The sequence below is a fragment of the Pinus tabuliformis genome, chromosome 6 (genome assembly GCF_031772625.1).
Source record: "Pinus tabuliformis cultivar Carrire ecotype Pingquan chromosome 6, CPIR1, whole genome shotgun sequence".
Taxonomy (NCBI): domain Eukaryota; kingdom Viridiplantae; phylum Streptophyta; class Pinopsida; order Pinales; family Pinaceae; genus Pinus; species Pinus tabuliformis.
Window position 1 is genome coordinate 136050357 of NC_142292.1, and position 72089 is coordinate 136122445.

Here is a 72089-nt window from a genome sequence, read left to right on the forward strand (position 1 = left end):
AAGATACTCCATTTTCAATGTGGAAGACATTGAAGGACCTCTACCAGAATAGTAGCAACCAAAGGAAATTGGTGCTCAAGGATAAGCTTCGAAGAATCAAGATGGAGAAGGGTGATACAATTTCCACATATCTGAACAAGCTCACCACCTACAGAGATGAGCTTGATAATGTGGGAATAACTATTTTCGATGATGATATGGTGAGCCTCACTCTCCTTGGCCTTCCAAAGAGTTAGAATAGCTACCAGGACTCTGTGAATGGGAGGGAGAAACTATCAGATTGGGAATGACTGTGGTCGAATCTTATGCAGGAGGATATCAGGAGGAGCACACGAGATGGTTCTTCATCCAAGAATGACGATGAAGAAAATCTGGCCTTAGCAAGTAAGGCAAGGAAAGGGAAGGGGAAGGCTTCCCATTTCAAATTGAGTTCTTCTCATGGAGGGAAAAAGGGTGACATGTGTAAAGTAATATGCTTTAATTGTCACACAATGGGACATTATGTGACTAATTTCCCATCGAAGAAGTCCAAGAAGGGATCCTCGGAAGGATTGGAAGGTGAGGCATTAGCCTTTTAGTTCGAAATGGACTTTACCTGAATCGCATGCATGGTGTCATCGATGATGGGTTGTGTCTGGTATCTTGACAGTGGAGCCTCATTCCACATGACCGGTGATAAAAATTTATTCAGTTCCTCGGAGGCGAAATACCTCAAGATGCACACAGAGATGGGTGACGACGAAAGGTATAGTGTTTCAAGAGTGGGCTTAGTTGCTTTTGAGAGGGAGAATGGAGCTCCTCTCACCTTAGCAGATGTGATGTATGTGCCTGGACTGAAGAAGAACTTGGTATCGGTCGCGATGTTGGAGGACAAAGGCTGCGATGTTGTCTTCAATAAAGGAAAGGCATTCCTAAGACACATAGCCACGGGTCAGGCCAAGAGGATAGGGATTCGGGTGAAGAATATCTATAAACTATAGGTAGATGATTGTTTAGCATTGAGTATGAAAGCAGAATTGGTGCAAAGCTAAGACATTGGTGAGTTGTGAAAAAGGAGGATGGGCCATTTTGCATTACAGGGATTTGAAAATAATGCAGCAGATATCTACAGGACTTCCCAAAGGTAAACTTGAACAAGTTGACACATGTAAAGATTGTACCTTGCGAAAGTACACCAAGTCTTCCTTTCATGATCGAGATAGTCGAGCAGAGGCTATCTTAGAGTGAGTTCATACTGATTTGTGTGGACCATTCTCGACGGCATCCACAACGAAGCAAAGGTATTATGTGATTTTCATTGATGACTATTCTTGTAAATGCTAGATTTATTTCATGTAGAAGAAGAACCAAACTTTCACAAAGTTTTGTGAATTCAAAGCTTTGATCGAGAAAGAGTTAGGAAAGAAGATCAAGGCCTTGAGAAGCGACAATGGTGGAGAATATATCTCTCAAGAGTTTAACCACTTCTATGCAGCAGAAGGAATTAAACGAGAGTTGATGACACCTCATAACCCACAGCAGAATGGGGTGGATGTTGGGCATGGAATCCCACCAAGGCATGTTTTGGCGCTCAAAGCCCAAGTTTTGACCTGATATTGTTGTAAAGACCTCGTTAATTAAGGGCGCGGAGACCGAAATGTATAATAGAGTCACAGGGTTGTCCGCCCTAGTCTTGTAATGTAATGTCAACCTACCCATGGTCCGCAGAACATGGGCTTGTATAAATAGAGTGAGGCTCTAAGTGTGAAAGATAACTAAGAAAGTATAGCAAAGTAGAAGAGAAGAGCAAGAGTCTAATTGTGTCTTGGATCATAGGGTAGGACAAGGCTCTGTAGCTAAGTGCGCAGAGGCCTAATAGTCCGCAGCTGAGTGCGTAGGGAAGAGTCCATTTTGTAACTGAGGAACAAAGAATAAAGAGAAGTTTTATCATAATTCTGTGTATCTATTCTTGGGTAATTGCATGTTTGATATAAATTGCAAATATATTGTTTATTTACTCCGCGCACCTGTATGGATGATTTATATTGCTAAGTATACTTTAATGCATACAAGTATGCTAAGTTAATCAACTAACAGTGGAATACTAGTAAGGACTTGGGTAATAACAATTTTTGGCCCCCAAGTAGGGCTGCACGAAGGCAGCATCTCAGGCTGTGAGGTATGGGTAAGTGCACGTAGCGATGTGCATGCAGTGTCGTACCGTGAAACACTTGAACTCATCAGACATCTCCACGGTGCAAAAACCTGGTTCTAGCACCCTTCCATACTACTTCAGGTGAGACCTCAGTCTGCGCTCCCCTGACTATTGCCGAAAGGGCCAGTAGTACTAGGATTTGTTTGGCTAAATCACCTCTGAACCTGGTTCAGGCCCCAACAAGCCAACAAATGGTTCCGTTGTTAGGACCAGGATCTGCATAAGAGATGTCTGTTGTCGTGTCACTGGAATCTGACAAAAAAAGAAATTGAAGAGTGGCTGGACAGAAATATTCACGAGTTCGCGGCATAGGAAAATAGGAATCCCTGAGTATCAAAGGAATAGTGGTTAGAGCACTACTTATATATGGAAATCAACGAAATTTTCTTTCAATCCTTCCCCTCCGAGTTGTACGAGTGGATCGTGAAGCTAGGAGACAATCAAGGAAGGTGTAGGCTCAACAAACCTATTGTGTGGACTCGAGAGTTGGTGCGCAGACTAGAAGCATCAGAAGATAAGATCATGTGCACTATGGACCATTGGCTTGATCGAATTATAGGAGGGTTTATCACTGTGTTCATGGTAAATAATTCAGTTAGCTACAACGAGCCGGAACGACGCTTCCTCAAATGACTGAGAGGTAAGTACGTTAAATATTTGAACACTTGGATTAAAATGCTATTGTGTGAAAAGCAGGTTATGCGAATAAATTTATGTTTGGGGTTACACGAAGTGGGAGGATCTATAGAAATGAAGGTAGCGCAGAGATAGAAATTAGCCCCTTGATTTCACCTCAACAAGAAAGCGAGGAAGAGCTTGCGAAAGTTTCACCAAGAAGTGCGATCAATCGGATAAGGCAGCAAATTCCATGCATACCACCCCCACCTACACCACCGCCCATTTCACCATCTTCACCTCCATCTCTGCCCACACCACCTCTGCCACCACCACAGTTCAATATGGCAAGCGCAATAAAGTTTTCGGTGTTCAATGGAGTAGGGAACAAAGATCCGGAACAATTTTGGTTTGTGGTAAAGGTTGTATGGGAAGCACAAGGAGTCATAGATGACAATATAAAGAAGGCAACAGCGGTAACCACATTGTAGGATTGCACACTGATGTGGTACATTAAGCATTCTAATGACAATCCAAATGCAGGGATCGCAGATAACCAAGCTGCGCTAAACAGGAAATTTAGCAGGCCAAAATCGGAGACACAATTGATTATTAGGTTTATGAAAATCATGATGCTTCCAGGCGAGACCCCCTGGGAGCAGGATCAGAGACTGAAGGGTATGATTCATGAAGCCAGCATGACCTTGACGGATGGTCAGCACCGCGAATGGTTTGTAGCGTCCCTAATGCCACATCTAAGGACCGCGCTGTTGATGAGCCCCAAATATGGTAACATTTTGGGCTCATTTGGCCTAACTACCCTTACTCAATCCTTCATTTTTCACAACTTATGCATCATTTTTTAGTATGTTTATGTCATTTGTACGAATAAGGGCAGTCACTATTCCTAGGTGGCTAACACGTGCTCATTTCAGGTTTTTTGACACATGTTGGAGCAAAACCGAGCAGATAAGGGCTAGGAGGCAGCCAAGATGGGGTTGAGGATTCGTAGGAGGGTTGTCCATGACATTAAATGGCCTTCCTCGGGATCTTCACCCCCAACTCCAAGCTCCAACAGCCACCACAACCAGATCTAGAAGGCAGCCAAACGGATTTTGAGGAAGCAGTTGTTCACTCCCAGTTTGGTCAGCCAAGTCCCACTGATTTAGGAGGCTAGCTTGGGGCCTCGTGATGTATAAATGATAAGGCTTTAGCCTTCGAAAAGGACTTTTGGAAAACTGTTGCACATTCTGCACTATGAGCTGCTAGCTTTGTTTTTGCTCTTTTGTAGCCATCATTGGCAGACCTTTTGACTTATGATTATTATTTTTTAATGGAAAGTAGTCAGATTTGATCTCAGTTCTGAGTTTCTAAAGGAGCCATAGCTCTCAGGGTTGGGCCGAACCTGAGAGCCTAGGGCCTCCTTCTTTTGTATTGATATCTTTTCTTTCAGCATTATGGTTTTATTTACATGCATTTGAAATGCAGTTTGTTGAGTTAGATTTTGTAGTGTGGTTAAGTAGGTCATTGTTAGAAGATAGAGTTGCTCCATATGTTTAGAATAGAGTGAAGAGACTAGACTTGATAAAAGTTCCAGAAAAGGGTTGATTGTACTCTCATTTTCACCTCTTTCTAGGGGCTGGAATTGCAGACAGCGTTACCCACCAAAAACATTGGTTTACGTACTCATGCAATCTTTGGTGCAATATTTTCATTTTTAGTAGTTGTCCATGCGCTCAGACCTCTTGGAATGTTTCTTTGCTTCAGTACCATACATGGTTTTCTTTAGAAATAACGTTGTTGTTCATTGGTTCCATTAAACAGTTAGGACAGATTAGGAATGTTTTGATTATGTGCAGGACGTGGATGATTTGGTTTAGTTTACATTGTGCAGTGCAGCTCCACCCCTCTCTCGTCCCTCTAAGATTCGCCCAGGCCAACTGCTCCTCTCCAAATTAGAATCCTTGTCTCTCAATTACTCTACTGCCCATGACATCCTACCTCTCTTCTCGGCCTTCCACTCCCTCTACCCTCTTTAAGACAAATTAGTTTTTCACACCCTCTCATCACCTCATCTCCCTGTCACTAAGTCATTACAAACCCCTCTCCTGTCTCCCTATCCATCCATGCAGCCCTTTTCACTCACCCATCATCCAAAATCCAATCGTAGAACATCCTGTAGGAATTACTGAACATCCTATAGAAATTTTGAAACATCCTGTAGAACCCCTGCAGACTTCCTGTACAAGCTCATAAACTCGGTTTTTGGCATCCAAACTTTGTGAAACTCTCTGGAAGGGTGTTAGGGACCCCTTAGACCCTCTCTGAACCTTCCCAACCTTTTCCAAGCCCTTCTCCTCCTTGATCCACCTCTGCACAGTAAAAAGCTAGTTAAAAGCACATGCATGATAATTCTAATAACTGGAACAAAAATACAAACAATGTTTTCTTCAGATAGAGGTAGTCTAGACACATGCATTTTACCTTCATAGAAGTAATGGCATCTCTTTCAGTAGTTTGCATTCCCATCTTTACATCAGTAAGACTAGCTGGTAGAATTAGGGTTTGCTAGGGTTTGCGTTTCTTGTTGGCTTTCAGTTCCTTTCTGCAAGTAGATTAGCTTCCTTTGAGTTAGCTTTCGTCCATCAGTTAAAAAGCTTCTTCTAAGAGCTCATAGAAGTTGGCTTGAGCCCCTAGAGGACTTGTGCCAGCTGACCAAGTGACAGTTGCGGCAAGAGCTAGTACTTGTGCATACAACACCATCGCTTCCAAGTTTGTTACGAACTACCGGGTTGATAAAACTAAAGAAGGAAGCTCCAGGAGTTGTAGCATTATTGCCACAATACTGGAGCCCACCAGCTGTCACAGCAGAAGCTATCCACTTAGGCCAAAGCTTTGGAGATCGCAATGAGATTGCACGAGACCCCGATACAAGATCCTAACCTGGGATTCCAACAGATCCATGCGCAGTTGAAAAACCTATGTCTGGAGATGCAAAGTTTGAAACAAGACAGGAAAACTCGCCTAGAAGTGCATGGGGAGGTATGGTGCATAAAGTGCAAAGGCCAGGGACATGACAAGGACCATTGTCCAGTCTTCACGAACTACCTGGTGGGAGGAGGGCCAATTCCATTAAGACTAGAGGCACAAGAAGGACAGAGCACGACACCCGCATTATGGTGCGCAATTTGTTAGATAGGATGGAAGCATGTTATAGATAACTGCCACCTATTACAAAAGTATACGCAGACGTCCCAACAGTTGTTCTGTAATTTCTGCATGTTAGTAGGCCATGATGAGTGCACTTGTAGAAGTTATGAATTGATGATGGATCAGATTCCTACCTACAGAGTTAAGACCAAAACACAAGCCCTCGATCAAAATGCAAAGATGGTATGCACTGGATTTTAGGGGCGCAGACGAGGTTGAGGTGTAATGGGGCTATGAAGGGGACACAGACAACTAATTTGTTACAATTGCGGAGGGCCAGGGCATTATGCATGCGATTGTACAAATCCAATGAGAGCATCATGTTTATATTGTACCCAGTTTGATCATGAGACAGAGGACTTCCCTGCACTGATAGCGAGGTTGTGTGGTAAAGGAACACTCCAACCTCCACCAACTCAGAACCTGCAAATGATGAGGTCTAAGCCATGCGAAGAGGACCCAAATGTAAATATCATGCTCCGAAGTGGTATTATGATAGGAGACAACAAAGGTAAGCAACCAAAAGAGAGTGCTTGGGTTTGCAAGGCTCCAAAAAAGGATCTAGAGTTCAATTTAGAGCATGCAAAGGAGACATTCATGGAAGCTAATAAGAGCTTCACAAAGGTCTCCAATTTAGGTAGCAAAGAAAAACTAGAATTGGAGATGGACCCATCAATGCTCACTACCTTTTTGGAGACATGCATGATTATGTTGCGCAACAGCAAGGCTGTGAAAGGATTGCAAGAACTTATCACTAGGTGCGTTGGGTCAAGGGAATCACGCGTAGTCAAGAAGCTCAGGAAGCACACAACGTGAACAGGAAGGGAGGTGAGATTGACTGTGCAAATCGGGCAATATGAAATGAATCAAGTGATTCTGGATCTAGGATTGGACGCGAACGTCTTCCCCAATCGGACATGGGAGTGCATGGATAGGCTAGTGTTGCAATAGTCTCCTATTCCATTGCGAATGGTGAACCATCAAAAGATCCTACCCATGGGAAGATTGCAGGGAATAATGATAGATATCGAAGGTGCGAGCGCGCTTGCAGATTTTGAAGTGATAGAGATTGTTGATGACAACAATCCCTGTCCCACGCTACTAGGGATAGATTGGGCCACTGACATGAATGGAGTGATAAATGTGAAGAAGCACAAGATGATTTTTAATAAAAAGTCACTACGCGTAGTGGTACCTTTAGACCTTGCAGAAGGATCACGCTACACAGAGCCAGTGCGTGATGACGATCTAGACTATATCTACAAGATAGCCGCGCGGGAGCAGGACTGGGTGAACCCAACAACAGATCGCAGGATTTTGTGGGAGCGCGAAAGCTCCTGCACCTCAAATTCACACGAGGAAATAGAATGATGGCAGAACCGGTTACACGAGGTAACCATGATCAACTGCAAAATGATGATGAGGTCATTGCGTTACGTGACAACAAAGGTAAGACATTTGACTATGTATCACGGGTTGAATGAGGTGGATGATTTCCTGGACAAATTTGAAATAGAAGTACCCGAATAGTAGCATTTTGATGCTTTGAAATGGGCACTGCATGTTATGCCCGCAAGGTGGAAGGGTACGCACCACTAGAATTTCGAGGACTAGAGGGAATACAAAAGGATGATGTGCCTACAATTTGGGAAACCTCAGATGTGGCTAAATGATAAGTATGATGGACGGGATGATCCATGTGCGCACCTCGTGAAGTGGACCAAGGTCTATAGGGAAGAGCCACAACCTAAGTGGGTGCATCTGTTTTATCATACCCTGCATATCATACCCATGAATTGGTGTACTAAGACGGAGCTCTGCCATGGCATGAGCGAATGGGATATCTTGTGTGAAGGATTCCTGTTAACCTTCAAGTTTGAAGATCATTGGTGGGATGTTGTTGATGGTGTGCTACAAGCAGTAAAAGAAAATATCTTCAAAATACCCCAGGAGCCAATGGAAGTACTTCATCTGGAATGGGAAACCCAGCTAAGCTATGCACTGGAGTGTTACAATGTAAACATTGAGGAGGATGATGAGGATCCACGAAAACTTAACATTCTAGAAATTGAAGGCTATCACGAGGTTCGAGGACCATTGATTGAAGATCATGACATCACCGCATTGCTCAAAACAAAACAGGTAAACATTGGGACTGAGGCTGAACCGAAGTATGCAATGCTCGGTGATTATTGGGATGATGCCACGGTGGATAAGGTCGCTGAGTTACTTCGCGAGCACCAAGACCTATTCTCGACCAAGATTACAGACTTAAAAGGGATCATTGGTTACCTAGGGACGATGAAGATCACCCTAAAACCCGATGTGAAGCCGGTTAAGCAGAGGCCTTACTGCTTAAATCTAACGTATAAGGAAAAGGTCTGCATAGAACTAGACAAAATGCTCGCAACCAAAATTATTAAGCCGGTGGAAGAATCTGACTGGGTGAGCCCTATGGTAGAGTAGGAGAAAAAGCAAAAGGGCGAGATAATAATACGTGTGGACCTTAGGAAGTCGAATGACGCCTATGTACATGACCCATTCTTGACACCGTTCACAGATGAAGTATTGGAAAATGTTGGCAGACAAGAAGCAAAATCTTTCATAGATGGGTTCTCAACGTACCACCAGATCAAAATCACACTGGAAGACGAGAAAAAGATGACCTTCGCAATGGAATGGGGCTGCTTTCAATACATAGTTTGGGTTGAAGAATGCGTCGGCCATATTTTCATGCATCGTTGTTTCCGCATTCAAAGAATACATCCACAAGTTCCTGGAGGTCTATCTGGATGATTGGACTGTCTTCGGATTGGTTAAGCACCATGTAGCAAGCTTACGCTTGATTCTGGATACTTTCCGACAATACCACATTGCGCTGAACCTTAAGAAGTGCACATTCCTCATTTCCTTTGGGAACTTGTTGGGACATGTAGTCTGTAAACAGGGACTAATGGTGGACCCTACAAAGATTACAGTGATACTAAATTTGGAAGCACCGCAAAGTGTTAAAAAACTACGTGCTACCTTGGGACACAAAGGGTAATACAGGAAGTTCATTAAAAGCTATGACCAAATCACCGCACCGATGGAGAAACTATTGAAAAAGGATGTCACATTTTGCTAGAATGATGATTGCATGAAGAGCCTGGATGTCCTAACGGGGAAATTGGCCTCTGCTCCAATCCTGGTCTTCCCAAAATGGGATGTGTAGTTTCATGTCCATGTTGATGCGTCGTGTATCGCGCTGGGAGCAGTGCTCACACAAGAGGGTGGAGAAGGCTTGGACCACCCTATCGCATTTCCAAGTCATAGATTGTCCAAAGCTAAGAAGAACTATTCCACAACCAAGCATGAGGGATTAGCGATGGTGTATGCGCTCTAAAAATACAGGCACTATTTGCTAGGAGGACAATTCAAGGTGTATACATACCATTTTGTGCTAAATTACTTGGTCAATAAGCTTGTGTTGGGGGGGGTGCATATGTAGGTGGCTCTTATTGTTCCAAGAATATGACTTTGAGGTCGTGGTAAAAACTGGATGCCTGAACGTAGGACTGGATCAGTTGTCACATATTGAGACAGGTGAGGAACCTAATAGTTTGGAGAAAGGATTACCGGATGCACAACTCTTTGTTGTGTGCATTGTGGATGGACACTTTGAAGATATAATCCACTTTCTGGCAACAGGGACTGCGCCGAAGTAATACTCCATCCAATAGAAGAAGGAATTGGTGGTGCGTGCGGCGGATTTTTTTGTCATTGCGGGGCACTTATCAAAAATTGGAAATAATGAGATATTGCGAAGGTACGTACCTAAATTTGAATGAAGTCAGATCCTCATGGAAGCACATTGGGGTGCTGCAGGAGGACACTATGCAGGACGAGCGATGGCACAAAAGATTCTTCGCAAGGTTGTGGTGGCCAACCCTTCACCGGGATTCAAAAGCACACTATAGGGCCTGCGATATATGTCAAAGGACCAGAAAACCATTACAGAGAGACGAGATGTCGTTGAATCCACAAATGACACTGCAGCCATTTCAGAAATGGGAAATCAACTTTGTGGGAACTATCAAACCTTAAGGAAAAACGAGCGCACGCTACATTATCACTGCGACGGAGTACCTAACACAATGGGTGGAAGTGTAGTCAATCAAAGAGTGCATGACCGCTATGGCTATGAAGTTTTTGTTTGAAAATGTGTTGACCTGATTTGGCTGTCCGAAAATCTTAATGAGTGATTGCAGTACACATTTCTTGAATGAAACCATCAGTGCGCTCACAAAATAGTTCCAGGTGTATCACCAGAAAAGTACACCGTATGATCCACAAGCCAATGGGACAGTAGAAGTATTCAACAAAATACTGGAGACTATGCTAACCAAAGTGTGCAACCCGCAATGAAGTGATTGGGACCTACGTGTACCTGCAGTTCTATGGGCTTATAGGACAACGTGCAAGAAACTGACAGGACAAAAACCTTTCTGGTTAGTTTATGGTGTGGAAGCTGCCATGCCAATGGAATATATCGTACCTAGTCTGTGCATAACAACGCTCACAGGGATGATGGACTGTGAAGCTCTGGAGGAAAGGCTCGCGCAATTGGAAGAACTTGAGGAGGAATGGTTCTTGGCTAGTTTTCATTAGCAGGTACAAAAGCTACATGAAAAGGCCTGCACGACCACCATATCAAGTTGTGAACCTTCAAGGTAATTGACTTAGTGCTGTTGTACGACAGTAAGTTTGAAAAATTTCTGGGTAAATTTAGAAGGCATTGGCTGGGACCATATGTTTTTAAGGAGGTCACAGACGGAGGCGCGGTCCAGCTAGTCAAACTAAATGGAGAACACTTCCCAAGCAAAGTGAATGGCAACTGCTTGAAGCCCTACACGGTGGGTTGGCTATCTGACTAACTGAGAAAAGAACAGTCTTCGTGCTCCAAGGAGACGGAAAAAGGCACAGGACTATAAACATATGCAGCAGATACCGCTACATATGTATGGAAACAATTCAGACACAAAGTTCTCGGAATAGCAGATGTAGCAGATCCAGCAAGCAACAACTCTGTGCGTTGCAAACCTCAGCATAGTTCGAGAACAGTTGGAGGGAATCTATGCAAAGATCGTCGCGCCGAAAGAGTGACTCGAGGGAAAGTCATAATTTTTTTGTTGGGGGCCTGTTGGGCATGGAATCACCCCAAGGCATGTTTCGGAGCTCAAATCCCAAGTTTTGACCCGATATTGTTGTAAAGACTTCACGAATTGCGGGTGCAAAGCGTGAAATGTATAATGGAGTCATAGGGTTGTCCGCCCTAGTCTTGTAATGTAATGTAGGCCTACCCATGGTTTTCGGACCATGGGCTTGTATAAATAAAACGAGGCTCTAAGTGTAAAAGATAACCAAGAAAGCATGGTGAAGTAGAAGAGAAGAGAAAGAGTCTAAGTGTCTAAGTGTGTCTTGGATCGTAGGGTAGGAGAAGGCTCCGCAGCTCAGTGAGTAGAGGCCTAGTAGTCTGCAACTAAGTGCGCGGACCCCTGCAGCTGAGTGTGCAGGGCGGAGTCTAGTCTGTAACTGAGGAAGAAATAATAAAGAGATTTTTTATCATAATTCTATGTATTTGTTCTTGGGTAATTGCATGTTTGATATAGATTGCAAATATACCATTTATTTACTCCGCGCACATGTATGAATGATTTATATTGCTAAGTATACTTTAACACATACAAGTAGGCTAAGTTAATCAACTAACAACGGAATACTAGTAAGGACTTGGGTAATAACAATGTTTGGCCCCTGATTAGGGTTGCGCGAAGGCAGCATCTCAGGCTGCGAGGTACAGGTAAGTGCGCGCAGGTTCGAACCGCGAAACACTTGAACTCATCAGACGTCTCCAGGGTGTGGAAACCTCGTTCTAGCACCCTTCCATACTACTTCGGGTGAGACCTCAATCCACGCTCCGTAGACTGTTTCTGAAAGGGCCAGTAGTACCAGGATTTGTTTGGCTAAATCACCTTTGAATCTGGGTCAGGCCCCAACAAGCCAACAGTGGCCAAGAGGAAGAACATAACTATTATAGGGGTAGCATGCAATGTTGCATGACCAAGGCCTACCACTTCACTTGTGGGCTGAGGCATGCAACACAATGGTCTACTTGCAGAATAGAAGCCCAGATAATAATAATAATAATAAATATATATATAAATATATCTATATATATATATATATATATATATATATATATAGATATATATATATATATATATATATATATATATATATATATATATATATATATATATATATATATATATATATATAGATAGATAAATAGTAATAATAATAATTAATTAATTAATTAATAAAATTAGAATAATAAGAAAATATTTATATAAATAAACAATTATAATATAAAATTAAAAACTAAATAAATATATAATAAATAATAAATAATAAAATAAATACTTATTTAAATAAATAAATTAAATAATTATTAATTAATTTATCATTTGTAAGCCGACTACAAATGAAGTGATCAGAATTATTTTTCAAATAACTATTAATAAGCTCTGTAACTTCACGCTCTCTCTTCTCAAATACAGATCTCATTGCCCTGATGATGGACTCACTAAGCTAGTCCGAAACGTTAGTTTCAAAACTGTTCACAGGTTTTTCCACAAAATTCAAAAAAGATCTCAATGTTGATGAGCAGAAGGCCATGTGAGTTTCCCTTAAGAGGGAGCTCCAACTAGAGGTTGTGGACAAACTGTTGGTTCCTAAGGAGGAGGAGCTTCAGATTGATGCAAAGCAGCCGCATGCAGAGGTTCCAGGAGTGGAGACATCCACTCAAGAAAAGTCTTCTAGAGAAGGATGAAAGAACACAAGAGAAGCTTAAATATTGTTGGAGGATGCGAGAGAGAATGTGGAAGCACCATCTTCTCAGCTCAAACAGAGGAGGTCACCTGGGCAGTACACTGGATACATGGCCCTTGCTGGGGAATGTGTTGAGACTGAGCCATCTTCCTTTGAGGAAGCAGTGCAGCACCCGATTTGGGTTGATGCCATGGTGGAGGAGTATGACTCCATAGTTCATAACAGTGTTTGGGACGTGGTTCTGAGACCGAAGAACAAGTCAGTTGTGATTTCCGTTGGCTTTACAAGGTAAAGCAAGCTGCTAATGGTAGTGTGGAGAAGCATAAGGCAAGATTTGTTGCCCGTGGCTTTTCACAGGTCGAGGGGATCATGTTTCTGTAGTATATTTCGACAGAGGAGAAAGATGTTGACATTTTGACAAAAGAATTGTCAAAGTGTAAATTCGAGTTCCATAGAAACAAGATTGGGGTGGCAGATAATCCCTTTCTTGTTGAGAGGGAGCATTGAAATATGGCAACAAGAATATCCCAATTTAATTTGTCCTTGAATTAAATTGTGAATTAAAATAGAATTTAGTCTTAACAGCTACCTGGAAATAATTAAAATTAATTAGTTGGAGAAATTCAAGTTAGAAGTCTTTCTGAAGTCATGTAAGAGTTATCCCTTAAATTAAGGAGATAAGATTGAGTTATATTTTAGTTGTAATTAGTTAACTCAGTTTACTGTGTTAAGTCCAGTTAAATTAGTTCCAAACTTTTTGAGGAACTAATAGTGAGTTAACAGTCAGTTGATGCATTAATGCACTCAACTTGTGCTACTCCAGTTAACTGAATATTCCCTTATCAGAAACTTGTGCATGTCTATTTTGAGAAAGATCCAGTTAAGATTAATGTTCAAGGACAGTGTACCATTAGTTGGATTTTCTTTCTCATGGAGAAAACTCATGCATGCAGTCAAGGATTCATCCTTGAGGATTGTGTAGTTTCGAGGGAGATTTTCCACTTGGTTGAAGGCAAATCATCCACAGGGAACAATGCAATGAAATAGGAGCTTGGAGGGTAGAGAGGAAGGCTGGAGAGAAGCTAAGATTGCCTACGAGCATCTGTGAGGATTGTTTTGAGAGTTGGGTAGCTATGAGAGCTAAGGCTTTGTATAATTCCTATGTATTTCCACCTGGTATGATAATACAATAGTGTGGGGTTTTTAGCTGAGGCTTTCCCCAAAGTATTTTCATGTGTATTGTGTCATTGATTCTTCTTCTTCTAGTTATATTGTTCAACTTTATCTTTAAGCTTCCGCAAATTGGTAGTAGAAGTAGGTTATAGTATTTTGCTTTGATTTATATTGCATTATCGGGTTAACCTACACAAATTTTCTACAGGAATATCATATGTGGGGTGACAATTACCCTACATCCATGGCCTCCATGGCCACCAGCTCATTCTATAAGGTGCAGCTGGCACACCATAGTCTACACCATATCCACTAGGGTCACCCTTCTCTTTGAAACCACTACACAAAGCCACATGCTTCAGAAAAATCCTCGTTCTTTTTCAATCCTCGTTGTAAGCGTGTTCATTTCTAGGGTGATTTTCCTTCTTTGGAAGAATAATTCTCATGGTTCAGCTCCATATACGCCCACACCTCATTTTATCTTCTTTCAAACTTTAGTAATAACAACTTATGCACTCTCTAACACTTCTTTCCAACATGCTTGGTGATTTCTTCTCCTCTAATCCTAGCCATTCACAACCTTGACATATTCAACACACATCAACTTCAACCACAACTTTGATATTCCCCAGGCATTGATACCAATTTCTCTAAGATCAGAAATGAAGAGAAGTGGTGGTGTGTAAAGACAATGTTTCTTGGGATCCCAATGGCCACTAGGTCAAATTTACCTAAAGTATTTTCAGCTTTAAATAGGTTATATTCCACACGAATACCACAGGTCAACAACCTAGATCTTGAAAATGAATGGTAACTTAACCGAGTTAAGTTTACCTAAGCTACCCTAAGACTTTACCCATGGTAAAATCCATCCATCTCATGGATCTACCTACTACAATATTTTTTAGCATATTAAAATATAGCATGCATAAAAACGTAAAAACCATAACCATCCTCCCAAACTTGACTTAGGAAGATCTACCTTATCCCTTAGGATGTTCACACACCACTAGTATTATCAAACCACTACAAATATCAACACACGCTGGATCCTTCACTAAACTTCAAGGCCATTGACTTTGTCTTCATTCTTTCTTTTCTCTATGCCACCTCTCTCTCCTCCAATATCTTTCCCAATCCATACATTGACCTGGGATTTCAACATGACTTGCACTATCATGGCCCATCCAATTCCCATTATTATTGTTACTTGTGCATGCTCACAATATCACTCTACTTAAGCTAATTTCCTTGACCATACAACCATGCCAATATTGTTACTATTCATTTATATGTGCTTCTATGATAATGGTTCATTGAGTAGTCTTGTTTAGTTTCTCTTTCACCAACATCCACTTCATTATATTCAAACAAATCACTCCTTGCAAAATTATTATAGAATCATCCCTTGGAATGTAATTCATACACATCCCGAAATGACTTGACGTCTATTATAACTCCTCATGCTATTAGCTTCTACTCATCCACATCTTTTACCACATCCTAAGCTAACACTATTAACATTTTTTGTGATGCTTCTAACCACATAATAACTTTCCATTCTAATTCAACTAAGGAACATGCTTCACCTATATGGATTTTATGACATACCATTCTACCATGCTCTGCTTCCTAAATATAATCCACTACCACAATATGATTGTAACTCATCTAAATACACCCTTGTTCATAATGCAAATGCAATGTAGATCACTCAATCCAACAATGCTACACTTGAGCCTCAACATAGTCCTTGGGGTTTTTTACCCTACCTAATAACTTCTCCTCTATATCAACATGCATGGGGAGGACATTATGTCACTCCTTCAAAGAAAATGCAAAAGATCCATGTATTTGTTACTGTCACCTCCACGTTTAGTGTTTGTTATCTATTCGCCATGGAAAACCCTACTCATTAGCATTTCCTTCTCTATTTGATGTCTCTTGTGGAGTGTCTAAATCATGTGGTGGCATTGGATAGAGGACATCGAGGGTATTATTCCTGCCCATACCAAGAATACAAGGGTTCCACATCTTCCTAGTTTGTGGCCTTCAACTAGTTGTGCCTCAAGGCATATCATTTATTCATCAATGAGATGGTTTCTAACTCCATCCAGGGCTAGACTATTTTTTTTATGGAATGTCATATGTGGGGTAACAACTCCCCTACATCCATGGTCTCCATTTCCACAAACTAATTATGTAAGGTGTGAATGACACACCATAGTTTGTACCATATCCACCAGAAGCACCCTTCTCTCAGAAATCACTAGATGAAGCCACATGCTTGGGTAACTTCCTCATGCCTTTTCCAGTCCCTGCCATCATCGTCTTCATTTCTAAGGCATTTTTCCTTCTCCAAAAGATTGAGGCTCATGGTTCGCCTCCATTAATGCCCATGACTCACTTTTTGTTCTTTTAAACTTTAGAAATAATAGCCTGAACACTACCCAAAACTTCTTTCCAGCGTGCTTAGTGAGTGCCTCTCCTCAACTCGCTGTATGTTAAGGGACAGGTGCGTCCCTCTGTAAAAGGCAAAATGCGCGAGTTTTATCTTTAAAAAGTTACTTGTGGTTACTTCTAGAACATTCTAGAGGTCGGTTTGATGAAATGGATGCGCCTCCAGTTGGTTCATGTATCTCTATTAAGGGGGAACTTATCCCATCAATAAGGGAGCTATCCCACCCATAGAGGGGGATGATCCCATTGATAGTGGACCTGAATAACCTCTTTACAGCACTATAAATGAAGGCATTGAGCCAGAAGGAGGAGAGGTTGGAGCTATACATTTTCTTTGGGTAAATGCTGCAGAATTTAGGTCTTCCATTAGAGCCTTTGTGAGGAGAGATTGTCTTCACTTGATTCTACTTGGGAGAGGGTGAGCTTTGTCAAAGTAGAGGAAAACCCTTGATGGACCCTGGGAGGAACTTGCACAACACCAAGGCCAGGTTGTAAGAGTTTCTTTGTTTCGTTATTAATACAAACTGGTTTATTTTTCTCAATAGCTTGTGTTAATGAGTTATTTCATGTGTTCCTTGGTCTGCATGTTGAATATATGTTTTATTATATGAAATGCAAGTGCTTGGTAATTGTTTGATTGTTTGTGGTTGCAGGAATTGACTTGAAGGAGGAGCTCATCCGGATCGTCAAGAACGGACTTCAACAACAGCGTTTTGGAATAAGGTAAGCCTAAACACTTGTAGTTTTCATGTTGTAAAAGGTGTATTTAGAGAAAGATCACTCCATTTTGTCTTGTTTGTCATTAGAATGTCTTAGACTTCTAGGAAGGTCAGTCGTGTCCGCACCCTTGACAGATTCCGTGTGACAAATTGGCGACTCCACTGGGGAATCCATTAATGAGAGAGTCTTTTCCTTTATATGAACTTTGCTTTGAGAAAATCATTTTTATTTTCTGGTTTTTGACTGTGAGAATTAGTATTTGGGTGGCTTAGCTATAGCTTTAGTTGGCTTTAGTTTTTCTTCCTTTTTCCAGAAAGACGCAGTCTCTGTGTGCTGCACAGTGCGTCCTTGGACGCGCTGTTGTCGACTGCACAGTGCGGGGCCGCACCTGTGACAACGGCTGGCCTGCGTCTTCCTGTAAAAGTTAAGAAAATTCCATTTTTGCCTTAAATTACTTTTAGATTTTGTTTTTTCTTAGTGTTTTCCGCCCAGATCCTTTAGTACCCTGTCAAGAATTCTCACCTGAACTCGTTTTGTGAGCTTTGAGTGTTTTAGTGGTTTTCAACGAAGTTTAGACCTAGGGTTTGATTTTTGGTAAGGCTTTGTAGTGACTTTGAGCTTAGAAAGTTGTCCAGCCTTAGATATCTCTGGTTAGTCAACCTTCTTAGAAGTTGAGCCTGCCGTAAAGTCTCCTTGTTTGAGCAACTTGTCATTTGAGTTGTTTTGGGTCAAATTTCGAATTGCTTGTTTTTAAAGTATTGATTTCCATTTTCAAAAAGGACAAAAAGATTAGAATTTTGTTTTGACTAGTTTTTGGTTCTGCAATAAGCTAGTCCTTGATTTGATTGTGATCAAGTAAAACACCTTAGAAATAATCATTGTTAGTTTTGGCCTCGTTAAGATTGCTTAGAGTAAATTTGCCTTTAGTTTGCTTATGAGTGCATTTTCATAGATTTTAAGAGTTTTTAAGATTGTTTTTTGGTTATATTAGATTTATTTGCTTTATTAAAAGAAAAATACAAAAACATCTTCTTAAAAGTCTTGTTTCAAGTAGCTTTTTGTTTTCAAAAGAAGAAAAGAGTTTTTTCGTGCATGTAAAGAGAAGTTATGTTTTTATGCTTGGAAAAGAAAAACGAATTGTTTCTTTGATTGTCTTCAATTAAGAAGTTGCTTTTATAAGGATTGCATTCTCTCAACTTTTTAGTTAAGCAATTCATCGAAAAAGTAAAGTAGTGGATAAATCATTTTAGGTGCATTTTGTAGTGGTTTCGAGTCGAGTCAACATACCACTAGTTTCACTTCCATCACCTTTTGACTTAAGAAACAACCTTAAAAGTAACGCTTAAATTAAAATCAATCTAGTAATCTTTATTTTTCTAGGGCTCTGAAGCACCAACATAGCTTAGGCTAGGGTCTTGGAGTAGGTGAGTACTTAACTCTCCAAGACTACAAAACCAAACAGATAGTCTATCTTGAGTAGAACAAATCCAATTGTTTCAGTTACATTCTGGGAAAGCTCCTCTTAAAGGAGAAACACGAGCTCGTGTCCGAACCAGTGAGGGGATCATTCCTCCCTCGTTGGGAACGACGCCAGGCAGTACGTATTACAAACGGTAAACCTCGGATTAACCATTGTCGAGGAGCCAGGGGTCACTTATCGGTAAACCTTGGATTGTTGTCAAGGAGCCGGTAAGGGGATTGGAGCTTGCTACTCTGCCCTTGCGTGCTGTCGGAGTTTAGACTGTTCCCCCAGGTGTAATTGTTGTGATTGGTAACCTTAGTGGCCATAATATCTAGGATTCTACCCAAGGTGACGGTGGAGGGAAGGTCCCACTGTACCTGGAGCAGACGTCGGTTATACTCACTTGGATTTTCTGGGGGGTTCGCTTCACTTCGAGACGGTTAAAGTGGAGGAACTTGGTCCAGTCTATTCATTAAGCAGGTTGCCGGGGTAACTGTTCCACCCACTATTTCTGTACTGAATCCTGCGAGGTTGGGCCTAATCACCAACTAGCGCTTTTGGTCCGGAAGACTACTGTTTGTGTGTGGTTTGACGCTCTAGATTATTTAGGCGTGTGCTTCAAATTTGATTGGTTCTTTAGAAGACTTTAGGTGGTTTGATTTGAAATTTTTTACTTTGATTTCGTGTGTTGTAGTTAAAATCTTTAATTGTGGCGGAATTACCGAGACAGTCCCGTAGACTTCGGGGCAAGTCTCCTGAGATTGTTACCGGATAGATTTGTTAAGAAAACTCCGTAAATCGCGGGGTGAATCTCCTGAAAACATTCCGGGTCATTTAGAAGGGTTAAAGGTCCTTGTAACTCCTCCTAGTGGCAGTAGAGTAGGTTCACCTGAAGAAGGAGAATCTTCTTTGGTAGTCCATCCAGATTACCAAAGATTAGAAACAGGTTACAATCCCGAAGCTGTTACAGTTTCCGAGCTTGCTGGTAGTTTTTCATCTGCCAGTGAAACAGGCGAAGAACCTGAAATTTCAGAACCTGTTACTCCAACTCCTAGTGTTCCTGATTCACCAAGAATAGAAAGAATTATCACCGAAAATCTTCCTGTTGGATTAATTGCTATAGAAGAACTTGTTCCAGAGGAAGAAATAGGCGTTTCTGATTCTGAAGATCTAATTACCCTTGATCTAAGGGAGCGTGAATCCATCTTTTACAGTCCTCCTAGAAGTGAGTCTTGGTACCTTGCATTAACCAATTTTTTAGACAACTCAGTAGGTTTTTCTACACCTCGTACTCCGGTTCCACCTAGAGGAATTCATTCTCCTGTAAATATGTCTGGTCAGTCGTCTGTGTTTTCACAAAGTCCTGAATCATTTTTACATGGCGGTCCTTCTGTTCCTACTGGGTATCAGTCACTTTCTGGTACCTTTGCGGGAGCATCTCCTCAACCTGTTGATCATGGGTTATTAGTTGGAAACAGTGGTAATGTACCATTGAGTATAGGTGAAGTTTATATGATGTCAGGTTCAACTCCCATTAACCAACCTCAAGGTGGCCAATTACCGCCTGGGGGGCAACCTTCGTTAATGCCTGGGGGGCAACCTCAAGGTACTTCATTTGTGACTGGGGGGCAACCTCAAGGGTATCAACCCCAAGGGTATCAACCCCAGCCTCAATACGTACCCCAAAGTCAACCTCAGTATCAGTATCAACCTCAAGGATGGCAACCTCAAGGATGGCAACCCCAAGGGTATCAACCCCAAGGGTATCAACCTCAAGGATACCAACCTCAAGGTCAAGGTCAACCCCAGTATTCGTATTTACCTCAAGGTTATCAACCTACGGGTCAATACCCTGGTCAAGGTTATCAACCACCTCAAGGGCAATCATATGGGACTACACCTTACAGTTATCAACCCTATCCTCAATACGGCTATGGATCTCAGTATCCTCAACCTGTTACGAGTCAATACCCTGGAATGTTAACATGGGATCCGTCACAGGGTCAACAGATGTCGCAACCAAGTATACAGTCGGTACCTCAAGCAGGACAACCTGCAGTTCCTGGTCCACCCCAGCAACCGCAACCTGTCCAGTCAAGTGTTCAGACCCCTGTAACTTCTGTAGTTACTCAGCCGCCAATTGCACCGAGTACTCCACCTCACACGGCTGCAGCAACTACCGCTTCATCTACCATGCTTACATCTGGAGTATCGGCAGCTCCGGTTTCTACTGTCCCTGTAACCGTTCCTCAGACATCTGTACCGTTGTCTGGACCCACGGTTCAAACCACAGTCCAGATGCCTGCAGGTCAACCTGGTACAAGTACGGTTGTTACTACTCAACCTCAATTTGTTCAACCTCCGTACCAGGGACAGTATCAACCTGGGCAAGCTGCCCAACAACCGGTTTACCAGTATCAACCGTATCCTGGGTACAATTATCAACCACCTCAACAACCCCAGTACGGTCCGGTTAATCCTGGTTTTCCAGGAGGATATAATATCCCCAATGCGAATCCTGTTCCTAGTTATCCTGGATATCCTCCTCCTGGGGCTGGTATTGTGACTCAGAGTTTCAGAGATCCTAACCGGCAGTTACCATTTATTGCGACTTTAGATTTACCCGACTTGACGCGCCTAACGAACGATCCAATTCAATATCTTCCGTTCTGGCCGCCAATGCCAAATAAGTTGCCCAGCGATATACCCAAGTTCGAAGGTAAGTCTGGAGAGGATCCGTCTAATCACGTGATGACTTACCACCTCTGGTGTGCATCAAATTCCATCTCAGATGATTCTATCCGCTTACGTCTTTTCCAGCGTACACTCATTGGTCTCGCAGCCAAGTGGTACATTGAGTTGCCACGGGCTTCTTTTTACAACTTTAGCCAGTTAGCTACTTCATTCTTAACTCATTTTCAGTTACCAGTCAGATACGATAATGGTACGGAATTATTAACTTCGCTAAAACAATCGACATCCACGTACATTTCTGATCACATCCATGAGTGGAGACGTCGAAGGAGATTAGTGAAAGTTTTTATCCCGGACCAAATTTTAGCTGAATGGTTTGTAAAATCATTATTACCAAGAATTACTGAAGATGTAGCTAAGGCCGGCGTAGTTACTGAGGAGCAAGTCATTGCTCAGGCACAATACCTTGACTTAGTTTACACTCAGTCGGGTACGTTACACGAGAAAATTCCGGATCTTCCAAAGTCAAACCAAATCGCTGCTGCTCCTTCGGGATCTCATGCCGCTGATGGTATGATCGGTATCGTGACTACGAAGAGTAAGAAGAAGTCTTCCAAGACCTCCAATACTCCAATTATCACTTTGCCTGATTCTCCGACAGGAGAGTCTTCTCCTCCTGAACTTACCGCCGACATTCACGCTGTAGAGTCATCTACGGCCAAATCCAAAAACGGTGGAAAGAAGAAAGGAAAGAAGAAGGCTAAAGCAGACAAGGCTCCAAAGGAGAAAACGGAAAAGTCGGAAACCAATGACGAAAAGCGCAAACCTCGTTATCCTTGTCTCATTTGTGAAGAAGATCATTTTACGAGAGACTGCCCTCATCGGGCCGAGGTAGTGAAAATAGTTAAAGGTTCTCCGACTCCTGCTGTGTTAAAGAATCCATTCCCGAGCAGGAAAATAAGATGATAGGTTCTTCTTCGAATGCCAGTGAAGAACCCATTTTGATGATGTCTCATGTCAGGATTGCGACTCGATCGCAAGATTATGGTAGTAAGGCTCCTGTTGATGGTAAAGAAGCAGAATCTTCTAACTCTAACCCATCAACCTCAGCTCCTGGTTCCGATCCACTACAGATCGAAAAACCTAACCCAGACTTAGTGATTAAGCCGCCCGCCAAGGGTGTACTTCGAAGGTCTGCTTTCAATCCACATGCGAGAGCAGCCCAGAATTACAACATTGTTGAAGACTTAGCTGTTTCACCTTCAGCAATGTCGGCACTCGAAGTGCTGCAATCATGTCCAGCGCAACGAAAATTGCTTTTGTCGGCTATTGGAGCTGTCGATGTTCAGGACCCGAACCTAATGATCTTTGATCTAGAAAGTAGTACACCGCGTCTCCCCCATCAAATGGCTTTCCAAATTCCAGTGATAGTCAAAAACAGGCCTATTCATCGGACTGTGATTGATGAGGGAGCTTCTACGTGTATTATGTCGATTCAATGTTGGAGATCGCTTGGTTCTCCTTCGTTGAACCAATCCCCCACCATCCTTAAGGCCTTTGATGGCCGTGGGTTCCGTCCGTTTGGTATTCTACAAGAATTGCCTATAGGGGTCGAAGGTAAAACCGTTAGTCTGGATGTGGAAGTGGTTGATGCCCCTCTAGACTACAACCTTCTTTTGGGTCGAAGTTGGTCATATGCTATGACAGCGGTCGTTTCATCGGTCTTCAGAGTCATTAAGTTTCCACATAACGGTAAGATCGTGACTATTGATCAGCTGACATACTTTTCATCCGACCCAACCTCTTTAGAAACTATCCAGCATGTTGGTAAAACGACAATCCCTTATAGGGACATTGGTGTAGGTTTAGTTAAGGATTCCGGTTTACTGGGAACTTTTCCTCTCCCTCCACTCAATGCAGACCCTTCGTTCGCAACAATTCATATGATCACGTCAGAAAACATTATTTATGATGATCCTTGGTATGTTCCCTCTGACTCTGAGCTAGACTCACTCGGTGATGTTATGCCGTTGAGTCCGTATGAGATTGCTTATGAAGCTCTTATGTCTTTTACCGACTTTCATTCAACCGACCAAATGAATGTGGTCAGTGAAGAGTCACTTTTCACCTCACCCTTAGAACGGATAACGTTTCCCGAAGAAGTGTCATCTGACGAACAACTTCGCGAAATCCTAAGTGTAGATGATCTACCATGGGACGATCTCCATCACAGATCTTCGTTTTTACCTAAGGATGATGCCTTTGAAAATGATTTTTCATCTATCTTTACCGCTGAATATGTCAAAGACGCTCAGGATCCAACGAAACATTCTGATTCAGAGCTGAATTTAGGGAATATTTCTCGTACTATTCCCATTGATATTTCAGTGAAGCCCGGAATCAAGGAGAACATTCATATAGGTGCCGCATGTACTGACGAAGAAATTGAAACTTACAAGGCCCTATTCCAAGAATTCCGCGACGTGTTTGCCTGGTCCTACGAAGAAATGCCAGGAATCGATCCTGCCATTGTTGTTCATGAAATCAAAACCTACCCGGATGCTAAACCCATTCGGCAACGGTTGCGTCAGATTCACCCTCGAAAAGCAGCTGCAATCAAAGCCGAAGTCGAAAAGCTGTTGAAAGCAGGTTTCATTTATCCGATCCCGTTAACGGATTGGGTATCGAATATTGTTCCCGTCAATAAAAAACAAGGAACAATAAGAATCTGTATCGATTATAGGGATATCAATCGAGCTTGTCCAAAAGACAACTATCCTACGCCTTATATCGATCAAATTATTGATGATTGTGCCGGAAGTGAGATGTTTTCCTTCATGGATGGTTTCTCAGGGTATAATCAAATCAATATTCTACCTGCCGATCAACCAAAAACGGCATTCATTTGTCCATGGGGGACATTTGCTTATTGCAAATTACCTTTTGGCCTTAAGAATGCCGGTGCTACTTTTCAACGGGCCATGTCTTATGCATTTCATGACATCAAGCACATTGTGCAACCCTATCTCGATGATTTGCCTGCTCATTCTTTACACCGAGCTGATCACCTTGTCCATTTACGAGCAATCTTTATGAGGTGTAGGCATTATCGAATTCGGTTGAATCCCCACAAGTGTGTTTTCTGTATAGAAACAGGTCGATTGCTGGGATTTGTTGTTTCCAAAACCGGCATTCGCGTCGATCCCTCGAAAGTCGAGGCTATCATCCAATTGCCTCCTCCTTCGAGTTTGCGCCAACTCCAAAGTTTGCAAGGGAAAGCAAACTTTTTACGCCGATTCATCCCTAACTACGCCGAGGTCACTAAAGGTTTTACACGGTTGTTGAAACAGAACGTACAATTCTTTTGGGACGAGATTGCTCAACAATCTTTTGATGCACTGAAACACGCGTTGACCCATGCACCGTTATTGCATCCTCCCAACTACAACCAGGACTACTTCTTATACCTCGCAGCTTCGCATTCCACCATTGGAATGGTGTTAGTTCAAGAAGATGAATTCAAGGCAGAGCATGTGATATATTACCTTAGCAGAACCTTAAATCCAACTGAGTTAAAATATTCGCATGTGGAGAAATTGGCCCTGGCAGCCGTTCAAGCTGTCCAGCGTTTTCGTCACTACATTCTTCTCCGCAAAACTACTGTTATTTCGGATTGCAACCCTATGATTTATATCTTGACAAAACAACTGCTAGGGGGCAAGTACTCTAAATGGATCGTCATCCTGCAAGAGTTCGACTTGGAGTTTGAGAAGTCCAAGTCTAAGAAATCTTTAGTCTTCGCGGAATTGATGTGTGATTTCCCGAGTGCTGACACAGAGACTGTGGCAGAGGAGTCCATTGCGGACGAATCTTTGTTTCTTATTAGCACTGTAGATCCGTGGTATGGGGATATAATCATCTATCTCCAAACCCAAACCTTTCGGCCTGAAACTTCCAAGGAAAACCGTCGAAAAATTCGGTTTCAATCCCAGCAATACAGAATTATTGGAGATACACTTTATCGCCTGGGGGCAGACTTAGTTTTTCGACGTTGTTTAACTCACGATGAGGCTGAGAGAGTTTTGAATGATTGTCACTCTGGAGCATGTGGCGGTCATATGTCTGGGTATGCCACAGCTCAGAAGGTGTTGCGCGCTGGCTATTTCTGGCCGTCTATGTTTAAAGATTGTATCCTTGCCGTCAGAAAATGCCACAACTGTCAAGTGTTTGATCGCAAGATGCGCGCTCCACCTGCTCCTCTCCACCCTATAATTGCCGCTGGTCCATTCGCCAAATGGGGCATTGACTTTATTACTTGTAACCCTCACTCGGCCGGGGGGCATGCGTATATCATCCTTGCGGTTGATTATTTTACTAAGTGGGCCGAGGCGATGCCTACATTCGACGCAAGCGGCAAGACAGCTGCACTTTTCGTATTCAATCATATCATAACTAGGTTTGGTGTCCCACAAGCAATCATTACGGACCATGGAAGCCATTTTCGAAATGTCATGATGACTGAACTTACAAGCCAGCTTGGTTTGCGCCACGATAGCTCTACACCTTATTATCCGCAAGCCAACGGTTTGGTTGAGTCAATCAACAAAGTTCTAGTCGTCATGATTCGACGGATCATTGGTATCCATCGAACGAATTGGCATAACATGTTATTTTCGGCGCTATGGGCATATCGAACTTCAGTGAAAAATTCAACAGGTTTCACCCCTTTTCAGCTAGTTTATGGCTTAGAAGCTGTGTTACCTATTGAGTGCGAAATCCCATCACTTCAAATGGCTGTCGAATTACTTCCAGCTACTTCCGAAGAGGAGAAACGGTTGTTATACTTAGCTAAATTAGATGAGACTCGACGTGACGCTACTTTAGCTATCGAGACTCACGCGAAACGAATGAAAGCTCAGTACGATAAAAATGTAACCCCTCGAAGTTTTTCGGAAGGAGACCTAGTACTATTATATGATCAAGCGAACGATAAGCTAGGTGCTGGAAAATTCGTTCCCATGTGGCATGGGCCCTACATTGTAAAGCGAAAGCTAGCAAAAGGGGCTTATGAGTTAGTTGATTTTGATGGGGACTCTTTGGGCAAACCCAGAAATGGACTTTACCTAAAGAGGTATTATGCTTAAAATGATGGATGGAGAAATTTTTAGATAGGTTAGATTTCCTTTCTAGCTAGCAAGTGTGTTAGTTTAGTCAGTGTGCTTAGCTTAGCAAGTGTGGTTTTTCGTCATTATTTTGGCTCATCTTGGTTTTACTCTTGATATTGTAGATGTCGACGCCTCTCCAAACATACATTGGATTTGCTGATGGTGCTTGTCGTAGTACACGGAATATCTCTTCCGCAGCTTGGGTTATCTATTCGCCCTCTGACGAGTTAGTTTCTATGCATGGGGTAAGCCTCGGTCAAACAACGAATAACATTGCAGAATACAGTGCAGTGGTTGAATTATTATCCGAATCTATTTCATTTGGAATTCGACGTTTGATAGTGAGGTTAGATTCTGAACTTGTTGTATTACAGCTTAATAGAGTTTATGCCATTAGAAATCCTGTGTTATTAAGGTTGTTTTTGAGAGTGCGTCTCTTGGAACGTGAATTTGATTACATTGAATATCAACATATTCCAAGGTCTTTGAATACATTAGCAGATGCAATTGCTTCTCAAGTGTTGGACAGACATTTATAATAATCATGCAAGTAAATTTAAAGACATTTCATCATACATGTTAAACAAGATAAGCCGATAATAGTGATATATAGATATAGATAGAAGTGTGTCCAAAAATATATACATCGTCTTCGATCATAGGTTTAACACACCTTATGATCGGCAAAATGATAGTGCAAAAAGTCAAAAATGTCACATGTGACTACAAAAGTGACTAGTCAATCACTGGTGGTGCTCTCTGTACGACACCACTGCGCGGGCTATCTTGCGCAGAAATCTCCTAAACGGTCCAGGGACTGCAACCACGAAGCGCTGAAGCCTCATTGGAATATCGTCCATAGTAGTCTCAGGTATATCTGCCGTGAGACGCTCTAGATCATGCTCCAAATCGGCTAGTACTTCTGCTGTCGCATCCTGTAAGGCCGGTGCCGGTGCAGCTGGATGTCGTCTGTCGTAAGGCCGGAGATTGGCTGGACGCTGTGGTCCAACATCTGCATTTTTAAAATTTTACTGTTACTTTGAGACGATATATATGAAAAATAAAAAATACATAATTAGAAAACTTGTGAAAATGAAAGTACCTCTGTCATCCCATTGTTCTCCCTGTGGAAGAACCATGTCCGGATCACCTCTGAAATCCATTCCGGCATATGGAAAGTCTTGTATCACAAAAAGCTGGCCCTCTAGCCAGTCGAAGTAACTGTCTGAGAATCGAACCACTGCAGCACCCTCGTCAGGATGCCGGGCCATCACCGCAACCCATCGAACAAGCTTTGGCTCCCGAGGACCCAAGTCATCAACAGTGAGTTGCTGAGGGATCAGCATAGGAACTCTCTCCAAGGCAAAGCTCACGACTAGAGGCCCATATCCAAAAGTCTTTAGTCGTCCGTTCTTTGCCTTGGTTAGTTGGCTCTTCATATGAGCCGACACAGCTTCGCACCAGTTGAAGATGGTGCCTTGGTAACAGTCAACTGCCATCCGCATTTGGGATCCGGAAGCAATGTGCAAGGCGGCCGCGCCACAAATCCTAGTGACCGTAAATGCAATAACTCTAAGTTCCGCCAGAGCGATGTGCTTTATCTCCACGCCTTTTTTATGGCGAGTCCCTGGTCTGCACCACTCCTCGCGGAGATCATCAAGGGATTGGCCACCCGGCCTGGTCCCCGCAAGGTTGAGTTGCTCACCTCTGTTTGGCAAGCCAGTGAGAAAGTATACATCCGAGGGCTCTATCTCGAGCTGGTGCCCTCCAATGTAAAAGCATTGATCTTGAACGTTCCATCGCTCAACTAGCCATTCCAAAAATCTTACCTGGCCCCTCATGCCCGGTATGGTCCAATATTTGTACAATCCACATGTTCTTAAGGCATCCAGAGAGGGTTGGTGGTTAATCGCAGCTTCATCGTCTTCTACGTGCTCTCTCTCTCTCCAGTCTAACATGTTTTGGGCCCTGCACATCAAAAGAGTCAATTAGAAATTAATTTGAGAAAATTTGGTGGTTTTTTGAGAGAGTTAGGGTTTTGAAATGCGCCCTTTGCGGAAGACGCACCCCGGCTTTTTAGCACAGGGCGTCCGGACGCAGCTCGCCTGAAGGCGGACTGCGTCCCCAGACCTTTTTCCCGTGTGAGAAAAAGTCGGGGGACGCGGCTCACCCGAAGGGCACCTGCGTCCGCCGAGGGGCGCATTTTGAACCCAAAACCCCCCCAAAAAATGAAACAGAGACCAAAAACAAAAAACTAAACGGATAAAAATGAAGAGTGGGATGTGTAAAATACCTCGGTGAAGCGGCGTTCGATTCCGACGGTCAGATTTTCCGCAGCAACCACGGGAAGTTTCTTGTCAAAAGCTCCTTTTTCAACCTCAACAGTGAAACGGTAAAAATGACATGGTAAAAGGTCTTTTTATAGGTTTTTTGGATGAATTAGTTCATTTTTTACCATGAAAAGATGTTTTCAAATGTATTTTTGCCTATTTTAAACAGGTATGAGTAATGTGTCGCTTTTGTGCAGGACGAAGGGATTTCAAGGGAAATTGTAATTTTTCACAAACAAAATTTCAGAGTCATCTTTTAAGCCCTTTTCTGACTCCTAAAACATGAAAAGATCGCCGAGTGTTTTTTTTTCACTCGTTAAAACGGAATTAAAAGACGGTCCCCTTTTAGCTCTTTTCTGACCGCAAAATCAGGAAAAGATTGCCGGGTTTTTGTCGTTTCAAACTCGATAAGGAAATAAAACGACGTGTCTTTGATCGCTTTTTACTTTTCAGGTCAACGATACTATTATGAAAGTACTCCTTGGTCGCAAGATCAAGCGGTTCCCCCAGGTATTATTTTATACTTTTTCGGGCTTGAGGGACACAAATATACGAAAAAGTTCAACGTGGAGTTTCCTTAAGTTTTTCAGACTCTCTAAAATTGAAAAACGCCGAGTTTCTCCTATACTGGGCTCGTTAAACTTTTACAGTAAAGGACCTGTTCAATTACAAACAGGAACGAACCACTCCTTCCTAGGGTTCGCATTTAAACTAGGTTGGACTCGTCCGAAGGATGAGCTTATAATCAAGCATATGTTATCCTCCTCAAGCTTGTTAAAAATAAAGAGGTACTTGCCAGAAATGGTGGGGGAAAAAAGAGAAGAATGAACCTATTTGTCACCTTTTGCCTCAGAAGAAACTTTATTACCGCTCTTGAACACGACACTTTTCATTCACCTGGGTTGGGAAATCTTTTACCTCACAGTTGACTAAATCACTTTGAAAATCTTTAACCGGGTTCAGGGATCAACTTTGAGTTATTCGTCACCAAACCATCTGTTGTGTCGTTATGTGTTCAAGAGGTCTGCAAGCAAAACTTTCATCTGCAAAATACTTGTCATCCATTGACCATCCCTGAGTCAGTCCTTACAGCAACATTTCTTCAACTTGAACAATGATTTCGTGTTGCGGGCTTGCCTGCAACGGGTCGCTTTCTATCGACATCGACACATTATCTAGAAAGATGACTTAGGAATCGACAGTACCTTGAAGTCTGCATGCATCAATGGCAGGTTTCTCGCCTTTGACGTCAGTTTACATCATTGACTTTCGATCAGAGGATTCCGTGAAGTGTTCGACATCAAAACATCTATTCACATTTCACGGGTTGTGCTTGGTACTTTGAGAACCATTGACATTACTGGTGGTTTCTCTCACACTTGTTAACAGTTTACATCATTGACTGGTAATCAAGTGGTTTCTACCATGTTCGACATCGAATCATTTAATCACATGGCTAGAATCGTACCAATTCGGGAAGTAGAAGTGAAGACCCTGGATCTAGTTTCTACCATCCAGGCTGCGAGGAGTTTTGTATTCATTGTCTATGTAGACTTATCATAAACAGATGGCTGCGTCCATACTGTGTCTACAAAAGTCTATAAAAATAATGTACTGCAAGATCATTCCTGTATCAGAATAGTTAGTCCATTAGTTAAAGTTTTGAATCTGAGTATGGGAATGCCTACCTCAGTGATGATATAATCTTATCCATGTATTTTGTGTTGAAAATTGCAGGTTCCAACCAGGCCATCCACAAGGCAATCCTTGAAATGATAAAGCGCTTCACCCTTCCTAGAATTACAAAACCCTATTCTATTCCAGGCTTCGCACTTTAGGGGGCAATCTGTTACACTAAAAAATGTCACCTTGACTACTTACAGTTAGTATGGCTCAAATCAACAAGTCATGCTACCCTCTTAGGCAAGTCTCATGCCTCTGTTATCCATCTCAAACTCAAAGAAGAGAGAAAGTCTTGTAAAAATCATGTTTATCTCTGGGGTCGCAGGTTCTCTCTAGCCTTACCTGCGGGGACGCTGACCATGTTCACAAAATCCGCGTCCATAGACGCTCTGTATGTTAAGGGACAGGTGCGTCCCTCTGTAAAAGGCAAAATGCGCGAGTTTTATCTTGAAAAAGTTACTTGTGGTTACTTCTAGAACATTCTAGAGGTCGGTTTGATGAAATGGATGCGCCTCCAGTTGGTTCATGTATCTCTATTAAGGGGGAACTTATCCCATCAATAAGGGAGCTATCCCACCCATAGAGGGGGATGATCCCATTGATAGTGGACCTGAATAACCTCTTTACAGCACTATAAATGAAGGCATTGAGCCAGAAGGAGGAGAGGTTGGAGCTATACATTTTCTTTGGGTAAATGCTGCAGGATTTAGGTCTTCCATTAGAGCCTTTGTGAGGAGAGATTGTCTTCACTTGATTCTACTTGGGAGAGGGTGAGCTTTGTCAAAGTAGAGGAAAACCCTTGATGGACCCTGGGAGGAACTTGCACAACACCAAGGCCAGGTTGTAAGAGTTTCTTTGTTTCGTTATTAATACAAACTGGTTTATTTTTCTCAATAGCTTGTGTTAATGAGTTATTTCATGTGTTCCTTGGTCTGCATGTTGAATATATGTTTTATTATATGAAATGCAAGTGCTTGGTAATTGTTTGATTGTTTGTGGTTGCAGGAATTGACTTGAAGGAGGAGCTCATCCGGATCGTCAAGAACGGACTTCAACAACAGCGTTTTGGAATAAGGTAAGCCTAAACACTTGTAGTTTTCATGTTGTAAAAGGTGTATTTAGAGAAAGATCACTCCATTTTGTCTTGTTTGTCATTAGAATGTCTTAGACTTCTAGGAAGGTCAGTCGTGTCCGCACCCTTGACAGATTCCGTGTGACAAACAAGACAAAATGGAGTGATCTTTCTCTAAATACACCTTTTACAACATGAAAACTACAAGTGTTTAGGCTTACCTTATTCCAAAACGCTGTTGTTGAAGTCCGTTCTTGACGATCCGGATGAGCTCCTCCTTCAAGTCAATTCCTGCAACCACAAACAATCAAACAATTACCAAGCACTTGCATTTCATATAATAAAACATATATTCAACATGCAGACCAAGGAACACATGAAATAACTCATTAACACAAGCTATTGAGAAAAATAAACCAGTTTGTATTAATAACGAAACAAAGAAACTCTTACAACCTGGCCTTGGTGTTGTGCAAGTTCCTCCCAGGGTCCATCAAGGGTTTTCCTCTACTTTGACAAAGCTCACCCTCTCCCAAGTAGAATCAAGTGAAGACAATCTCTCCTCACAAAGGCTCTAATGGAAGACCTAAATTCTGCAGCATTTACCCAAAGAAAATGTATAGCTCCAACCTCCCCTCCTTCTGGCTCAATGCCTTCATTTATAGTGCTGTAAAGAGGTTATTCAGGTCCACTATCAATGGGATCATCCCCCTCTATGGGTGGGATAGCTCCCTTATTGATGGGATAAGTTCCCCCTTAATAGAGATACATGAACCAACTGGAGGCGCATCCATTTCATCAAACCGACCTCTAGAATGTTCTAGAAGTAACCACAAGTAACTTTTTAAAGATAAAACTCGCGCATTTTGCCTTTTACAGAGGGACGCACCTGTCCCTTAACATACAGAGCGTCTATGGACGCGGATTTTGTGAACATGGTCAGCGTCCCCGCAGGTAAGGCTAGAGAGAACCTGCGACCCCAGAGATAAACATGATTTTTACAAGACTTTCTCTCTTCTTTGAGTTTGAGATGGATAACAGAGGCATGAGACTTGCCTAAGAGGGTAGCATGACTTGTTGATTTGAGCCATACTAACTGTAAGTAGTCAAGGTGACATTTTTTAGTGTAACAGTAACTTCCTCATGCCTTTTCCAGTCCCTGCCATCATCGTCTTCATTTCTAAGGCATTTTTCCTTCTCCAAAAGATTGAGGCTCATGGTTCGCCTCCATTAATGCCCATGACTCACTTTTTGTTCTTTTAAACTTTAGAAATAATAGCCTGAACACTACCCAAAACTTCTTTCCAGCGTGCTTAGTGAGTGCCTCTCCTCAACTCCTGGCCATCCATAGCCATGCTCTAATTAACACACAAAAAAATTAACCACAAAATTTGATCTTCTCTAGGCTATGATATCACTTCTTAGGATTAAAAATAAGAGAAGTAGTGGTGTCTAAAGACACCATTTCTTGGGATCCCAATGACTACTAGGACAAATTCACCTGGAATATTTTCTCCTTTAAATAGACTATATTCCACATGAATAACATAGGCCAATAAACTAAAGTTTGAAAACCACCCATAACTTAACCAAGTCTAATTTACGTAAACTACCCTAACACTTTATCCATGATAAAATCCATCCATCCCATGCATCTATGATCAGGTGCTCAAAAAAATAGCTCAAAATTAAATGTTATCAGATTGGTGTGGAACTTGGACCATCGCATGGTGATTGTCATCCTGAATTTGGTGCAACTCGTTTCACGCAAAACAGACTCTGTATGACTCAAAAACGAGTTTTGTTCACTTTCCCAAATAGGGGAAGTTTTAAAAAAATTGACAGCCCAGTTAGCAGTCCATACTTCTGCCATGGCATTGACTAGGCAGGGTATGTGGCAGTGTGACTTAGTTAATGGGATCCATTGGCGAATGGGGTGATGACAAGTTTCATGGTATTATTGGTCAAATTTCTGTGTTTGTGATTGGATGGTGGTGGCCAACCACAGGCTGACACGTGGCCCAGCCAGAGGCTGCCACATGGCAGTCCGGGAGGCCACCAAAAATTTGGTTGTAGTCTGGGCAAAGGCAGTGGAGTCTAACCCACAACTTCTTAACACAAATATACAACCTTTACCAATAAGCCACGATGAAAGTTCTTAACCCTTATGTTTACATGTTTTATTTAATGTTTCATGTTTGCGTTGTTTGGGGAACGGGCCAACCCACATGGGGTCAGTGCATGGTTACAACATCACACACGACCATTGCGGAGGAGAAGTGGGGGCTCGACTAGTGGGGGTGGGTTGTTGGCCTTAGTCTCGGGCACAATTTTTGGTACATAGGGGTTAGTGGACATTTAAACTGTTTGGCAATTTCGTCCAGTTTTCGGCGAAATTGTCACTTTGTTAGTGCGTTTTGAGGGCGAAATTGTAGGATGATGCTGGATTTTGGGGAATTTGCAGTGTGATTAGAAAAATATTGGGATATGCCATAACTTCTTTAGTTTTTTACCAAATCAGGAGCAGAAAGAGGCTACACAGGTTTTTTTGGGGATTCTGGACCCATTGGAATAGGTTTCAAAGCATTCTGAGCATTGTAAACTAATGCATTCATATTTTTTTAGCATAATAGAGAGGGAAATCCATCGGAAGCTGGACCAAGGAGACGTAGCCCAGGAGAGGTGAATTCCTTCATCATGTGATGTTGTGATATTGTGTATGGTGATGTTAATGTCTATTATATGTTGTTGTTTAGTCATTTGTTTATGTAAATTTGCACATAAAAAATACATAAAAACAATAAAAAACCCATGTTTAAACTCGCAAACAATCTCATAAATCCTCAAGCATATTTAATAGAATCTAAAAAGGAATTTTGGAACATCAAAACTAATTTTCTTAATCAGATCAATCTACCTACTACAAGCTTTGTTACGATATTAAATTACAACATGCAAAAAAACAAAAAAAATACCTTAATCTCAAATTTAAAATTATAAGAAAAATATATTGACTTGCTTTCATACACTTTTCAAAACCTTAAATCTAAAATGTTTAGATGGAAGAGAAAAATTAAATTCACATTATGCTTCGATTTACTAATTCTTTCATTTTGTGAACAAAAATAAAATAGCAAGTTTGGATGGAATCATCTTATCTTTTTTTGGGTTATGGATCTAATTTCAACAATACATACATGTATGCATCCATTTACTAACTCTTTCATTTTGCCAATAAAAATAAGACAACAAGTTTCATTGCATTGCATCATCTTATTTTTTTTGGGTTATGGATCTAATTTCAACAAATACATACATGTATTAAAATTACATATGGATTTTCTAATGTAATTTATTATTTTAAGGGTTTAGTTTAAGTCCTTTTTTTGCTCTCACACCAAAATTTAATAACAAATTTTTTGGTGACAATATAGTTATCTATCATTTAAATTATATTTTTGAATGTAACAAATGCGCTCCAATTTTTTTGGAACATTCATATTATTTAAATTTGTCAATTTAAAATTATAATTTTCCCAATTTCTAATCACACAAAATCAATTAAAAAAATCACCTCATTAAATCTTTGGCTTTTAGAATATAAGTTTATATAAATAATTTAACTATAAAAAAAAATATTCTTTGACTTTTAAAATAGGAGTCGTCTGCTGAGGCGTCCTCTACCGAGGGGGGGGAATTGGCCAAACAGGGAAAAGTGGACGGAATTCAGGAAAAAAAAATCAGAAAATCTTGTACAGACAATGTTTGAATCTTGTTTTTAATGGTGAAAATGGATTCAGCACCATCAAAAATGTCGAAGACATCAAAATTTTTGAAGTCTAACAATTATAACATCTATTTACAAAAATCCTCGCTAGATTTTCTCTAAATTGACCAGAATTTCCATAACTTTCCGGGCAATTCCTTCAGCTAGTGAGACTAAGGCTTTAAAATATGTGTTTATATAAACAATTTTACTATAAAAATATTAATGTAACTTTATTCTTTTAACTTACTTACCTTGAGGGCGTTAAACAAAGTCTTCCGTTCCAATGAGTCCCATGGTTTCTTCGAAATTAATGAGGCATAAAGACAAGTGTACGAAGGATCTACCAGAAGGCCGAGCACATTCAATATGGTATCTGATCAAAGTCTTTGTGGTCAGTAACATGGTGTACATTGTATAGTCATTATGGAAGGCAAACGACCCTCGACACATTGAATGATGGCACTCTATAAAGCCTTCGTCTCATTTATGTGGTTTCTCTGGAAATTGTATTACGGGTATATGTTTGAGTTGTTCGATAAAGTTAAGTCTTCGTCTCTTTTATGTGGTTTCTCTGAAAATCGTATTACTAGCTGTGGGCATATATTTAAGGTTGAGTGGAAATCCATTTTTTTTTTTTTTTCAACACTTGTTACGCCGTAAGGCATTTCCCTCTGAAATGAACTCCCCAAACTGTTGTCGTGTCAAAATATGTGCCATTCGATTTTTTTGTTAGATGATTGGGTAATCATTAGCCATTTATTTGAATTGAGCAATGCCAGGCACGACGGTCCATACGAACCGTCAACCGTCTTAACATCCAGATGTGGCGTATCAAGAAAACCTTTCAAGTTTCAAGTAGCAAGTGGTGTTTTAGTGGCATGCATTTCCTTCCAAACAGAAGCTGTGTTGGCTAGCGCGTTGTATGAAATCCCTCCCTCCGCCATTGCAAACTAGGCCTTCCCCATCAATTCTGCCATCCCCTTCTTCATTTCCATTCCCCCCTCTCCTTCCATTAATTCCCTCGCCGCTCTTTCCACTTTCTCTCTCTTCACCAATCCATCTGCTCCCTTCTGCGCTTCAATGCCCACCTTCATCTCCTTCACGAGAAGGAAGTAATTCATTCTGTGTTCAGCAAAGAGAGGCCAAGCGATCATTAGCACTCCATGTAATATTCTTTCCATCATTGAATTCCAACTGCAATGAGAAAGGAAACCCCCTGTGGATGGATGAGAGAGGACAACAATCTGAGGCGCCCATGAATCCACCACAAATCCATGGTCCTGGGTTCGAGTCTCGAAACCCTCAGGTAGAACCTCCCTCATGTCTGCTTCGGCAGTCATCGTGGATTCAGTTGGAGGAGGAGGCTCCTTATGCAACACCTAAAGGAACTGCTGCCCACTTGCTTCTAGCCCCAAAGCTAGTTCCCGAATCTGATTCTCCGACAGGGTGCCACAGCTCCCAAAAGAAATGAATAGAACGGACGAGGCAGGCTGGCGGTCCAACCATTTGAGGAAGCGCTAGTTCTCAAACTTCTCTTCAGATTCCGACAGAGGCGAAGCTATTAGCGGCCCAACGGGATAAATGGAAGGGGTCATTTCAACAGCGCTCAGAACCTTTCCTTCCTTGAGAGCTTTTATTTGTTCTGGTTCCATTTCTTGGCATGTATTTATCAGAATTCCACGAGCTTCCTAAAGCCGAAGGGAATGTTGAATGAACCAGTTGAATGAAATATCAGATCTGTCTAGAAGAGGGTCTGGAAAATCTATTCCAGGAATCGGTGGAAGGCCCGGTACTTCGATCAGGAAATCCACATCTTTGAAGGAAATTTCAATGTTATGGACAAGTGTTGGAAGGTAGAGCATGATGCAGAGGAGAGAAGCCCCAGAAATGGAGAATATGTAGCAAGGTATTTCCAGTTTGGAGGAGACATCCAACATGGGTGTACCGAAAAAATAAATTATGAAAGCGCAGACAGGAAACGAAAAGGATGTGAGAGCATCTTGCACTAATATTTTAGCTTTCTCCAATAGTAAGGGCATGCGTACAAAAATGTCCATCTCAGCATGATCCCCTTCGATTTGAACATCAGGGAGCTCTATGAAGCGGATCATGTCCCTTGACGAAGACGGTAGGGTGTGGTGAGGAGAGCCATCCATCCATTTTGCGGTGAAGAAGGTGACAAAAAAGCCATGGTAGACAGTCATCCGCTTTGCAAGCTTGAGCAGTGGGATGTGATTGCAGACCCAAACCCAAGGAATATTGTGACATGGGGTTTTTGGCTCTACTCTTGTGACTCCATGAATGTCTCTATATTCCAACAAGCAAATGCCAATATTTGAAGGGTGGGTTCTGTAATGATGAAGCAGAGAATTTATAGTTATAAAACAAATGTATGAGCGCGCTTGCGTTGTAATGAATAATTTGGGGAGGCAGCCAAAACTAAAGTTTAAAAAAATATATGACCCACCACGTTTTTGTTGTTCCAAGGACTTGGTAAAAGACTACAGACAATTTAGGGTGGATTTTTCATTCATTTGTTGACTTCGCATTAGCATGTTGGCAATTTAGGAGAGACGTATGGAAAATGGTAGGACCCAGGGCTATATTAAACAGTTTAATTTTGCTTGCAACGTTAGTGCAGACATATGGATGATGCCACCACTATTTTAAATAGTTTATTTTCTCTTGCCATATCACTGCAGACATATGGGCAATTTAGGAGAGACGTCTAGAAAATGGCAGGACTCGGGGCTATATTAAATAGTTTAATTTTTCTTGCAACGTCAGTGCAGGCATATGAACGATGCCACCACTATAATAAATAGTTTAGTTGTGCTTGCAACAGATTCGTAAGTGATTAATATATATAACGTGGGTGGGGGGATGATTTTTAAAAATATATGTTGTGTTTTTAATTTATTGGGTAATATTGTCATGACATTAATCTTTAGAGATTTTGACTAAGCTGTTAGATTGGCATCACAGAAGTATTATCAATTTTCTACAAACATAAATTATAACTTAACAACATAAAAATTCAAATGAAATAAGGCCTAATCCTTTAATCTAAGTCTATAATAGCTTCACTTGTAGGAAATCAAGTTGCAATATTTCATTTCCTATATGGGTAAATGGCTTATGTAACAATACCTTGTTCACTATGTAGTTAATGATTAAAAGAAGATTAACAAACATTCATCCAATAATTACTATTTAGCTAAGAAATATTGAAGACGTGCAATCAAGCTTCAATACGTAATATCCACTATGGTTCCACTAGTATAAAGGAAATTTATAGCTGTTTATCACAACTCAGTGATTAGATAGCATTGGTAATAGTACTTTGATGACCACTCTGAATTGTGACTAAAAGGCAGATTCAAACTTCAGTTAAAGCAAAGATACAACTAATCAAACATATGAGACCTCAAAGAAAACATAAACAATTGATAAATAATAGAAAGTTGAGAAGAATTTAAAATATTTCCCAAGAATAAATCTATATGGTGGAAATAGTGAAATGTATACACAATAACTCACATAAATATAATAGTGCACATGTCCAAACCATGGGATCCCTCTATAATTTTCATATCCACATCATGACTATTATCCTCTTAAACTTAGAGTAATATATGAACATAGAAACATGAAAATGCACATATCTTAATTAAAAGTTTGTTGTATACAATGTTCCCTTTCTTCTACTCTTTATTTTTATTTACAAAAACTAAAATATAATAAACAAAGTTATGTTCCATCTCCTAGAGTAATGACATATTGATATAACATCTAAACTTAGGCAATTCAATCCATCAAAAGTGTGATATCGACCTCAATTGTGCTTTTTAGATAAATATGGAAGTCAAACCTGATATTTTTGCATTATTTGGATTGATGGCACTTGTGTTGACTAGAACATTAACTAGGGGTGTTTGTTTTGTATTCTACACATCCAAGGGGAACCACATTGTGCCATGGAGGTGACGGTTGAAACCTGTATTCCCTATTTCTAATTAGGAAATTTCTATAACCTACTGAACAAATGAAGGAACCAAAATGAAGTTATTCTTTAATGTATAATAAAATCAAACAAAAACCTTGCCTAGAAACCTCAACATTTAATATATCCATTCCTAAAAAGTCTTCCTCGAAAAATTTAAAAATCAATATCCTTTCCAAAAAAGTGTTTCCAAAAATCTTTATAAATTAATATCCTTTTCCAATTAATATATTTTTGGCCATATAAAGTAAACTTTGGAAATTATGTCCTTGCCACACAATTTGAAGAGGGCAACGACCAATATTAATTTTTATATGTGAAAAAAATGGTAAGTACACCTTTGTCAATAATAGTACATCTAACAACCTTGCAAATTTAGAGAAATCCCAATGGATCTAACAAATTAAAGCAAGCAATTTGAAAGCATTCTAAATCCTCATTTGATGTTGCTGCCACCCTCTGTTGACTCTAATGGCCAATCATGAAGCAAGCGAAAATTATAGTGTATATTTGTATTGTAAAAGATGGTCACTATATATAATTATGGCTAGCATAACAAATACATCATGGATGATAAATTTTTTCAAACCACCAACATGAATATATGCTCAAATATTTCCATAAATCTCTTGATAAATCTTCATCCCTATTTTCACTCATTTCTCCCAATATCTCAATCTTCCATAGACTTCTATGTTTGGTCTACATCATTACATTTTCATTTCACAATTTAGATATTAAATTTACTTCACAAGTAGGAGTTATTCCATTATAACCCCCCTTAACAAATTATTGTGATTTGAATATCTTCAATTGTCCTTTGAATTGGTCCCATCATCATCTTCAATCCTCTACACTTTTCTTCTTTGGCCTTATTATTTCATCTTCATTTATCTTCAATTTTCATATTATACCTAAACAAACATAAATAATGTGTTTGTTTAAGTCCATATAAAAAAGTTACCATCCACCTAAATGCATGGGTTTTCTTCCACTGTATCAACTATTTCTATAGGAAACCTTTTCTCTTACGTAGTTTATCAACAGATATTTATACCCTTAACTCCCATATATCAATATAATCATCAACTTGGGTTTTTAGTCTTATCCTTAACCACAAAAAACTTAGGTGGTTTTAAATTACCACAAACATACATTACGTCAAGTGGTTTTGGATGACCACAAACCTTTCTCTCTCACAACAATCATAACAAGTAGTTATTTAGCAAAACTTATTACTTCATGGAAAGTGGTTTTGTAGGGCCACTGCCTCTTCAATGGGGGTAGACTTTACTCATCAAGCATTACATTGACTCAAGTAAATTAAATTTCCTTCTACATATGCTTTTTAATCTGAATCTTCCACTACACCTCCATAAATTGTTTCTAGTAGGTGAATGTCTCCATCCAACAAGAAAACTGAAATTACATACAAAAAATATGTGTCTTCGATGGAGTGATATCAAGAAAAAAAAAATATGACTTTGACTTGAAAAATTTGATTGACACACCATGGACATGACCCAAACATTCATTTGAATTTTAACTTTGACATGGCCTTATTTTTATTTTAACTCCACATTTTCAACTCTTCTTCAATTCTCATGTAATGAATTTACATAATTTGTTAGGGTGTTAGGTACCATAGAACATGCACCCTTTTACACATCAATATGTGAGTCACTTAACTTGGTTTCGAATTTATTTTACTTGATATCAATTCTTACATCAATATATTGTCATTCAAATCTTGACTTAACATGACTCCTTTTATAAATCTCCTTTTATTGATCACTTGGACCCCTTTCTTTAAATCAAAGCTTCCCATCACTCTTCCACGGTAAGTGAGACCTTGGAAAAAATTTCCATTACATATCAAAACCATCCCAAACTTAATTTTATATTTCAATGATATATATGTTAAAATTAGTTTTACCCTTGATGTTTTATCTTGGTAAGTGAATATGTCAAAAATAAATAAAATAGGGAAACATCGTGCTTATTTTTATCTAAATAAAATAGGATACCTCTTTAAACACTTGCAATATTTCACTACCTCTGGGATGGATATTTGGAACTACTAAACCTCCCATAGCCATGTTTATGTGAACCAACATAATTTCGAGCATGTTGAGCCCCAATAGGTTTTGTGGATTAAACCTAGTGAAGCTAGCTCCCGTGGGGCTGCTTGATGTGTTCACTGGCATGCGTATGAGTGATGTTAGGAAGTGTTGAGAATTAACTTTAGTGGGATCATGATAAGGAAATTTGTTTGTAAAAAAATAAGACTTGGTGTTTGCAATGCAGAAATCCTCCAACCGCTCTAGATCTTTAATTATTCCCTTCATTACCATGAGAAGAGCTAAGAGGAAGAGGATACCAATAGTGACTCTGCAACCAGAGGAGATGAATTCACACAAGTCCATTACAAATATCAATCTAAAGTGAATTTGAAATGGAGTCACATATAATTTACACAATGCTCACAAATCCAGGTTGCCTATTAACATTATTCAATGAGTGTGAAGTTGGGTTTTGAACCATGAACATGGAGAAATTCTAATGTACTATTTTCCAACAAATAAGAGTCTATGCTCATTAGCATCATGGATATGAAAAACTCTCACCTTCCATCTCTGCCCACCTGTCATTCTTGTAAACCATAGGATTATATGTTAGATGATTGCAAAAGTTTCAACCTTTCAATTAGAATAGTTACAAAATGGTTACAAATTAGTTAATTAGTTGCGGGAAGGGTTTGCGCACTGGTCGACATAACTGATTAGCGTGTTGTGGAAATGGAAAATCAGGCGTGGCGAGCCTCCATATTTACTTACGATAAGGGAAGGTTGTATGACGACAGGGAAAAAGCAGCCGAGAATGTTTTTATATAGGTTATGTAGATAAATCATGGCCGTGACGGTGGCCAGGGAGAGATTGACACTGAAATTTTTTGTGCAGCAAAGACCGCCTTTATGGTACGTTTCTCAGAGAAATATAAGCCCGTTAAGCAACTTAACCATCACAAATTTGGTTCTAATGCTTTTGTTTTGGAGCTCCTAATGCACAATGTTCCAAACTAATAGACGCAGGCGAGGGTATGTCTTTCTCAAAATAATATTGCACATTAGTTTTTCATGATATAAATGATGACCATGTTTTCATGTGATCCACCTGCAAGATTAGAATACTTGCACATGGGTTCCACTCCAAAGATAATTCATAGGGATGTCAAGACTGCCAACATTCTTCCAAAGATAATTCACAGGGATGTCAAGACTGCCAACATTCTTTTTAGACCGCAATTTGAACAGAATATTGGGTGATTTCGGTTTGTCAAAGATGACAATTGATGGGGAGGCCTCTCACATTACCACTGCGGTAAAAGGAATGGCAGGATGCCTCTAGGACACTTATGTGAATCAGTGCAAAGAATAAATTAATTAATGTGTGAGAAACGAACTAAGCCATAGATTGGTGAACCCAAAAAATTAAGCAAACTTCGGCTAAACTTGTAGTATTTCTAGTGAAATTAAGTAGCAGCCTAGTCTCCAAAAGAAAACCCTAAAGAAACTTCCAGGCTTAAGAAGGAGTGGCGCTTAGGGAGGGAAACTCTAACAAGGACTTAATCCAATAAAATTCGCTAGATAAATCCGAGCACTATTAAGCAGGTAATAAAAGAGCAAAAACAATGTTCATAAGCAATAAACCATACCCACTTCTCTAACTTATAAACCTAATATCAGTAAAATCAAAATAACCTTCAAACAGTGAACTCATCGTCATAAGCGAAATGATTTCAGTTGCTTAACGGAATGCAAAATTTTACAGCAGAAGGAAATCAAGATAATCTACATTGAATAAGTTAAGAATAGTAGCATACAAACAGAATCAAGAGAAGTCTGTGCATGTCAAATTAATTAGAAGAGAATGAAATCTGTGCGTAAATTCTGAATATACCTTTCATAGAAGAAAACGAGATAACAGGTATGACATCAAGAACCCATAGATAAATTGACAACATTTCTGCGAATATAGCCTTAAATGACCATGACTCCCATACAAAAATTCATTAGAAAACCAGATAACTTATATAGAAAGTCAATAAAGGCCTGAACTCAAGGGAGGCTTCAAAAAACAAGGTACAACATAATTTGGGATCTTATAAGGGTCGTGGCCGCTTAACATGTTTTCTTCCAGAAAGGAGATTAAAATACACAATAATCTGTCGGCAAGAAATTACAAGGCTCTCGGCCAAAATAACATAATTACAACACTACAGTCCAGAGAGCAACTTGAATAGCAGGTCTACGAGGAAGCCTCGAGAGGGTGTTGTGAGGCATTAGAGGTGCCATCCCTCTGAGTAGCCTTAAACAAACCGAACAATAGCACCCTTAGCATCCACTGAAGCGGAGCTCAAGGAATTCTATGGATGCAAAAACCTTACACATGCCAAAATATTAAACACCTCGGTCCATTGCTTACCCAGAAGACTTGCGCATCAGTGACTGCCAGAATAAGCCGAAAACCACAAGGGTTGATAGCAGAGGAATTCTCGTACTCGAACCCACCAAATCCTGAGAACAGAAGATAAGTAAGCAATTAGTATCACGAAATCTCGAGTTGAAGAGAAAAAAAAAGGAAAAACAATAGATTAAAGAGAATTGTAGCACAGAGTCTGATTTGGGGAGAAATTTGATAGCTTACCATTAATAAGATCACGCCAGTTTTCATGGTTGACCCTTTGAGACAGGGTTCCTGCTACACAACAAAGAATCAAACAGAGGTAGGAGGAGCAGAGCTCAAACATGCGCCAAGAGCTTGGGAATCGAATGAGCCAATTTCCAGCAACTTAGAATGAGTAAACCCGCTGAAGAGATCATAGCCCCTAGATCAAAGAGCTGAGCGCACCACCGTTGATGGGAGTAGGAATCCCGAGGCGTCCAGCTAAGGAGGGATGGCCTGCTCGTGCCACAAACCCATGGCAGAGCCAGTGTGAATGTTAAGATCACAAATCGAACAGTCCAGAGATAAATAAGCTTTGGTTATAATTAAATCATCACGTAAGAAATTAGTATCATGAAATCCAGAGTTGAAGAGAAAAAAAAGAAGGAAAACAACAGATTAAAGAGAATTGTAGCACAAAGTCTAATTTGGGGAGAAATTCAACAGCTTACCATTAAGAAGATAGCCCTAGTTTTCATGGATGACCCTCTGAGACAAGGTTCCTACTACACATGAAGAATCAAACAGAGGTAGGAGCAGAGCTCAAACAGGTGCCAAGAGCTTGGGAATCGAATGAGCCAATTTCCAGCAACTGAGAATGATTAAATCCACTGAAGAGATCATAGCCCTTGGATCAAAGAGCTGAGCGCGCCACCGTCAATGGGAGTAGGAATCCCGAGGCATCTAGCTAAGGAGGGATGACCTTCTTGTGCCACGAAGCCATGGCAGAGCCGGTGTGAATGTTAAGATCACAAATCGAATGGTTTAGAGATAAATAGGCTTTGGTTATAATTAAATTCATCACATAGGGCAATATTTGGTATTTAATATAGGTACAGTGCATAGGGATATGCGTTCCATAAAGCACAGGTTATATTTACAACAGTTGTAACAAAAAAATATCAGGGTATAGAATGAACAGTATGATTGTGATCTCTGTCCTTATTCCAAGTAATGATATTTTCGAGGAAGTAATTTAAATTACCGAGCTCAAAGTTCCGTTGGTTTCATTTTTTTATACTTATATAGATATATTTAATCTAGTTAAATGATTAATGTAATAAGGGGGAGACATGACAAAGGTACTATTAAAAACTGAAAAAAAATAAAGAGTATTCATGATGGCTTTCCACACCATTACCTCAGGTCTTGTTTGCATCGCTACTATAGTCGTTGAACTTGGTATCGAGGCTTAGTTGTTATGCATGGTAGCACATGGACCATTCTCTTATAAGTCCACTTATACAATTCTCTTTCCATCCTTCTCTGCCATCTTGGTAAAGTGCACTATGCCTATTGAATTTTATCCATTGTGAATGCTCGTTTCTTAATTCCCATCCATCTAAATAAATTATTATGAAACTTCTCCCATAAATAAGTTATTGTGAAACTTCCCCCTTGTCTATGTTTGTTTTAATAAATAGTTCTTAGTCGCTTAATAAATATTTCACTCACTTCATTAACAAATGCATTCTCCAAATGAGTTCACAAGGTGGTATTAGATTAAAAATTAGCTTAGAAGTGCACATTAACACTTTGAAGTTAATTCTAGTGTAAAATGTGGCTTTCACAAACTCTTAAGAAGAGCTTAATGTTAACTTTGCATGGAACAGTACTTGAAGAATTTAATTTGAGAAAAAGTTGAAGAATTTAATTTGTGAAAAGGTTGAAGTGTACATTTCATTTATTAGTACTGACATGTATGTATAGAATATAAAAAGTATAAAATGATAAAATGACAAAGGTTGTCAAATTGTGAAAGAATAAATATCCATTTGCATCAGTGTGTATATTTTGTATCTGACCTCTTTTTTTCCATCATCGCATTCTACTATTGATTACTTTAATGGTTGCCTTGAATCCCTGGTGGGATGTAATAGAGTTCTTGTAATTGCTCCTCACATTGCAAAACCATAGTGTCGTTTTCTACTAGATTAGATCATCATGAGCCACCAATCTAGGGTCATGTAGAAGATCCACACGGATATAATCTCCAGTTGCACCATAGTTTACATTTATGCAAAATCACTCAATCACAATTAATGTCCACCAAACATTAAAATTAAAGGAAAATACTCACGAATAGTTAATGGTCATCAAGCATTCAAATTAAACACCAGAGAATTATTTTTTTTGTTTTGGCCTATAAACCTATATACAAACCCTGTGAGTTGCAAAGGGCCATGGCTGTAGTATTGTTGTCTGGATGCGCATCGATACAACGTTCAAGAAATCTGATATGATACGGTCATTAAACATTCTCTAGGAATATGGCATGTATAATGTGGTGAACAACAAAAATTATCAGGGTGTGTCGTATCATGCTTACATGGATGTAATTTGGGAATAACTTTCAAATTTCAACTGTCCTTTTGACATTTTCACGGTTAACTTGAAATATATCTCATATGGAGAGTTAATGTTTCTGGCGTGGTTATTTAATTTTGAATGGGAATTGCCCACCTCGTTATATCTACAACATTAAATCAATAAAACTTTTATACTACTTAAATAATTAAATACTTATATTCTGAAGTGCACCACCATGGAAGTATGTATGGATTCATTAAATACGATAGGGAACTTGGAAGCTCTTTTCCTACACAAAGAGGAAATCAGAGTTTTTAATATTAAAATTATAGGTATTTATATATAAATTTATTTTAGTTTATATATATATATATATATATATTTTAAATAAAAATCAATAAAATAAATAAAATTCAATTACATGAATATTTTTATTTTCTTACAATGTTTTTAATATTAAAATTATAGTTATTTAGGTATAAATTTATTTTAATTTAAAACACTGCAAGTTTTTGATGAAGTGAGACAATTCAATATTGAAAAATAACCTTTTTCCACTTTTTCGGAATAGAGTTAAAAATCCTTTTGTGTTTATTTATAGACCTCTACCTGGTCAAATACATAACCAAGTCTCACATAATATCATGCTAAATAAAGGAAAGCTCGTGGTTCTACCATAGGTGTTCACCATGGTACCTCTCAATAGCAATTTAAAGTTTCTATGTCAACTAAAATAATTATTTAATCAATGCTCAACAAAAGATCCACTTCTTTAAGATTCATTTATTTGAAAGGATTGGACCTAGGCATTCAACATACTCAATATCATGATATACTAGATAATCAAGACTCCTTAATTAATGGTCAACAAAATATCTACTTCTCTAATATCATATGTCATGATTCTTCTCATTTTATGCCTTACGGCATTTCCTTTGCAACATTTGGTGCAAATGCTACTTATTACTTTTGTGAAATTAGTGAGTTGTGTTAGAGAGACCATGATTCTTGCGTTAGTTTTTTTTGTGACACTGTTCTACAAATATTTGTTATGGTGTCATTATTCTTCCGTTCTTTTTTTTGCGACACTGGGTAAATTGCGTTTTTTTCATTAATAAATTTTTCAATGATTTATAATTTTATAATTTTTATTTAATAATGAAAAATATTATACATACTAAATAATGTTTTTTATTTTTAGTAAAAAAAAATTATGATTTTTATTTAAATTGAAAATTATTATATATATAATATTATTAAAAAACATATTTAAAATCTTAAAAATAAATTAAAAATGTTAAATATAAAAATAAAATAAATACAAAATTAATATTAATAATTTATTTTAAATTATTAAAATTATTAACATTTTGAGATAGGAGATTGACCCTAATTAAATTATCTTTACATATGATTTAGCTGACTTTTTATATTTGGGCATGAATGAGATTAACCATCAATTAAGGTACACCTACTTGGTCGAGTTTTTAGATTTAGGTATGAATGTGACGGTTTATTTGAAGGTAGAGTTTACAACATGAGACTAACCTCTTTATATGTAAGAGAATATGTTTTCCATAGACTTTCTAGTACTTCTCACTTCTCATTTCGCAATATGTTTTACATAGACTTTCTAGAGGTTGTATTTCGGAATATAAACCGATAAATACGCACATAACAGCATTACGTTATTCAGGTCGTCCTCTTCTTCCAAGAAATGGTGGTGAATGAACAACACATTCAAAATGTTCATACTCATCCCTTGTGAACTGAAAGTGTGAATATGAGACTTTGATGTACACACTTACAATATGAAAATGTGTACAGTGTATAAATTAGTTACGAAACTAGTGAAATTTCTGTATGATTTATGCAAGAAATATTATGGAAATTTTGGAAAATGAGAGTTATAGTTATCAAAATGTAAGTTATAGTTATCGAATTTCAATATCTTTGGTTTTATGAAAGATTTTTTTATGGTGTTAATCAATTTCCACTATAAAAAATAACTTAAATATTTCTATGATTATTATAAATCCACGTTAAGTACATATGTAACATGAGTTAAGAAGGATCAAATTTCTTCACCTTTAAATTTTTTTAGAACGCAAAATATAATAGGTTATTTTTCATTGTTTAAATTGTATTTTTAAATGCTAAAAAGAATGAATATATATATATATATAGATAAACAAATAATAATCATTAAAACTTAATTTATTTTCTATATATAAATATATATGAAGTTGATATATTTAGATTTTGTGTTGAAATATTTTTGAAAAGTATGACATTTAGATATTTGATTTACACATATTTTTAGAACATAATTTTTATTTTTTTATTTTTATTTTAAAGGGTAACAGATAAACTTACACATCCCTTCATATTAGATCATAGAATAAGATTTTAGTTCAATTAGATCATAGAATTAATTATTATAATTTCGAGAGGCGCGATAGAAGATAGACATTTGGACGGTTGGCTCAGCTTAGTTTTTGGTCAGCGAAACACCTGGGTGTGACATCTAATTCTGGGGAATATTGAAATAGCTTGTTTACCGGGTCATAGCTTAGTTTCTGGGCAGCAAGACACTTCTAATTCTGGGGAATGTTGAAATAGCTTGTTTACCGGGTCATGGATACTTATAATTCTGTCCTTTCCTTTGTGAGGCTATTCTTATCGAAAACATGACAGCAAATAATATGATACAATATTGGGTAAAGTGGAAGAGCTTTTACACCATACACAACGATTACTCGTGGAATATTTTGTGCCTCTCTGGCTTGTTATGACCAAAAGAAATCGATGAATTAACCATATAAAAATAGAACTTAAGATAATTTGTAATTGACTGTCAATGAGTTTATTTGTCTAAATTTGTTTCTAACCATAATTTGTGCCATTATGGTATAGTTGTGTTTTATTAGTCTACATTAGTTTGTTGTTTATGGTGTAGAGGCTACAACAACATTTAAAATTTTTGCTTTGTAGATCTAAATTTTGGGTCTTTTCTGCTTTTCAAGTATTTAATGAATTTATGTCTGTTGAATAGTTAAAACCTTTTAATAACATGTTTATCTTTGAGGCTACAAGTGCATGTATAGCCACGAGGCACATCACCTACGCTCTCTTGTTTGCTTCATTCTTGTTATTAGGTTTTAAAACATTACGCATGTAAACCCTTTAATAACCTAGGCATCTTCGAGGCTAAAAGTACATGCATAGCCATGATGCACATCACCTACACTTCCCTGTCTGTGTCATTCTCATCATTAGGGTTTACAACATTTTACATTTGTTCATTAAGCAAAGAATGTCTTAACATTACCTCTACATTTGTGTTTATGTAGGTTAAAGGAGTTAGGTCTCTAAGAAGATTTCACAGTTGTACTTATGTGCACCTTTCATATGCCCAAGGTTTGGATCAGACTACAACCAGCTCAGAAGGCTTATCGCCACCAAAAGAAGCTCGTAATGGGAAGCAGTTTCTATTAGGTCAACGAATTTACAAGTTGCATCATAAACCATTTGTGGTTCAATGTCCACGTATTTATGCAAGGGTCAATTTGACTTCATTCAGACTTGAGCTCAAAGGCAACAATGAGTTTGGACACCCTCCCACTTGGAATATTACCTAGGGTCCTTTTCCTATGATGTCCAAAGACTTAACCTCTTCATTGACGTAGCTATGGTTTTGTTGTATTCTAATCAACTTAGTTTTAAAGCTTTGAAACTTGTATTTTTCTACTATTTGCACAAGTCGCAATCACAACCCATAGAGCTAGTCCCCATAGCCTTTGAAAGAGTGACTTGAGACTTATCCTAAACACCTCACTGCCATAAGTCACAAATCACATTCTTAATTTCCACTGATTTGGCGTTATCAGCTAAAAGTGTGATGTGCAACCTAATCTATCTCTATCACATGCAATATGGATACCTCACACTTCTAAGATACGACCTTAATTGTATCTCAAAATTGCGACTAGCAACTAAATTTGCAATTTGTGACTTACTCTGAGTAGCTCATTCCCTCTAGTCACAATACTCATTTATAGTTCAGATTCATTTGACACTGTCATCTAAAAGTGTGACCTGCCCCAAGCAAATGTGATAAACACAATGCACATGTTTAAATTACACCTAGCCTATCTAGCCTCTGCTACGATTTGAAACTAGTCACTATATCTGCAACTGACGACTAGTCACTAGATTTTTGATTTGTGACCTCCCTATTCTTGCATATTACAATTATGGTTTGTTTTTATGTCTCTTCATATTCCTGTCACTTCAGCTTCCCCGACCCTTTGTCTTCCCTAAACCTCAACTCTACATGCATATTGTCCCTTTGTATTTTACACCTAGACTTTATACTTTTTCATCCTTTGCATATCCCTCTAATGCCCTATTCTCCAAGGTGTCATTTCCTCAAAATCACTAAACCTTTAGAGAAACTTGAAATCGTTTTTCAGACTTGAACCTTCACCCTTCACCACTACTAGCTGAGATAACGACTTACATTTTGAGCATGAAAAGGACCCTATAGCCCCTAATTTTTATTTCCATCACCAAAAGTCATTGTATGCCCTCTACCATTGTAACTTGTGACTATACTTGGCCTTCTCTCTCCTTATGGTCACAATTACGACTTCTAGTCACTAGCACTATGCCTTCAAGATGAGATGAACACTATCAAGAGGATTTGCAACCAACACTGTGACTTGAAGATGCGTCAAACACTCTGAAGAGGAAATGTGACCAAAATTGTGAAGATGAGTTGTGACCACCACTGTGACTTGAAGATGTGACCAGCCTCTACCAATGTGATTTATGACTAGCCTCTGCTAATGCAATTTGTGACTAGTCTCCACTGATGCGATTTGTGACTTACTCACTGGCCTCTACAAATGCAACATGTGACTAAGAGTGTTCTCATCACATTCAACAAATCCAATTCATACTTTGAAACTGCAATTGCCACTAGAAATTGTTATTGTGACTACAAGGGTAACTATGACTAGGAAGTGCGACTATGACCACATGGAAGGTGAATGGTCACAAGGAATACGAAAATTCATAGGAAAAGTTGAAAGCCACCTCCCCATTTGTAATAAATACCTTTTATGCAGGTTAAAAAAGGGTAAGAAATACCTTGTATGCAAGTTAAAAAAGTCTATGTATGGGTTAAAACAATCACCAAGGATGTGGTATAAGAAATTTGATACATATATTTATGGGGACTTGGCTTCACAAGCAACAAAGCGGATCATTGTGTGTATTTTAAATTAATTGGTTACCATGTTATTGTTTTGGTCTTGTATGTGGATGATATGTTGTTGATTGGAAATGAAAAATAAATATCTAGGATTTGAAGATCCAATTGTCTTCCAAATTCGATATGAAAGATTTTGGTGCTGCAAACTATATTTTGGGAATGGAAATTAAATGAGATCGAGAAAAGAGGAAGCTTTGGTTAAACCAGAGGAAGTATGTAGAGAAAATATCATAGAGATTTAATATGCAAGATAGTAAATTGGTGAAGGTTCCTATTCCTATAAGTGTAAGGTTATATGTTGAAAAATGTCTTGAAATAGAAGAATAGTAAGAGGACATGTCCTGTGTTCCATATGTGAGTGTAGTCAGTAGCTTGATGTATGCAATGGTTTGCACTAGACCAGGCATTACACATGTAGTGGGAGTATTGAACAATTTTATATCAAAACCAGGGAAAGAGCATCGGACAATAGTGAAGAAGGTTTTTAGATATTTACGTGACACTAGTGGTTATGGTTTGTGCTACCAAGGAAGACCAAGATTGGACAGAGTTTTGGAAATTCATGGATTTGTTGAGGCAGACTCTACTGGAGCTCTAAATCAAATAGGATCTACAAGTGGGTATGTGTTTAACCTATTTGGAGGAGTAGTCAGTTGGATGAGTAAGAGGTATTTTGTAGTGGCACTTTCAACTATAGAGGTTGAATACATGGGAAACACTCATGCAAGCATGGAAGTAGTTTGGTTGCAGAGATTGTGTTCAAGTATGTGGTTGGTGCAGCAAGCTATCATGATAGACTATGATAGCCAAAGTGTAATTTTCTTGGTTATGTACCCTATTTATCATATGAAGAAAAAGCATATTGAATTGCAATATCAGTTTGTGAGGGATATCATTGAGGACAAAAAGGTGTTGCTGGTAAAGGTGGACAATTTGAAGAATGTTGCACCGATGAAGTCTGTGAGCACCGAGAAGTTTTCTTGGTGTAGAGAAACAATGGGAATTGTAGGCCTAGACCAATGACTAAGCTCTTTTATGAGCCCTATGTTGAAAGAAAACAACAAGCGGGAGAATGTTGGGTGTGTTTTATATTCTTTCCACAACTAGCTCATAAGGTGGATGTAACCCCTCGGAGGGTTTCCAAGGGGGTGGTAGCCCTCCTGCACGGGTATGAGGTAGGGCCCCGATAAATTTTTTTATGCGAACCCAACAATATTTGGGTAGACCCAAGGATGGGGGTCGAACCCAGGGATGGGGGGCGGACCCAAAGATGATATGTAGAACCACCCATGGTTTTGTGCATGGGTTTTGCACATGGTTTTGGGCATGATGGTATTCTCCCCATGGTATTTTGTAGATCTGGTCAAGGGAACTACAGTTATATTTGAATCCAATGTTAATAGATTAGGGTATATGAATTCTTCGGGCCTCGGCATGTATATATATGTATTGTAACATTTAAAGGAACATAATGAAAAATCAATCTGGTAGTCTCGGTTTTGGTATCCAAGAGGAAATCTTAGTGTATATTTGTTTTCTATTCTAGTCATTGATTATTTTTCTGTTTATAGAATCCATTTTCAGTAATTTATATACAGGGTTAAATCCTACAACGAGTCACGATTTCTTTTTACTTTTAACTACTTTTTCTCTTTTTTTAAGTTGATATGAAATTATATGTGATGTGGACATCAACATATTTTATTTGTGAATGGGAGTAAGTGAAATATTTTTAACACATTGGGTTCTAATATCAACAATAAATTGATTAACCATAGTGAGATTGAGATTATCGATGTTTTATAATGTTTTTAAGTAAAGATAACTAAATATGCATATTCATTTTTATTTTTTATTATAACTCACATTGCTTTTCTATTTATAGAATATTTTATTTTTATTTTAAGTGGACATGTGTCAAGTCCATCTTGAGCACAGATGGAATCAAACAACACCCTCATATTGGGTTGTAGAATGTGCCTCTCTAGACAATAATATTTTGTACAAATTGTTCTAGTGGAACTTCCATAATAACTTAGAGATAAGTGTAAATCTCATATATTTATATTTCGTAAATATGGAGATGTTTCTATTCATATTTTTTAATTATGTTTGACCACTGAAGAATATCATTTCTATTATCTATTATGATTATTATTGTTACACAGTAATTTGTCACCATTTGTCACCGTCCCTGTTACCCCTTTCCCACACTTTGGAGGACTCTTTCCGGGACCTGTGAGAAGTGACATAACTTGAAAACACTTGCATTATGTTCCCCTAAGTATGTACTTCATATGCCTTGAAGACATCTCCTGCAGAATATCCTTAAAAGGTCCCCCTTTTCCATTAGCGCGGATCCACAGTGTATCACCCGCGCCAATGAGGGAAATTCTCCAAAGAGGGCATGCCCGTTGGCGCTCTATTTCAGAGTCTTACCCACGCCAACCAAGTTTGGGAAAGCTTTTTAACAAACGCATGCCCGAAAGTTTTTTCCTTTCGACTCATGAGGCTTTTCAAGGATAATGCCAATCTCATGGATGTCGAGATTCATCGTATCTCTATCCATAATAGCTTTTCGAGGATAATGCTAATCCCATGGATGTTTGGATTCATCGTATCTCCCCTTTCCTCTATCCATGGAACGCTGGGGGGCAGAACCAAAATCCCTACGGACAAAACCCTATGGGGCCAAATCCGTCCGGACAAAGCCCATGGGGGCAACTGCCAGTTGGTTGGAACCCTAGTGCTCCATCCTACCCGCAGCCCCAGATGTCCTTCAATCCTCAGCTACCTTTCTTAGAAACCTTAGAATTACTGGATGTGTCCAAACTAACCAATGATCCCATTCTCCATAATCCGTATTGGCCTTCGGTTCCAACGAAAATTCCTGGTGATTGTCCCAAATTCGATGGTAAAGCTAACGAAGATCCTCAAGCTCATGTCATGACCTATCACTTGTGGTGTTCATCCAATTCGTGGCTTGATGATTCGATTTGGCTTCGCCTTTTTCAAAGGACTCTCACTGGCTCTACAGCTAAGTGGTATATTGAGCTCACTCGCGGATCCTTTCAGGATTTTAACTCGTTGGCTATGGCATTTCTTACTCATTTTCAGTTGCCCATTCGATATGAAACGGGTACACACCTCCTGACATCCTTAAGACAGACAACAGCTACGCATATCTCTGATCATATCCATGAATGGAGACGGCGTCGACGTATGATCAAGTTTTGGATTCCTGACCAACTTCTTACGGACTGGTTTATGACTTCGTTCGTTCCTCCAATAGCACGGGACATTGCCATGGGGGCATGTGTCACTGAAGAGCAAGCTATCACGTGCTCTCAGTACCTTGACTTGGTTTATTCTCAGTCTGGTACATTGTATGATTATTTGCTTGATGCCCCGAGACCAGGAACATCCAAAGCCCCGCCAACACCAACTGTTGACAGTATTATTGGTTCCGTTAACTCATCCTCGAAGAAACATTTCGTGAACCCTGGGAAGAAAAAATCAAATGATTCGAATGAACACACTTCTCAGTCTACACCCACTTTGAATATTACTTCCGAGGTCAATGTCGTCCAGTCTACCACGATAGACAAAGCCTCGAAAGGAAAGAAGAAAGGAAAAGGGAAGAATAAGCCAGATCAACCTAAACAGGACTCCCCTAAACCTCCACCTGAGGAAGGTGCCAAGCACAAACCCAAGTATCCTTGTCTTATCTGTGATGATGATCACTATACTAAAGACTGCCCTAGACGGTTCGAAGTTAGTCGTTTGTTGAAATGCGCTCCCGGGACTCCTACGGTGCTCAAAGAACCCTTTCCCTCGCAACAAACTCAAATGGTGGCTGACCCCTCTCAACCTCCATCTTCCTTCGGTTCTCAAGTATTTATGGCTGGAACGATAACTGTTCACATCATTACTCGAACAAAATAATATCCGTCATCTGTCAGGAAAGAGACTGAGGTCCCCTCTAGTGCTCCTCCGTCCAGTTCAGGCCCGCTCCACATCGCGAGACCTAGCACTAAGACGCCTATTTGACCCCCTCCAAAAGGAGTACTCCGGAAATCTTCTTACAACCCAAACGCTCATGCTGCACATCACTACAATATTGTTGAGGACTTAGCTCAGACCCCGTCAGCTATGTCTGCTTTATAAGTTCTCCGGAGCTGCCCTTCTCAGAGGAAGTCTTTGCTATCAGCTATCGGTGGCATAGACCCGACCGACTCGGATTTGATTACTTTTGACTTGGAATGCCATACGCCGAGACTCCCTCACCAAATCGCATTCCTCATACAAGTTATTATTAATTCCAAAACGATTCATCGTATAGTCATTGATGAAGGTGCTTCAACTTGCATCATGTCTGTTGCATGTTGGAAAGCTATTGGTTCTCCGACGCTGAGCCAGTCTCCCACAACCTTGGAAGCTTTTGATTGAAGAGCATCCCGTCCCTATGGTATACTCCAACGTCTTCCCATCTCTTTGGAAGGGAAGACGGTCGAGATGGAAGTTGAATTTGTTGATGCTAATCTTACATACAATCTCCTTCTCAGACGTAGCTGGACATATGTAATGCAAGTTGTAGCTTCGTCTTTGTTTCGTATCATCCGTTTCCCTCATCAAGGGAATATTGTTACCATCGACCAGCTTTCATTCTTCACTTCCTCTTCTAAAGGCAACATCCCTTTTGTGGAGCATACCTCCAAATCATATGAGAGTCTGGGAGCCAGGATTTTTAAAGATCCTGCCCTCATGGGTGTTTTTCCGCTCCCACCTCCTAACTTTGCTTCCATCAATATGATTACTACTTGTTTTGATCCGTGGATCCTCCCTCCAACTGATCAAGTAGAATCTTGGGGCGATGAGATGCCGTTGAGTCCTGCCGAGCACAACTACGTCGAAATCATTGCTGCATCGGCTCCCTCTTCTGAACCTGCTCCTTCGAGCAAGGTTCCCGACTCGTTCACTCCATCCTCATGGCTTGGAGATGAGACTTCTCCAGACCCTTTAAAAGAAATATTCCCTTCTGACGAAGCCATTATTGAGACTATGTCTCCCGAGGAACCTCCTTGGCATGATTCTCACCATCGTTCCTCGTTTCTCCTTTCCCATCAGGATATGCTTACTTGTCTCGAGCGGTTTGCTCCTTGTCTCCCATTTCAAACCCTTCAAACACCTATTCAAGTTTATCAAGTGTCCTCTGAAGGAAATATGGCGAGCATCACGCAAACCCAGCCTATTGACATCTCTGCAAAACCAGGGATTGTTGAACATCTTCACATTGGAGTCACTTCTACTCCGGAGGAGATTCGACTCTATACCAATCTTTTTCGCGAATTTCTTTGATGTCTTTGCATGGTCCTATGAAGAAATGCCCAGCATTGATCCTAGCATAGTGGTGCATGAGATACTCATGTATCCAGGTGCTAAGCCTGTTTGTCAATGTTTACACCCCATACACCCCCGCAAGGCTGCAGCTATTAAGGCGGAAGTCGAAAAGCTTCTTAAAGCTGGTTTTATTTACCCTATCCCACTCACAGATTGGGCCTCCAACATTGTGCCTGTGAATAAAAAACAGGGTACCATCCGTGTTTGTGTCGATTATCGTGATATTAATCGGGCATGTCCTAAAGATAATTTCCCCACACCATTCATTGATTGAATTATTGACGAGTGTGCCGGAAGCGAAATGTACTCTTTTATGGACGGTTTTTCTGGGTATAACCAGATCAATATTGCACCCGCTGATCAACACAAGACCGCTTTTATCTGTCCATGTGGCACTTTTGCCTATAAGAAGCTCCCTTTTGGTCTCAAAAATGCCAGTGCTACCTTCAAACGTGCAATGTCTTACGCTTTTCATGACATTCGCCACATTGTACAGACTTACCTGGATGATCTACCAGCTCATTCAGCCAAATGTTAGGACCACCCCACTCACCTTCGCGATATCTTTCTTCGCTGCCGACACTACCGTATCAGACTCAATCCTCACAAATGTGTCTTCTACATTGAATCCGGCCAACTTCTCGGGTTCATAGTCTCCCGAGAGGTCATCCGTTTGGATCCCCTTAAAGTCGAGGCTATTGTGAATCTTCCTCCTCCTGCTTCTTTACAACAATTACAAAGCTTGTAAGGTAAAGCAAACTTTCTAAGAGGATTCGTTCCAAACTATGCCAAGATGGCTAAAGGTTTCACATGGTTGATAAAGCGAGATGTCCCTTTCCATTGGGATGTCATCGCTCAGGAATCTTTTGAGCGTCTCAAGGGTCTCCTTCTTTCCGCTCCATTGCTGCGTCCTCTGAATTATCATCGCGACTGCACTCTGTATTTGGCCGCCGACGACACCACTATCAGCATGGTTCTCGTTCAAGCTGACGATGATGATACTGAGAATGTTGTATATTATCTCAGCCGCAACCTTTTAGACACGGAAACTCGATATGCTTATGTCGAGAAGTTGGCTTTGGCCGTCGTTTGTGTTTTCCAACGCTTCCGTCATTACATTCTGCTGCACACTACCACCATGATTTTTGATTGAAACCCCATGACGTACATTTTGTCACGCCAGTTGCTGGGGGGCAAGTACTCAAAGTTGATTGTTATCCTCCAAGAATTCGACTTGGAATTTACCACTGCCAAGTCCAAGAAATCCCTTGTATTTGCTGAGTTACTTTGCTCTTTTCCATCTTCTTCCCCGCCCTCTCACTTAGAGGATCATATTCCGGATGAGACTTTGTTTCTCATTAGCACCCTCGATCCCTAGTATGGGGATATCATCATATATCTGCAAACATCCTCCTTTCGCCCCGGCGTGTCCAAAGACACTCGGCAAAGGATTCGTCATCAGTCTCAACCATACCGTATCATTGGGGATACACTATACCGCCTCGGTGCCCACTCTGTTCTCCGCTGATGTCTAACTCTCGAGGAAGCTGAGCGTGTTTTGAATGACTGCCACTCTGGCACCTGTGGTGGTCACATGTCCAGATATGCCACTGCCAAAAAATCCTCCGTGATGGCTACTTTTGGCCCTCTATCTTTAAGGATTGCATTCTTGTCGTCCGCTCTTGTCATGAGTGCCAGATATACCAGCAGAATATCCAAGCGCCTCCCGCTCCATTACACCCTGTTGTCACCGTCGGCCCTTTTGCAAAATGGGGCATTGATTATACGACCTGTAACCCTCGCTCGGCCGGGGGGCATGGGTTTATTATCGTTGCCGTCGATTACTTCACTAAATGGGCCGAGGCGATGCCCACATTAACTAAAGACGGTCACACAGCGGCGCAATTCTTGTTCAACCATGTTATCTCGCGATTCGGCGTCCCTCAAGCCATCATCACTGATCACGGGAAGCATTTCCGTAATCATATGATGACGGAACTAACAACCCAGCTGGGCTTACGGCACGATAGTTCGACTCCATACTACCCTCAGGCCAATGGCCAAGTTGAAGCTATCAACAAGATTTTGGTTACAATGCTTCAGCGTACCGTTGGCATGCATAAGTCTAACTGGCATTTGATGTTGTTCCCTGCCTTGTGGGCCTACCGAACCTCCGTGAAGGATGCCATCGGTTTCACTGCATTTCAACTAGTTTATGGATTGGAGGCTACCCTTCCAATCGAGTGCTAAATCCGTTCATTAATATTGTTCGTCGAACTACTTCCCAACACTACTTCGCTAGAAGAAAGCCTTCTTTACCTGGAACGACTAGATGAGATTTGTCGCCTAGCCTCTTTGGCCATTGAAGCACAAAAGAAGTGAGTCAAGACTCACTTCGATCAGACTGTCCGTCCACGTTCTTTTGTTGAGGGAGATTTAGTCCTGCTATACGATCAGGCAAACGATAAGCTGGGAGCAGGAAAACTCGAGCCTACGTGGCTAGGTCCTTACATTGTCAAGAAATTTTTGCAAAAAGGAGCCTACGAGCTAATTGACTATGAAGGGAACCCTCTCGGGAAGCCCTGAAACAGGCTGTACTTGAAAAAGTACTATGCGTGATGCTTGTACACTTTGTTTTCTACATACATGTACTTTAGCAGGAGTGTTGTGTGTGTGTGTTTTAGTTTTGAAGGTGTGAATGTCGCTTATTGTGTCTTTCGATTCTTGTGTAGATGTCTGATGCACCTTATGTTGGTTTTGCTGATGGTGCCTGCCGCAGTACTCGCAACTTGTCCTCTGCGGCGTGGGTGATCTATGATCCTCATGGCGAGTTGATAGATCTTCAAGGTGTGTGTTTGGGCTGTACCACTAACAATGTCGCCGAATATTGTGTTGTAATTGAACTACTTGCTAAAGCAATTAATCTCGGCATTCGTGCATTGGTAGTGAACCTAGACTCTCAACTTGTCGTCCACCAGCTCAACGGGCAATATTCCGTCAGAGACCATCGCATTCTAAGGTTGTATTTATGTGTGAGATTGTTAGAAAGGAACTTTGATTTCATTACATATCGACACATTCCAAGACAATTAAACACGTTAACTGATGCATTGGCTAACCATGTATTAGATAGACATTTGCGTAATATGTAAAACATCATACAAGAAAGCATATAAAGCGCAATAATAAAACCATAGAAATAGGCATATGTATATATATGTGTGTCGCAATGTTTGCACCACGTGCATCATATAGTTCAAAAAATAATACATGTTCCTCTCAAATACATCCGGAGACGACATGTCTCTCAAAAAATATGCAGGAAAAGGAAATCTAAGAGTCTAGTCCCAGTGGTGCTCATGATAGCACAACACCGCGCGCACCAAGCATCTCAACAGACGATAGACACGATTAGGCACCCCCACTGTGTGCCTCTGATATGCTAGTGGCATATCAACCAGTCTAGCATAATCAGGAATCCTTCGGGCGAGTCCCTCGAGATTTTGAATCAGTTCATCCCCCTCGGCACCCTCTTCCTGAGGGTCGGCTGCGGGCTGGTTCCTCCGAGCGATGGGAGACATGCCAGCTGGTCGCTCTAGGCCAACATCTGCATGTATATACAATTGTTGTTAGGAAAAACATGTATTAACAAAAAAAAAACATATAAAACATCAAAAACAAAAAGAGATCTTACCCAGCTCTTCATCCCACTCCTCTCCCTCGGGTAATGGGAGATCTGGGTCTCCGGTAAAGTCAGTCCCTGCATAGGGCCAATCCTCCACCACAATCAGCTGACGGCGGAGCCATATGAAGAACTCGGGCCTCCAGGACATCTGCTGGCCCCCTCCTCCCCTGGGCATCAGTGCTGCCCAGCGAGCCATCCTAGGCTCTCATGGCAAAGGATCAGCCACTATAGCTCCCTGTCCCTAAAAAATTGGTAATCGTTCCAAGAAGAACAATACCACAATCGAGCCATACCCAAAATGCTTTACCTTTCCTTGCTTGCACTTTGTAAGCTGCCTCTTGATGTTAGTAGTAACTGCAGTGGCCCAATCAAAGATGGTAGGATTTAGGCATTCTGTGGCCAACAAAAGATGGTTCTTGCTTGCCTCATGGGGTGCCTACACTCCTGCAGCTCGAGTAATGGTGAATAGTATCACCCTAAGAATCAAGTCCGAAATGGTGGGAATATCCACCTTTGCACTGTTCTTTCCAAATTGTGCCCCTGGGCACACTCGGTCTCGAACTTCAATCATCTTCTCCCCGGAAGGTCTACTCCTAGTCAAAATAGGCCTCACCCCTCTCTGTGATAACCCCATGATGAAATAGACATCGGACACATCGAGCCCCAAAACTTGGTCCCGTAAACGGAACACTTGGTCATCAACATCCCACATATCAATTATGAATTGTAGTAGCTCAGGCTGAGCGCGCAAGTAAGGCGTAAGAAAGAATTTCTTAAGCCCACAGTCCCTTAGGGTGTTCATGCACCCTTCATCCTCAAGGGCCAAAGCATCCTCGGCATCATGTTCTCATTCCCTCCATTCTACTACCATTTTGCCTGCTTCTCTTCATCCACAAGACAACAGGAGGATCATCGACACAAACACCTAGGGAAAAATGATTGCATAGTAGAGTAGAGAGGATTGAAAAAGTCCAAATAAATGAGGGCACAACCAAGGAAACCTCACAGAAACTAAAAGGAAAGACATATCCATCCAAGCAGACCGAAACAGTTGACACAGGAATTTCTACAAGAAGCATGGAAATAGAAAAATAAGAGGAGATATCACCTGAGATTTTGGCCAGGGAGGCAGCAGTCGTGCTTGCCACCTTAAGCACACGTCCAAAACCAAAAAGGGAAGTGAAAGAGGCACACCCCCATGTACTTTAAAGCAAGGAGAGGCACATGGATCAAAGTGGGCAGACCCCAGCCACAGTTGAAGGAGCCAATTATCATTGAGGACACCACAGCTAAACAAAAGGAGGAGTCTCCTTCAAAGATAACCATCACCTATGAACGAGGAAGCCAAAAACCTTCACATGGAGAGAGAGAATTCAGATGATGGACTCAAATAAAACTCTACAGGAAGCTGAGAAAGTTCTACAGGAAACTCTGGCTAAGTTAAAAGAGACCGAGAAATTAGAGGATAAGGCAGCCAAACCATCATAGAAAGAAGAAAAGGCTCAGGTTGAGGCACTACAAAAACTGCTACAAGAGAAGGGAGCATAGGTAGTGGGAAGAAGTAGAGAGAAAAGCATGGTTTCATGACTGAGAAGAGGACATCACTTTAGAAGCTTTGCATGACAGGGAGGCCACCAGGGCCATCAAAGATGGAGAGATAGATTAGTTGCTGAGAGGATAAGCAACACTTTGAGTAGGGGGTGATGATGAGCCCCAAAATGGATAATTATATGGGCTCATTTCTTAATTCGACTTAATCCACCATTCACATTATTTTATTGCATGTTTTTTATTATATTTATGCTAATAGAGTGAATTGAGTTAGTCATTATGCCAACAAGTCTAATGTGTGCTTTATAAAGTCTTTTTGGTCAATTTGGAGACAAAATCAAAGGTTTAAATGAGCACTTGGTAGCCAAATTCGTGGAGATGATTTGTAGGAAGGTATCCTCTTCATTATGAGCCCTTACCTCGAATCCTCCACTAGCAGCTCGGAGTTCAAGGGCCACCACATCGATTATCACAAGGGAAGTCGGGAAAGGGCTAGTAAAGTTGTTGTTAATTGCAAGTTTTGGCAGTCGAGTCCCTAAAGTTTAGGAGGGTTGTCGGGGTCTTCAATTTGTATAAATAAGAGGGCTTAAAGCCTCGTTTCAGTTAGTCACTTTGTAGGAGAAATTAGCTAGTTGGTAGTTCGATTTTAGTCATTTTTTAGTCAGTTTGTAGGCATTTGATTCGCTCTGCAGTTCAGCGCATTTTCAAGATTTTTCTTGTAGACAATTTTTGATGTAACTATTATTTCTTGCTCAATAAAGATGAATCCATATTTTCACCAACTCTAATCTCTCTTAGGAGGCTATAGCTCTTGGGTTTGTGCCCAACCCAAGTGCCCAGTACCTCGCTTGTTTACCTTTATGTGTTTTTTCTGCATTCTTAGAATAAAATCTGCTATTTAGATTTAAATCTTGTTTTGTTGTTTAGGTTGCTTTTGATGATTAAAAAGGATTTTTCTTGTTCATATTGATTTGATAGGTTAATAACAGAGAAGATCTTCAGAAAAAGGCTATCAAGCACCTTTGATCTCACCTCTCACTCAGTGGGACCATGAGCTGGGACCAAAGTGTCCTTGCTGCCACCAAAAACATTGTTTTTGCTTCATCATTCAACTATTAGTGTTAGATTCTCATTTGCAGAAGTTGATACCAGTTGTGATTACATGCTCAGGTTCATGACTGCTCAGTTTTCATAGCTACTTCACATGATTTCGTTGCAAATAAATTGTTGTTCATTTTCTTTGCTGTTATTTAGGTCAGATTAGGTTAAAGTAGCTAGTCCTTGATTTTCCAAGTCTTTGTTTGTTCAGTTTGAGAAATAACTTGTAGAGAACCTGTGATACCTCCACATCTATCCTTACCCCATCAATGCAACATGCTCCATCCTCTAACTCGAATTCTTGCCTTACATTTTCCACATTCTCTCACTTTGCCATAATTTCTACATTCTTGTGCATCATTGCTCCCTCCATCCTCAAATGAATCCAATCGCTCCCTAGCCTCATTCACCAGGTCCTAGACCCTTTAACATCCTTATCCAACCTCCATTTCCACTTTCCCATTGTTTTTCCTCCATCAACCCTCCAAAATCCTCTTTTGAGAACATCCTGTAGAAAATTCCAGAACATCCTTTAGAACCCCTGCAGACTTCCCGTAGAAGCTCACGAAAGTGGTTTCTTGAGATCTGATCACTGTGAAACTCTATGTAAGGGTGCTAGGGACCCCTTAGGCCCATTCTAACCTTCCCAAACTCATACAATCATTTCCTTTCGCCAATCCACCTCTCAAAGTAAAAAACAGTTAAATCACATGCACAATAATTCTGCCAACTTACTCAAAAATACAAAAAGATGTTTCTTTTCTGATTTCACTTCAGAAGTAGCTTAGTCACATGCATTTTACCTTTCTAAGAGTCAATGGCATTCCTTTCTGTAGCTTTCATCATTTTTCTTGCACCAATAGGGTTAGTCAGTAAAACTAGGGTTTTCTAGGGTTTGCATTTCCTTTCCGCTTTCAGTTTCTTTCTGCAAGTAGATTAGCCTCTTTTGAGATAGCTTTCATCCATAAGTTAAAAAGCTTCTTCTAAGAGCTCATAGAAGTTGGCTTAAGCTCCTAGCGGACTTGTGCCAGCTGATCAAGTAATAGCCGCGGCAAGAGCTAGTACTTGTGCATATAGCACCGTTGCTTCCATGTTTGTTACGAACTACCGGGTCGATAAAAGTAAATAAGGGAGTCTCAGGAGTTGCACCATTATTGCTGCAATACTGGGGCCCACCATCTTTTTGGCTCCTTTACCGAGGAAGCGTCAGAGTATTGGTGATTGCTGCTTTTCTTCTATTTTCCACTACAACCTTCTGCTAATTGGTTTATTTCATTTCAATTCTGCAAGCGTAGATTAGCATTTCAATTCTGCAATTTCAATTCTGCAAGCGTAGATTAGCATTTCAATTCCGCAATTTCAATTCTGCAAACGTAGATTAGCATTTCATTCCTGCAATTACATTTCAGAAAAATAGATTAGTCCTTTCCTACCTTCATTTCAATTCCGCATTTTCATTTCACCAAGATAGATTTTAGTTAGCTGCAGTTCAATCTATTTCAGTTTTGTAGGTACAAGCAGAAAAAATAAAAAATCGACCAAAAAGATTTCCTTTCATGCCTTGTAGGAGTAGAGATAATTCAGAAAAATTATTGCACAACACCCTCTTTAGATTAGAGCAGACCAGGATCACTCATTCATATCCAGACCTTTAGTGAGTTGTTCAGAGCAGACCAGGTTCAGTCCATCCTGAAAGAAAGGAACCTAAACGAAATAAACGCCATTCCCAGACAGTCTGACAAGCTAGGTTGGTGGATGGGTTGAGACTACAGTCAGACAGTCAAACAGTCACTCGGACCTACAGTCAGATTCGTGTTTACCAGTCGAAGAGTGGGTTCGTATGGGGTGCTTATTTGGTGAGGGGCCCAAAAGAGAGTTTCTCATCTTAGTGACTTATTTGAGAGGGGCCACGTTACCTCTCCCATAGGTCGAGAGTTCGACAGGCTCACGATGGCGGCCTTAGTAGTCGAGCCGATGGTGAAAAAAGTACCACACGCCCCATCCCACCCTTTAGAATAATTCCCAAAACAAACAAGCAAACAATCGAGCCAAGTCACACCAACGATCAAGCCGCTCAAGCAAGGCCGATCAAGCCGCACCAACAATCAAGTAAGGCCGTTCAACTTCACACAGCCAACTTTCTCTCTTCTTCGATACCTGTGATTAAAGAACCCTTATGTGGATACCAAGACATATTTGAAGAACCTCTAGGGGAGAAGAAGAAAAAATTCCTATGGAGAAAATTGCTACACACAGAAATGTTGGGAGCAGTACCTTATCCCAAAACGAATTTGCAACTCCAATGGAAGATTTCAAGAGCGAGGTGAGGCAGTTTCTTTCCATGCAACTGGATACCTTGCAAATCCAAATGAAGCAAGAGGAAGCGAAGAGGGTTTTGGACATCTTTTGTCCTAGATGCACTAGAAAGCATCCTAGGAACGAATGTCCAATGCACTCCCCAGAAGTGTGGTTCATCTGTGAAGAATACCATCCTATAAATCAGTGTCCTTCCTTGCCTGGACTTAAAGCTGCATATCAGAGAGCCAAAGGAGCCACTGAATCACTCTATTATATGGACCAAAGGAGGCCACATGGACCCATACCCTACCAGCAGGGAATGCAAGGGACATCTCAGACCTATTACGAACCCCATCAAGCCACTTTCATGCCTTCTTAGGGTCCCCCTTCTCATCCTTCCTGATCCACACCCCCTCCTTGGTCGTATCCTCCTCAATACCATGCTTCTCCAGTTGCTCATTCGTTTCACTCTTATGCTCAGCCACAGCCTCAGCGGGATGCACCTCATCAGGGGTGGAGGCCCCAGTACAACTCTCCTCCCACTCCTTTGCCTCCACCACCTACCCAACCACAACCCCATCCACATCCATCTCAAATATACACCCCCACTCAACTACCCATACCACCATTTCCAACCCCGCACATTGGAGTAGCTCAACCCAATTACAATGCTAAGGCACAACATGTCCAAACAACTCCTCTTGAGCTCAATGATATTCACCATAGCTCAGGAAGAGTATTGCACGAAAGAGATTATATCGATATATTTGAAGGACCACATCCAGCAAAAGAAGATTCAAAAGAGGAGGTCAAAGGACCATGGGTTGCCCTTGATAAAGAGAAGACAACAGAATCAGAGATCGAGAGAGCTCCCTCATGGTCACCATCAAATCCTCCATGTATTCAAGAGAAAGATCAGCAAAAAGAGGAAAATGAGAAGGTCATGGTAAAAGGTAACATGTAGAATGATCCAGATCAACGAAAGGAGCAAGGATATCAGAGCTATTTTGAGATATGATTCCAGATGGTCACTAAGTTGCAGCAGTATCCTCTTCCTCAGCTTTGTTTAATCCCTTCAAAGACAAATCATTTGGTCTCTGAAATCTAGATAGTTGTCAAAGCATGCATTTCAAGCATCCACATCATTTTGTCTCTAATCTCGATGTGCACATGGCTCCATTGGAAGTATTCTTATACTTGAAAATGATTTTGTTTTTCAAGTAGGGTAGGGTAGTAACAAGAAAAAAAAAGAAAAAGAAAAATCTAAGGTGAAAACCTCCTCGGAGGCGCCTCAGATTGGCTCATTGATTGAAAACCTCCATGAGTCGGTCAATGGGTTGGAAAGAAGAGAAAATAAAAAGGGAATAAGATCCCTGGGTGAAAACCTCCCTTGGAGGTGCCCAGGGCAGGCAATTAGGGTGAAAACCTCCATGAGGCACCCTAGTTGTTTTCAAAAATAAAAAAGAGAGAAAAAGAAAGAAGAAAAGAGAAAAATAAAAATAAACATAATTTCCATTGAATAATTGCAATTTGTAGTAAGGACATTGCAGATTGGGAGGATCGCTCAAAAAAAAGACAGGAAGTTTTGTGCCTTCTTGTTATATACCTAGGGGGGATAATATGGGGTACCAAGGGAGGTACCCAAGGTAATAATGTAATAATGGGATGGGCCATAGTAATAAATAAGGTGGTTAACCCATATCATGTAAGGGACCACAAGTAGTTAGTAATAATGTAATGGGCCCATGGTATTAGTTTGATGGTATGAGGGAACCATGTTAATGACCCATGGTATTGTATGTATGAGGCCTATATAGAGGCTAGAGACTCCATGTCAAGGAATTGTGTCAAGGATTATTGTCTGAACAGGCATATGGCTTGTGGAGTGTTCTCCTTCCTTAAGGAGTGAATGTATGGTGTTGCCCTACCTTAATGGATTGATCGAGGACGAAAAATTCTAAGGGGGGTGGAATGTTATATACCTAGGGGGATAATATGGGGTACCAAGGGAGGTACCCAAGGTAATAATGTAATAATGGGATGGGCCATAGTAATAAATAAGGTGGTTAACCCATATCATGTAAGGGACCACAAGTAGTTAGTAATAATGTAACGGGTCCATGGTATTAGTTGAAGGTATGAGGGAACCATGGTAATGACCCATGGTATTGTATGTATGAGGCCTATATAGAGGCTAGATACTCCAGGTCAAGGAAGATTGTCTAGGATTATTGTATGAACAGGCATATGGTTTGTGGAGTGTTCTCCTTCCTTAAGGAGTGAATGTATGGTGTTGCCCTACCTTAAAGGTTTAATCAATAAAGAATCATTTCATATTATTTTTGGGTTTATTTGCATTATCTTATATTTTCATATCAGATCTATAATATTTCCGGGTTATATCTATAACACTTCTACAGGAAATTTTGTGTCTTCTACAGGAAGCCTACAAACAAACCAAAATTGATCTCCGAAGAGGACCTGAAGGCTGGGAATATGTCCATGAGGCCGGCAAACATCCATGTTTCCATCCCTCACCCTTCTCCATTATTTCTTCCATCTCATTGTGCTTCTTTCCTAAAAACTTTGTGTTCTACAGGAAGTTCCTATAGAAATTACAGGAAACTATAAATGGATTTTAAAAGGCAGTTTGGCGAACATGATAGCTTCCTCATGGGTTCATAAGTCCTCCTACAATCCTCAAACCTCTCTCCCATCAATTCCATGCCTGCATCACAGCCCAAGCTCATTTTTTCTTACCATGAAAAAAACTACAAAATGATTGGAAGCAAAAACACATAGTGCTGAAAATTGTTTTTTCTCTCACATGAAAACCGTGCATCCATTTACAAAACCGTTTTACCGAGAGTTGTATAAGGATGATGGAAACATGCCCGAGCAATTTTAGCCAATTCCGGTGCACAGTTTCCAAGAAATCTGCCTCCATCACCGTCAGCCATTTTTGCATTTTCTCTATATCCGTGCATCAGTTTTAAAACCTATTTCATGGGGAGATGCATATGGGTGATAGTAACCTACCCAAGAAGTTTCAGCCAATTCCGATGCACGGTTTCTGAGAAATTGATCTCTGTAATATTCAGCCATTTTCCATTTTTCTCGAAATCTGTGCATCCATTGATCGCAATTTTGCTATGTGAGGTACATAATGATGATAGGAACATGCTCAGAAAGTTTCAAATCGATTTGGTCTATCGTTCACGAGAAATGGAGAAAATAAGTCGCTGCCTTGTAAAAATTCAACATTAGCAGCTTGAGGGTGCAAGTCTGAACGTGGAAACAAATTCCTGCAGCTTAGATCCGGCCAAAGGACACCTGCACAAGGAAAAGAACCATGAATCAGAAACCAAACCATCATGCAACCACAGAACAAATGCATGCAGCAAATGAAAGGCCACAACACCACACAACAACCACGCTCGACTTCCACGTACATGACTAAACTCGTTCCTCTGATTACATGAATGTAATTTGAAAACTGCATGAATGAATGAAATGGTGGCATTCGTCTAGAAAGCTAGCCAGTTTGATTGCACTCATCCAGGGATCACCAGCGCACGTGTGTAGTCATTCACGGGAAATTAAAAAAAACAGATAGTGGTAGAGATTTTGAACTCCAGCGCAACTAATGGTAAGGGATTCCAGGTAGAAAACATCTAGTCTCATGATGACACTGCAGTCTGCATGTGGCCACATACACCTAGCCTCCTCAATCCCTTACCACGAATCAGGCCGAAATTAAATGATGCTCGACTGAAGCTCTCACCACTCTTTGTTCAACTGCGGCCATAACTGAAGCACGCATCCACCACTTCCATATCAGTCAACCAGTGGTCCTCTGCAAGATTCCTGCCTGATTTTTCGAGATTTCTGCTATTTTTTAAAAAAATCTCCTGCCTATCGGGCTCTACAGGAAGCGCAATTTCGTTCTACAGGAAGGCTTCTACAGGAAATGCAGAAAACAACCGTGCAAAAAGAAAACCTGGGATTTTCACCAATTTCAAGCTCAAAATGAGGTAGGATCGAGGAAGCTTCATTGTGCATGATTTGTTTATGAAAGGTGGTGAATTGAAAATGGCATGGGATTGGAAAATCAGTGAAAAATCTGCCTGTGAATTGGAAGTAAAATGTTTCCCTGTGTATTGCACTAAGTGTCCCAGTTTTTCTGCATCAAAATTCTCCTCCAAATTTCTGGTTTCTAAAATTCTCCTATAAGGAAGACATAGGCAGTTGTGAAAGCCAGCCTGTGGATAAAATTTAAAATTTGCATACCTGAATGTGTCTCGAGAAGAAAACTTGGTCTTTATCCTCTGTCTGTAGAAGCAAAGCTCTTCCTTCCATAACCACATAGCTGAGAGTTGAGTCACAATAGTGTTAAAACTAGGGAATTGGTGCTAATTAAAATTTGAACACCCGAGAGATCCCTTCTTGAAGTTCAAGAGAGAAAACCAGTGATGAAGGAACACAGGACAGTCAAGCACAAAAAGGACAAAAAGAAAAAAGGAGAAAGGGCCAGATTGTTGTGCCTAAAATAGCAGGAGTAACAATGGCACAAACACCTAGAGAAAAACGATTACAGAGTAGAGAAGAGAGGATTGAAAAACTCCAAATAAAGGAGGGCACAACCAAGGAAACCTCACAAAAAATAAAAGGAAAGACACATCCAGCCAAGCAAATCGAAACAGTTGACACAAGACTTTCTACAAGAAGCATGAAAACATAACAACAAGAGGAGAAATCACCTGAGATTTTGTCCAGGGAGGCAGCAGTCGTGCTTGCCACCTTAAGCACACCTCCAAAACGAAAAAGGGAAGCGAAAGAGGCAAACCCCCATGTACTTTAAAGAAATGAGGGGCACACGGATCAAAGTGGGTAGACCCCAGCCACAGTCAAAGGAGCCAATTATCATTGAGGACACCACAGCTAAACAAAAGGAGGAGTCTCCTTCAAAGATAACCATCACCTATGAACGAGGAAGCCAAAAACCTTCACTTGGAGAGAGAGAATTCAGATGATGGACTCAAAGACAGCTCTATAGGAAGCTGAGACAGTTCTACAGAAAACTCTGGCTAAGTTAAAAGAGAACGGGAAATTGGAGGAAAAGGCAGCCAAACGATCACAGGAAGAAGAAAAGGCTGAGGTTGAGGCGCTACAAAAATTGCTACAAGAGAAGGGAGCACAGGGAGTGAGAAGAAGTAGAGAAAAAAGCATGGTTTCATGACCGAGAAGAGGACATCACTTTAGAAGCTTGGCATGACAGGGAAGCCACCAGGGCCATCAAAGATGGAGAGATAGATTAGTTGCTCAGAGGATGAGCAACACTTTCAGTAGCGGGTGATGATGAACCCCAAAATGGATAATTATATGCGCTCATTTAGCCTCCTAATTCGACTTAATCCACCATTCTCATTATTTTATTGCATTTTTTTTATTATATTTATGTTAATAGATTGAATTGGGTTAGTCATTATGCCAACAACTCTAATGTGTGCTGTATGCAGTCTTTTTGGTCAATTTGGAGACAAAATCAAAGGTTTAAATAAGTACTTGGTAGCCAAATTCATGGAGATGATTTGTAGGAAGGTGTCCTCTTCATTTATGAGCCCTTACCTTGAATTCTCCACTAGCAGCTCGAAGTTCAAGGGCCGCCACATCGATTATCACAAGGGCAGCCGAGCAAGGTCTAGTAAAGTTGTTGTTAACTGCAAGTTTTGGCAGTCAAGTCCCTAATGTTTTGGACTGTTGGGGTCCTCAATTTGTATAAATAATAAGGCTTAGGGCCTCATTTTAGTTAGTCACTTTGTAGGAGAATTTAGCTAGTTGGTAGTTCGATTTTAGTCATTTTTTAGTCAGTTTGTACGCAGTAGATTAGCTCTGCAGTTCAGCACATTTTCAAGCTTTTTCTTGTAGACAGTTTTTGATGTAACTATTATTTCTTGTTCAATAAAGATGAATCCAGCTTTGCACCAGATCTAATCTCTCTTAGGAGGCTGTAGCTCTTGGGGTTGGGCCCAACCCAAGTGCCCAGTACCTCGTTTGTTTACCTTTATGTGTTTTTGCTGCATTCTTAGAATAAAATCTGCTATTTAGATTTCAATATTGTTTTGTTGTTTAGGTTGCTTTTGATGATTAAAAAGGATTTTCATGATCAGATTGATTTGATAGGTTAATAACAGAGAAGATCTTCAGAACAAGGCTATCAAGCGCCTATAATCTCACCTCTCCGTCAGTGGGGTCATGAGCTGAGACCAAGGTGTCCTTGCTACAACCAAGAACATTGTTTTTGCTTCAACATGCAATTAT

The 72089-nt window shown here is 40.3% G+C and overlaps 1 pseudogene; it reads right to left on the reverse strand.

Moving 5' to 3' along the window:
• Positions 1–36370: 36370 nt before the first annotated feature.
• LOC149257739 (UDP-glycosyltransferase 72B2 pseudogene) lies at positions 36371–36760 on the reverse strand (annotated as a pseudogene).
• Between the last annotated feature and the right edge of the window lie 35329 nt (positions 36761–72089).